This window comes from Equus caballus, chromosome 1 (assembly GCF_041296265.1).
Source record: "Equus caballus isolate H_3958 breed thoroughbred chromosome 1, TB-T2T, whole genome shotgun sequence".
Classification (NCBI taxonomy): Eukaryota; Metazoa; Chordata; class Mammalia; order Perissodactyla; family Equidae; genus Equus; species Equus caballus.
In genome coordinates this window covers 169,918,460-169,990,548 of record NC_091684.1, presented here as the reverse complement: position 1 = coordinate 169,990,548, position 72,089 = coordinate 169,918,460, and the positions used below count along the sequence as shown (strand labels likewise).

The 72,089-nt window shown below is 38.5% G+C and overlaps 4 protein-coding genes, 1 long non-coding RNA gene and 2 pseudogenes across 6 annotated transcripts; 1 reads left to right on the top strand and 6 right to left on the bottom strand.

Moving 5' to 3' along the window:
* Positions 1-2,599: 2,599 nt before the first annotated feature.
* Positions 2,600-3,574, top strand: OR11J2 (olfactory receptor family 11 subfamily J member 2). Its single transcript, NM_001391625.1, has one exon. The coding sequence runs from the start codon at positions 2,600-2,602 to the stop codon at positions 3,572-3,574; it is 975 nt and encodes a 324-aa protein (NP_001378554.1).
* A 5,981-nt stretch (positions 3,575-9,555) lies between these two features.
* LOC111768392 (uncharacterized) lies at positions 9,556-14,105 on the bottom strand. The gene is made up of 3 exons (XR_002800741.2): positions 13,194-14,105; positions 12,005-12,062; positions 9,556-9,724 (listed from the first exon to the last, which is right to left on the bottom strand). It is a non-coding gene; the product is annotated as an uncharacterized lncRNA (long non-coding RNA).
* On the bottom strand, positions 10,093-11,061 carry OR11J6 (olfactory receptor family 11 subfamily J member 6). Its single transcript, NM_001391624.1, has one exon. The coding sequence runs from the start codon at positions 11,059-11,061 to the stop codon at positions 10,093-10,095; it is 969 nt and encodes a 322-aa protein (NP_001378553.1).
* Positions 14,106-37,200: 23,095 nt separating the features above from the next.
* Positions 37,201-38,167, bottom strand: OR11K6 (olfactory receptor family 11 subfamily K member 6; the record flags this gene model as incomplete). The annotated part of the gene is given in 1 exon segment (NM_001391621.1): positions 37,201-38,167. A coding segment is annotated over 1 exon segment (967 nt), but the record flags the coding sequence as incomplete, so codon positions are not given.
* Positions 49,304-50,190, bottom strand: OR11G35P (olfactory receptor family 11 subfamily G member 35, pseudogene; annotated as a pseudogene).
* Positions 55,490-61,592, bottom strand: LOC100072493 (toll-like receptor 11). 2 transcript variants are annotated; one of them, XM_070239598.1, is made up of 2 exons: positions 59,942-61,592; positions 55,490-59,424 (listed from the first exon to the last, which is right to left on the bottom strand). In XM_070239598.1, exon 2 carries the CDS (start codon positions 59,408-59,410, stop codon positions 56,639-56,641), a length of 2,772 nt encoding a protein of 923 aa, XP_070095699.1. In that variant the 5' UTR covers positions 59,411-59,424; positions 59,942-61,592; the 3' UTR covers positions 55,490-56,638. The 2 variants fall into 2 exon arrangements, with proteins under 2 accessions (XP_070095699.1, XP_001502488.1); XM_001502438.5 differs by having other exon boundaries at positions 61,248-61,592.
* OR11H32P (olfactory receptor family 11 subfamily H member 32, pseudogene) lies at positions 68,366-69,339 on the bottom strand (annotated as a pseudogene).

Sequence of the window (72,089 nt, the reverse complement as noted above, 5' to 3'; positions counted from 1 at the left end):
CATCTTCACAACTTGACTTGCTAGGTCAACATGCTTAATTACGTCAGAAATCATCAAGGACCATGCATGGGAAAGGCCTGGAGTCCCGCACCTCAGTTTTAATTCCATTCTACTCACTAGAACTCAGTCACATGAGCACAGCTAGCTGCAAGGAAGGCTTAGAATAAATGTAGTCTTGATTTGAAGAAGAGGAAATGGATTAGTCTTTGTCACATAATTAATGTCCTAACTTCTTGGTTGACCAACATCTATCCTGTCTGATCTATATGTGGAGACAAGGAGATATATGTAGAGAATGGAGATAGGTAGCTCTGTGAATATCTGGGGATGGACACAGTGGATGAGATCTTTAAACTGCCCTTTGCATAGCAGGCATGGAAGACTCTAGGTCTAATGAAGTTTGAAGGTAATGATGCATCTCATGTCAAAAAATTTGTTAGCTAAGAAGTAATTTATTAAGTTTAGGAGAGGCAACTCTGGAGGGAACAATACTCTGTTAGCCTGGAATATATGTGTGTATGTGCATGAGTGTATGTGTGTGTTTGTGTGTGAGTGTACATGTGAGTGTGTGCACAGTCATGTAGTTCTCCAGTATGAGAATCACTGAAGATGAAACCTACCCAAGTCTGTATGATGCATGTTAATTGCCTCCATTACTCCTGGGGTTCAGGTCTCCAGAGACAGACTTCAGAGTCTGAAAGGGATAAGTAATGGGGAATGGAGAGATTTGTGACATGTTCTATTGTTTGAGTAGTAAAAAATCCTGAAAGGGATCTTTGTGAAGAAAGAAACCAAAAGGTGTTTCACCAAGGGGCAGACACCTTAGACTCCTGGACTGCATTAAAATAAGTGGGTATATGCACATGGAACAGTAACTTCTTTCCTATGTCTCAATGTCCATTTGATTTTATACATTGATATGAGAAAAAGAGCATACATTTTCATGATTATTTTCCTTTACAAACATAGTTCCTATTTTACAAAACTTATTAGACATAGGATTAAGGAAATGTTTTCTATAAAACATTTTGTCTTTGTGAGTTATCTTCAAAAGAATTGTATTCTTAGCAGACAGGAAAATGGGAAAGTTTTTCTTTAAGATTTTGTCAGTAATTTATATGACTGTCTTGTTTACTGTTCTCTTTCACACAGATGACAGCATAGCAAATCAACACCCATTGTGTGTGGCTTGTAGGAGGGGAAAACTTCATAAGTAGAAGCTAATTTACTTAATGAAATAATACTCAGATGCAAAAGAGTCAAAAGAAAACAGGGGACTGAGGAATCAAAAGGGAGCTGAGAGATACCCTATGGCAAGGAAAACAGCATGACGCTTCAGTATGTTTATGTGGGAATAGAAAGGCCCTTAGAGTGGGACTATTGTGAGTCATTCCAGGTGAAAGAGCAATCATGGAAAGTGAGCTCTCTCTTTTCTGTATCTTCCTTCTGTACTCCTTGAGCAGCATTTAATTGCCTCTGCTGATTTTAAAGACCAGGAGATTAGGTTTCTACCATTGCACATCCCTTAAACCCATCCCTGGTGTCTTTTCGCTTAGACATTACCCTACGTCAGGCTCTTCATACTTTTTCTTGGACTTTCTAATAGTTTCTTGCTAATTTCATTACCCTGTAACTGTCTGGAAAATTGTCTTGCAAATGCAGCTTTCCATAAATCTTTGATCATTTTATTCTTCTGCTAGACCAGCTCCAGTTGTTTTCCACTGACTACAAAATTAAGCGTGAAGTAGTCAGACTGGCGGTGAGTGCTCTGCCACGTGGCCCCAGCTTTTGGACCTTATATCTCATCATTCCTTTACAAGTACTCTAACTTCCATTCTTTTGGACTCTTCTCTCAACATAATGTCTTGTATCCAAATCTTTTCACATTACTGTTATATGCTATTAATGTTTTGCTTCCATCATTGCCCTTGGAACATTCTGCCTTTTGCCAAGGTCCTTCTCCCTCCCAAATGCCTTTCCTTATTTTTTCCAACTGGTCATAATCTTCAAGTCTCACATGACAACAAAAAATTTTATTTTGATTTGTCATATCCCATTGTTACCGTGTCAGTGGCAGCACCATGTTCTAGGTAGAGGGATGCTAACATCCACTCCATATTCTGTATCAGTTTCCCATGAAGTTCCACAAATAAACATACAATCTAAGTAAAACTAGTTTCCTTGCTATGCAAATTAGGTCCTGAGGTAAATCTCCTTAGATCTCTTCCAATCAGATTTAAGCTCCTAAACTCCCTCTCTATAGAAATTCTAGAGCCATAATGTATTGTTTGAAGTTGCTTTGGAAAAAGATATTTGACATAAGCTCCACAAGAGCAGGGACTCTGCCTTTTTTTATTCATTATTCTTTCCCTATCTCCTAGAACAGTGACAAGGATATGTGCAAAATAAATGTTTATTGAATAAATGAGGGAGGAAAGGAGACAAAGAGGAAAGAACAACTCACCCTTCCAAAGGGAAGTAGTAATATCGCAAAACCAAATTGAGGAAATAAACATATATCTCTTTACCAAGAAGAAGAAAAATAGTGCAACTATTTCTGTGGCTCTTACTGTCTCTGTCACTTCCACAGGTCTGACTCATGAGGACCTTGGAGACTACTAATATCTCTGGGTTTGTGAGTGAGTTCATTCTCCTGGGCTTTCCATGTGACAGAGACATCCAGATCCTCCTCTTTGTGCTCTTCTCCTTCATCTACCTTCTGACTCTCATGGGCAACGCATCCGTCATCTATGCTGTGTGGTCAAGCCAGAAACTCCACACACCCATGTACATCCTCCTGGCCAACTTTTCTTTCTTGGAGATCTGCTATGTCAGTTCTGATGTGCCCAAAATGTTGACCAACATCATCTCCCAAACCAAGAGCATCTCCTACACTGGCTGCCTGCTCCAGTTCTACTTCTTCTTCTCCATGTGTGCTGCTGAGGGCTTATTTCTGTCAGTGATGTCTTTTGATCGATTTCTTGCCATTTGTAGACCTTTGCAGTATCCCACTGTAATGACCTATCGCCTATGTGCTAGGTTAATGGTTTTCTGCTGGGCTGGTGGTTTTCTCTGGTTACTGACTCCTTTAACTCTAATATCTCAAGTGCCCTTCTGTGGTCCCAACACCATTGACCATTTTCTCTGCGACCTGGCACCTTTGCTGGCATTGTCCTGTGCTCCAGTACCTGGAATTACTCTGATCTGTGGAATCATTAGCTCTTTAATCATCTTTCTCACCTTCCTGTACATCCTTGGCACTTACTTCTGTGTTCTGAGTGTGGGGCTACAGATGCCCTCAGGCTCAGGAAGGCATAAGGCTTTCTCTACTTGTGCCTCCCACCTTGCTGTGGTGTCTCTGTTCTATGGCTCAGTGATGGTGATGTACGTTAGCCCAGGTTCTGGGGACTATCCTGGGATACAGAAATTTGTGACCCTGTTCTATGCTTTAGCAACCCCATTCTTTAATCCCTTGATCTACAACTTTCGGAACAAAGATATGAAGGAGGAACTAAGGAAAATTCTGAATGTGTTGTTATGGAAAATCTCTAAAGGATTCAAAAGTCAAATTTAATATAATGCATCATTAATGTTCAGGAGGATGGAAGATCATGGTACAAATGAGATCAGGCTTTTTTTCTCTTCATTTTCTTTTATTTTTATATATTGGGCAGATGATTTTTAAAAACTCATTATATTTATAATTTAAGTCTTAGGAAGTTATTACTGTTATGTTCCAGATATTTCTGTACCTTAGATAGACTTGTTTATTTTGAAATCCAACAATAAGATTTTCATATATTTCTCTATAATTGAGTTTCTATTTTCTGTTTCGATTTTCATTACATACTACTTGATGTATTTCAACACCCTCAAAATCTGCCTTCATCAAATCCAGTTCTTTTTCAGAGCATAGCAAATGTTGAATGTATTGCAAACACACAAATATTTAACCAACAATCTTTTAGATAACCAGATTAAAAAAAAACTCTCAACCTCAGGGACAAATTTAAAGCACTACTTTTATATATTCCATAATTCCAAGTATGGTTTTGGGCAACAACATGGGTCCTCAGTAAAGTTATGTTGATTTGACTGATTCCTCACATTTTACCAAGGCTGTCACTTTAGGAGGTAGGTCCAAAGTTTCTATATGCAGCCACATGAAGTTTAGCTCATACTCAGTGTAAGACAAAGACCTATAGACTTGGTGAATCACTAGTATTTAGGTCTAAGCTGTACTTATTTTCATGTATTTCTCTGTAAAATTCTGGCTAAATGTCCCTCAGAGATAATTTCTACTCTGTAATTTCTTGTTTTCTAGACTAGTAATATAATTTACAGTATTGCACTTCATGAGGAAACCTTGGGCTAAAACTTTGTTCTGGGATAACTCCAGCGCTAACTTTACTTCCAAACCCTAGTCAAACATCTGCAACCTCCTGCTGGATATTTTTACATGAAGATCTACTTTAAATTCAAATGTCTATGTCTAAATTGGCTCATCTCCTTTTAAATTAGCTCTAACCATCCTTATTTGCCAATGGATCCACTGATCTATAATCTGTACTTAAAATCATAACTTTTATAATTTCTCACCTTCTCATACCCAATCCTACTGTCATTAAATTCTGTGTCATCTTCCCTATGATGCTTTGTCATCTTTACTCATCATTTTTTGTCCAGGTTCTAGCATTCCATGAAGGCATAATAACTTCATAAATGTTCTGTTTCTGACATCTCCCATGTCAAATTCTAGAATTATCATCTTAAACCTCTTTTCCCTCAGTCCCCACACTTATTTCCTCTCTACTTACACACTGGATAAATTCAAAATTCTTTTTCTTTTTTTGTGGATAAATGTCATTTAAATTTTTTTCAAACCCACAGAATATACAACACCAAGAGTGAACCCTAAAGTAAACTATGAACTCTGAATGATGATTATGTGTCAATGTAGGTTCATCAATTGTAACAAATATGCCACTCTGGTGAGGGATGTTGATAATGGGTGAGGCTATGCATGTATGGGGTCAGTGGGCATATGAGAAATTGCTGTGAACCTAAAACAACTCTTTTAAAAAATAAAGTCTAAAATATATATATTATATATATTTATATAAATATTTATATAAATATTTTGTATATTTATATAAAAATTGTTTATATGTAACAATAAAAAAATAAATAATTTATATATATTTTATATATAATATTTATATATATCTTTATATATATATAATATACCATGATCTATCTATCATGTATATCTACTTAGGGGCTTAATATTTTCCTCACATCATATTCTTAACCACTATTCTGTGCTGGATCTGTGACATTTAGCTTGTAGATCCTCTTTCTTATATTTGTTAGCTCACACTTGCAAGATGGTTGCTAAACATCCAGGTATTTTCCATGTTCCAGTCTGGAGGAGCATGAAGCAGCAGTTCTTGTTTCAGGAAAGCAACTGGCTTCCCAGAAATCCTCAATTTGTGTCTCATTGGCCAGAGCTATGTCATGTGACCAACCTAGCTAGATGCAAGTGAGGCTGAAGAAGCAAGTGTTTTTAGCTGAACTCATTGCTACTCTGAATAAAATCAGGATTCTTTTACTAAGGAAAAGAGGAATGCACTCTGGGTGGGTAATAGCAGTCCCTGCCACAGAGGGCTCTGCAGAGTTTCTCCAATCACCTTAGATGTAATGAAACTTAAACAACTGAGAACACTGACCTTTGACAAGTGTGAAAAAGCTGAAGAAGACAAGCATACCAACTTTCAAGAAGCTATCACATTTATAAATCTGATTAATGGCAAATAGACTGAGAGGTTTATTGACTAACGACTTAAAATCAATTTTTGTTGATTATAATAATGTTTTATAAACAATTGGTACAACTAAATTTGAATAATAATGAACTGTTCTAATGATGATTGGAATAATACTGAACAAATAGCATTTGCCAATAAAATGACACCTATGAGTTCAATGATGAGGAAAACAATTTGGAAGAGAAAACACTAAAGAGAAAAAGCTGTTTGAGTCCTAGTTTCTGTGAATATTGTCTTCCAAAGGACATCTCTAACTAATTTAGCCATTTTCCCCCAAAGGCTATGTAAATAATCTCTTCCAGTCTGGTGACGAGAAAAGAGTTAGTTGAATTACAGAGACCACACATATTGTCAGCCTACCAAGAGGAAATGACATCACCCAGCCACGTATTCATCTTGGGGCTTTATAAGATGTGTCTTTAGAAACAAAATGGAATGGAATAGAAGAGGATAGTATGGCATAATTTGTAATAAGGGTATTATTATTCTAAGAAACTCCTGTTTCAGTTATTTTTGTATGTGTGCATACTTAGAAATTAACTAATAAACATCCAAGTGGAGATTCAAGTAGGCAATTGTATGTGCAAGTCTGGAGGTATGTAACGAGGTTGGGAGTGGAGATAAAAACCTGAGAATTATCAACATATCAATGGCATTTAAGGCTGTTAGATTCTTTGAGATCGCTCTAAATCTGTGCTGTCTAATAGAGATATAACACAAGCCTCAGGTGTGAACCACATATATAATTTTAAATATTCTATTAGCTACTTTAATAAAGATAAAAAGAAATAGATGAAATCAACTTTAATAATATATTTTATTTGGCCCAATTTATTCAAAATAGTATCATTTCAACATATAATCAACATAAACATTATTAATAAGATATTTACATTATTTTATTACACTAAGTCTTCAAAATTATTACGTAATTTTATACTTATAGCACTTCTCAATTAGGACTAGTCACATTTCAAATGATCAGTAGCCACATGTAGGTCATGGCTATTGTAGTTTAGTGCAGGTATAGATAGAGAAGTCTGAGGACTAAATACAGAGCTCAGAAAGTGTTGAGGCTAAACAAATAATTGAATTGTCTTTATTTTTCAGATTAAAGTTTCTTTGCCTAGAAGTATTCTCCTATTTCATAGGTTTTCCTGATTCAAAACCTTAATTTTGTGGTGAAAAAACCCACTGAGTTCACCGTGTCATGGGAGTAGTTCTCTCACACATCCATGCACCACCTCCTGGTAAGGAGTCTTTCCTGAAGAATTGTATCTTCAGCTTCATAGTCCTAACTTCTTCCAGACTGACAGAAGTTGTGGCAGAATCTGGATGAAATTCCCCTCTCAGACTTGCTTTTTTTTTTTCTTTTTCAGATTTTATTTTTTCCTTTTTCTCCCCAAAGCCCCCTGGTACACAGTCGTATATTCTTCGTTGTGGGTCCTTCTAGTTGTGGTATGTGAGACGCTGCCTCAGCGTGGTTTGATGAGCAGTGCCATGTCCGCACCCAGGATTCAAACCAACGAAACGCTGGGCCGCCTGCAGTGGAGCGCACGAACTTAACCACTCGGCCACGGGGCCAGCCCCCTCTCAGACTTGCTTTTTAAGTGAGAATAGTGGATGGGTGTGGTAGACAGTTATAGAGCAATACTTTCGTGTAATCCAATTTGTATACTCATTCAAAACCCAGAATTTATATTTTTACATATAAATTCACCCAAAAAGGCCTAGAAGTATACCTATCAAACTGGACACATTGCTGGGAGACAAGCAGGTGTACAGAAGTATGGAGATATGAGGATTATTGTTATTTTGTAGTATTTTGTCTTTGACAATGAAAACTTATCCATTTTAAAATATATTACTTGTGTAATTAAAAAAAATAGAAAATGGAATATAATTCATCCCAGTGTACATAAGCAAGCCTTGGTTATTGAAAATTCTATGTATACAATATTTAGGCCAAATCTAAATTTTGAAAAGCTTAGTTTTATATATAAATATCTTTTCCAGACTCTACGAACACCTAGATATAAGTGAGGATCTAGGTTATGTGGTGAATTGTGGTCCATTGACTCCCAGGCTAAAAATTTTTGGCTCAAAGAGAAAGAGTAGGTGATGAATCATCTTTATCTACTCCTTTTCAGTTCTAAGAAAAGAGAGTGGGAAGCATTAAATTTCACTGCAGCTAATACAGACTTTTCCAGATGATGGATGATTTCCTTCCCTTTAGGTAAACTTCTGTCTCTCAGAACTACAGATAGTACAGCAACAACTAATAAGCATCATGACATATTCTTACAGCACTTATCATGAGATAGACAAGCCCTCAACTACCCTAGGGAAATTTATTCCCATTTCTCATCCTGCTTCTACTTCACTGCTATTGATGAGTGGGTCATTTAACTAAAGTCTATCCTATGTAATGTCTAGATTGAACGTAGCCCAAGGATATTATTGGGGAATCAATATGATTGGGACATTATAGTTGATATTTTTTGTCTGTTTCTTTTGGCTGCCTAGTATCTCAATCCTTTTTCACGGCTTGAAGAATCACATTACTATCAAGCTTGGAGCTTATCTTTGCATAATTGGAGTTCTGATTGCCAGGTACCAGCTCTCCTAGCCTCTCTTGCAGCTACAGCATAGGGATGTATTATTGGTTCCACCAAGCCCACACAGCTACATCAGACTTTGATGCAGGAGCTAGTGATGTAAGAAGCAGAAGTGGGGTGAGGGTGGGAAAGCAGTGGTGAAATATTGACATAAAAATAGCAATGAAGCACGTAGCACAATTATTGCAGGAAAGAAAAATTCCTAGCCCAGAATTGACAGTGGTTGAAACTGTGGCATCTGGTGGCCACTGGCAGTGGTGTGGCTGTAGTGATAGTGATTTCTCATCAGAGCAGTTCCACTGGGGTTTGCACATTGATCTTTAAATCTGAGACTCAACTCTGTTTCTTCAGTTTTAATTGATTCTTTGAGATTCCTGATATCCCATCAATAAATATTTTCCATTGTCATGCCTAATCTGCCGGAGTTAACTTCTGTTATATGCAAGTAAGAACCCTGTTATAATTACATCAGAGTAGATTTATCTCAGGTAGGTGCAATCCCAGTAATCTGCAGAGGGCAAGGAGAAACTAACCTTTCAGGATTATAGGTTGCCTTGAATTCCCCTCTAGTTTTAAAGTGATCCAGGAAGCTTCATCACTAAGCATATTCTATTACAGGAAATATCCCCAAATCCAGAATAACTTGGAAGAGGACTTTAAGATGTCTATTTTTATATGGACAACTGGAATTGAGGTCTGATCTGGACTGGATATTGTCAGTCCAATCATTAGCTTTTTCTTCAACATATAGATGACAACTTCACAAATGACTTCCTCCTCCAGAAAAGGAAATTTTGTGCCATAGTTTAAGGTATGAAGATTTCAGAGTACAGACAGATCATCAGGTCAAGTCAAAATGTTTATGTTAAGTGCTAACTGCCTCTAAGCAGTTTATATTTTGGTTGGCAGAGTCTGTTCCCTGGGTTCTCATATTTATTTTCTGTAACAGTAAATGCTCCTCTACTAAAAGCTCAGAAGGTGCAAAAATCCAGGTTTGGGTAAGGAATACTTAGTGATTTGGCTTCTTTGAATGTGTGCATGTCCTTCAGTGTATCCTCTTCAAAGTTGGACTGAGAATTTCCCTTAAGAAGAAACTATACCATATCCTCTTTTCATTTGCTGCACACCATGGACACTTTACTGATGCTTGGTAGTAAGGAAAATACAAATGAAAAAACGCTACTGTTTTAGTGACAGGCATTAGGTCTTTGATCTTATAAATAAAGCAATGAAATTTTTGTGGTACAGTGAGTAGATGCTGTATCCCTTTGGAAAAACCTGTAATTGGAAAGGAAAAAATAGTTGATAAATTTGAAACACATAAAATAGTATTAGAATAAACGCCGGGATACGAGTTGGAAACACGAATCTTAGATTTGTACATACCAACTTGATTATATTAGTTTTAAGACATCAAAAAATCTCCAGAACAGAAAAATTATCCATTGGGGAATGGAAACTGTACAGAAAATTCCTACAATGGACTGTTAGGGTTATGATTATTTCCTTTTGAGATAGGATTTGGGTTCTTTGCATGTAATGAGTCACACTTTTATGAGAGTAAGAAATCAAACACTTAGACATGCCCAGAAAATAGTTTTCTTTTTAATGAGAGAAAGTCTATATTCCTGAAAGAAAAATTTATATCATTTCTCTATATTTTTAGGAATTTCTTTTGATGGTGCTCCCAGGACTTTCTTTAGTGCATCTTTCATATCTTTGTTCCGCAGACTGTAGATCAGAGGATTAAAGAATGGGGTTGCCATGCAGTAAAACAAGGTCACAAATTTCTGTGTCCCAGGATGGCTCCTGGAGCCTGGACTCACATACATGACCATGACTGAGCCATAGAACAGAGAAACCACCAAGAAATGGGAGGCACATGTAGAAAAAGCTTTGTTCCTGCCTGAGCCAGCTGGGACCCGAAGTACAGCTCGCAAAACTAAAGTATAGGATCCCAGGATGTAGAGGAAGGTGATAAAGATGATAAGAGAGCTTACAGTAGCACAAGTTAGAGTAGTTTTTGGAACTGGGGCACAGGACAGTGCCAGCAGTGGCCCCAGGTCACAGAAAAAATGGTCAATGATGTTAGGGCCACAGAAGGGCACCTGGGACATAAGAACTGCAGGCATCAGTATGGATAGAAAGCCACCTGCCCAGCAGAAAACCACTAAGTGGGCACAGAGATGGTGAGTCATGATGGTGGGGTAATGCAAAGGTCGACAGATGGCAAGGAACCGATCAAAGGACATTGCAGACAGAAAGTAGCCCTCAGCAGCACACATGGAGAAGAAGAAGTAGAACTGGAGCAGGCAGCCAGTGTAGGAGATGCTCTTGGTCTGGGAGATGATGTTGGCCAACATTTTGGGCACATCAGAACTGACATAGCAGATCTCAAGGAAGGAGAAGTTGGCCAGGAGGATGTACATGGGTGTGTGGAGTTTCTGGCTTGACCACACGGCACAGATAATGGATGTGTTCCCCAGGAGGGTCAGAAGGTAGATGAGGGAGAAGATGACAGAGAGGAGGATCTGGATCTCCCTGCGGCAGGGGAAGCCCAGGAGGATGAACTCACTCACAGACCCAGAGATATTACTGGCTTCTGAGATACGCATTCTTCTAATCTATGAAAGGAATGAGCAATACAGACCATTGTATTAGCCATTTTCTCTCTGGTGAGGCAGATATCTTCCAGGTCAGTAGTTTCCATCAAATACCAAAGGGAAGCCAAATAGGAAAAGATTTTTCTGTCCCTTCAGAGACTAAACATGGCATACAGACTGGTGAGTTGAAATGAGAAACTATAAACTATAAATCCAAGGTTATGGGCTCAATGGAGGAGGCTTTGGACTGGAAATTCAGTGCTTGGAAGGGATGCTTTAAACTAGAACTAGACAACCTAAATTTTCTATATTTGAGATTTAACTGAAGTGTGTGTAGTAAGTGCCCCATGCTCTTCAGTGTGACCACAATTTTACTTATGCAGTTGAACTGACTATGCTGGGTAAGACTGCATGTAAATAGGGCAAAGAAACATGGAAAGGAAAGAACAAGAGTGGAGGGAAGATATATTTCAGGGTTGTTGTCTTTGGGTGAGAAATATCTCTTTCACTCTTGGCTAGAATCAGTGTAAAGTCACCTCAAAATTAAGGTGAGAATAGAGAGCCCTTGAGAAGAAGCCTTTGCTGTGTTGAGGGTGGCTCTGGGATTAGCAGTTGCTCATCAAAATTTGAAGAAAGAGAAAAGCAAATGTCCAGAAAGAGAAAGAAGCAGCAGATTTTCCTTCAAATTCTTATCTGAAAATCAACTTGGAATAGTTCTGAATGTCCTTCCTTCCTTTCCCAATTCAGGAGCAGACTTCTTGGGCTTCCTGAGAACGCCTCTGTTCCTGCCTCAGTGCTCTAAATTTAACACGCCGAGCACCGATGCTCCTTCTCTCCCTGCCTTGGGTCCTTGTGGATTCTACTTGGGATTACATGTTGATTTTTCCTTTTGTGGCAAATATGGGAATTCTTACATCTTAATTATACTTAATGAGAGTAGATACCTGTCACTTACAAATGTTTTATTTCCTCTGAAGAGATATAAAGCCCACAGGTTTCTGTTATCTTTTTATCTGAAAGATAATGCAAAAGAGAAGTGTCAGCTCAGATTTTCCTGCTGGGATTATTAAACAAATATATCCTGGATAGACATTTGAGAGTCCCTGCACGAAAGAACGAAGGCTTTGTAAAAAAATTATGTATTATTTTATATGCTACTTTATCTATAACATAGAATATATTTATAGATAAAAATACAAAAGAAAATTCACAGCCCTCTTTTTGTAGCAGCATTACACACAGTGACATTGCAGCAGGCAGTCGAGGGGCTCCCACCTGTGCCCTTTTAGGGATCCTGGGTGTACAGGGTTTTGGATGCCTGGTGACCCTCTGCCACAGTCTGAGTCTCACAAAGGATCCTCTATAGCCTTATACAAAAAGAAGTAGAGTGCCAGGCAACTCTCCCATTCTTTTATTTTGCATCCCCTTCTGGCCACATATTGCCCCTGGAGGCCACCCCTCAGGAGAAGCAGGGACAATCAGAGTGCATCACTCAATCCCCAGGTGTCTTTTACTTTCAGTGGTGAGCTCAAAGATGAAGGGCCTCCCTGAATCCATTGGTAAAACTGTCACCTGGTAATGGCCCTTTGGTTTTCTGCTCACCTGGCACCTCCAGATTGGTTCTGGATTTTAAAAACCATCCTCATATTGGATGTCATCAGTTGCTTCAACGCTCTGGGGCAACCTTTCCTTCATATATACTTCTTCAAGTGACATTTAAAGTTCACTTTAAGAAATCCCCAAATCCTGAGTATCTTTCCAATAACCCACTAAAAGTAACCTCCCTGCCCATCTTTATCACTTGGTATAGAGATATTAAAAGTTGGTCTCTACTCCCCCTGCAAACTCCTGGCTGCAGAGACTGATGCCTGCTGGACTGTCCAGTGGCTTTCAGACTTCATGAGTGTAAGAAAACCTGGGGTCTCATTTAACCTCAGAGTCTCCTCTCATACCCTCAACCCCAGGGATTCTACATCTTTTAATATTTTTGAATTCTCTTTCTCCTACCTCAAAGGATATAATCACTCTACCCAGCTTTGTATCATGCTTAGATGATAGTTTTTAGTACCTGCTATTTGCCAATTATCATGCCAGCAAATTTCACATGCATTATCTAATAAATAATACTCTGAAGGCAATCTTACCATTTAAAACGATTAAACAGAAGACTACAGAGAGTAAGAGTTTAGATTTGGCTGTAATTCAAGTTGGTTCATTTTCTTTCCACAAATAGTATGCCTGAAGTGAAAAAATATATCTAATCTGCTTATGGCATCTGCCTGTTCTTCTTATGCCTTTTGGTCACTCTGAGAAACTGCTATTAACATTATTATTTTGACTTCTTTTCTTAAACATTTTTACTTCAAACACTATACTTTATAAGATTATTCATAAGTTGTTCTCTATGGCTTGACTTCCTGTTTATCTTGGTGTAACAAATTTCACTGAAAAATGAGTGCCCACTGTGAACAAAGATTTATTCCAAACAATCATTGCCCACAAGGAGCCTTCAGGGGAATGAACTACCTTGGAAAAAGTTCCAACCAAAATATTGTGCAAGGACAAAACTTTAGATCCTTTTTATTCTTTGCTGCTTAAGTGGATGCATGGTAGTCTTATACTGACAGTGAGGTACATTTGAACTCTTGGGTGTGGTTCATGGGAAGATGGGATCCAGACCCGTTTCTGATGTTACCTTCTTCTTTTAGACTGTCTATAACTTGTGTTATGCTCCTTCTCTCTTCTCCAAGCTTAATTCCTTTGAACACAGAGGTATGACATAACTTTCCAAATTAGTTCTTTTAATTTTTAATTTCAGAAGTACCTCAGAAACCAGTCCTGACATGTCACTTGCCCCAAGAAAGACAGTCATTCTGAAAAAAAATGAATTGTTCTAGATGCTTCAGTTTCAGAGAAATTCCTTAAATGTAAATTTGAATCCATAATTTTTTTCTTACTCTTCATTATTATTCCATTTTTTTTCTTTTCTTTCCATTCTCTGACTCCCTTTGTCTGTGTTTTCTTCCTAGAATTGGTGCCATGGCAACTGAGGCTCTGTGATATCACCAATGAGCTCACTGCCTCTCTTGCCCTACTCAGGCTGTCAGTGGATGGTTCTCGGGGTGAACAAACCATGCCAGTTTGGATATTTGAGGACAATGCTAAGCTTAAGTCAAACAATTCATTTTACTGCTGAAGAGAAGATGTCTTTCAGGCCTGGAAGTCATTGCTTAAGTTAGGAATACCCAGGGAAAACCAGGTCCCGATTAGGTTTCTGGATTTAAACTCTGGGAAAAAATCAACACTGGACCCGAAAGCCACTGGCAGAAAGTGGTGACCTGGGGGTAAATCTGACCTTCCCAGGCCTTCTGTTTGTCAGGCAGGATGTTGTGGACTATATAGCAGCTAAACCACAAGGGCTGTGCTGGGCCAGGCTCTGCTTTGGGCAGTATGGCCCGAGGCACCCAGGTCCCTATCTTTGCACAGACTTCCTCAGGCTGTATGTAAAGGCTCTAAGGGTTGCTATGTCTCCTGTGGAGTTTGGGTGGAAGAGAGAGAAGTGGACAGATATACATACTTGGTCATTTCATAACTGACTTTAGATCAATGATATCTAAACTTTTGGAGTAGGTATAGGTAGTGCTTAATTTCACCATGTTGTCTTCTCTGTTCTTTCCAAACAAGCCATGGACATTAAATAACGAATTTCCAAATGAAAGTGAATTTAATTTAATTTTGAGAATCTCACATGAATCTTTGATATGATCGTTGATCTTAGATCTGAGTGGAAAATCTCTAACTCAGAAGAAGTTGGGCAGAAATAGAATTGTAATAGGTTGGAGGCAGGCACCTGGCAGTGGTTCAAGGAGACCCTGGTTTATAATGAAAATTCCTCAATTATACCCACAACTTTCCTCACTCCCTCCACTGTTCCCCCTACATTCATGTTGTCTTTTGAGCACTATTTTGTGATTTCGTCCCATCTTGGGTTCTCCAAAAGTGTTGATTTATTTACAAGTGTATTTTAAATTATGCTAATTAGACTATATATCATTATAGAAAAACAAAAAAAATCATAAAAAATGGTATAACATAACATTTGGTGTTTATCCTTTTATTATTATTTACACTAAAAAAATTGGATCATACCATACATGTTGTGTCGGAACATACTTTTTAAAATACACAAACTTGAATGAATTTTTGCCATGTTAGTAAATATAAGTCTACCTAATCAGTAATTGGAACATAATATTCTATTTTATGGCTACAGCATAATTTGTTTAAGTAATTCTTTCCTGTTGGACATTTATAATGTTTGCAACTCTTTCTATTACAAACAATTCTGTGATGATGTTCCCTTACAATGAATAAGTCTAAGTGCAATAGCTGAGCAAAATGTACATATAGTTTTAAGGCTTTTGCTTGCCACATTGCTAGATTGCTCTCCAAAAGTGTTGTCTTAACTTGCATTCCAACCAGTAGGTTGTAAGAATGCTCATTTTCCTCCCATTTGAAATACATACACACACAGGCTATTATAATTCTTTCTAAAAATTGCCATTATGAATATTTAAAAGTAACATCTTATTATTTTAATGTGTATTTATTTCATTAGTAATTAGATTGAATTTAAAAGAATATTTTATTAATTGTGTTGACTTTTTTTCTTTTCTTCTCATTTCTGAATGTAACCTACTTTTCTATTCATATGTACATTTTTCTTGGTTTAAAATAATTCTTTGTATTTTCTGAGTATTAGCCCCTATCATTTTTGGCATTTGCTTGTTCCATATATGTATGGTGATTTTTTTTAAGCCAAAGGTTTTTAATGTAGTTACCTTTATCACTTTATCTTAATGGTTTATGCTTAGGAATATATCCACACTTTGAGATTATATATTTATAACACATAAGATGTGGAATTGAAAAATGCCTCTGTTTGTGAGTAGAAAATGTATATAATTACTAAAAGGGAAGGACTACCTGCCTTCAGAATAAGTGGCAGTTTCAGAAAGGATAAAGCATTACTTCTCCATAGAGGAAGGGGGTTGATGTAGTCAACTTGCCACCAAGTGGCTGGCTGCTCTTCTCAATCAATAGTATCCTATTGATGGCTCGGCATCAGCCCTCATTTTCTTCAAGTATATACAGAGAAGTGGAATAGCTGGATCATATGGTAGTTCTATTTTTAATTTTTTGAAGAGCCTCCAGACTGTTTTCCATAGTGTCTGTACTGGTTTGCATTCTCACCAACATGAACTAGAAATCCCTTCGTATCCTTGCCAACACTTGTTATCTCTTGTCTTTTTGATGATGGCTGTCCTAACAGTTGTCAAGTGATACCTCTTGTGGATTTGATGTTCATTTCCCTGGTGATTAGTGATGTTGAGCACCTTTTCATGTATCTGTTGGTCGTTTGTATATCTTCTTTGGAGATATCTCTACAGAGACTTTTAGCCCATTTCTAAATTGAGTTATATAATTTTTTTTTGCTGAGTTTCTCATGTATTTTGGATATTAATCTCTTCTGAGATATGTTGTTTTCAAATATTTTCTTCATTCCATAAGTTGCCTTTTCATTTGTTGTTTCCTTGCTGTGCATAAAGTTTTGGTTTGGTATAGTCCCACATATTTATTTTCACTTTTGTTGCCTGGGTTTTTTGTATCAGATCCAAAAAATCATTGGCAAGACTAATATCAAGGAAGTTTTCTCTGTTATCTTCTATGAGTTTTATGGTTTCAGGCCTTATAGTCTATCATCTATTTCAAGGTGATTTTTGTGTATGGTGTAAGACAGGGGTCCAATTCACTCTTTTGAATGTGGATATCCAGTTTTCCCAACACCATTTATTGAAAAGACTACCTTTTCCCCATTGTGTATTCTTGGCATTCTTGTCAGAGATTAATTGAATTTATATGGGTGGCTTTATTTCTGGGATCTCTTTTCTGTTCCATTGGTCTATGTGTCTGCTTTTATGTCAGAACTATACTGTTTTGATCACTATACCTTTGTAATATAGTTTGAAATGAGAAAATGGGATGCCTCCAGCCTTGTTCTTCTTATTCAAGATTGATTTGGTTATTTGGGGTCTTTTGTGGTTCCATACAATTTAGGACAGTGTTTTCTATATCTGTGAAAAATGCCATTGGAATTTTGATAGAGATTGCTTTGAATCTGTAAATCACTTTGGGTATTATGGACATTTTAACAATATTTATTCTTCCAATCCATGGATATGGGCAATCTTTTCATTTATTTGTGCCCTTTGCAATTTCTTTCATCAATGTCTTATAGTTTTCAGGGTACAGATCTTTTACCTCCTTGGTTAAATTTATTCATATGTATTTTATTCTTTTTGATGCCAATATAAATGGGATTGTTTTCTTTATTTTTCAGATATTTCATTATTAGTGTATAGAAACACAACTGATTTTTGTATGTTGATTTTGTATCTTGCAGTTTTACTGAATTAGTTTATTGGTTCTACAGTTCTACAGTTTAGTGGGATCACAGTTGTGTAGGATTTGAGCTTGATCATGTGGCTGCTGCTGGGTTTGCAGTGGGGTCAAATATTGTTGGGGCTGTTAGCAAGGCCTTGGGGGTGGTGGATCCTGTCAGGTCCCTGGGTGGTAGGACTTCCTTCAGGACCTTGGTCTGTAGGGCCTCACTGCGACAAATGCTCACTTCAGGGTCTGCAGTAGGGTCTGCACATGGCATAACTGTTACCAGGTGCAGAGACAGGTGTGGCTCCCACTGGGTCCCTGTGAAGGCTCCTGCCAAGTCACTTAGTGGGTCCTTAGGCAGGCAGGATTGACACTGAACCACAGCTGAGAGGGTCTGGAATTGAGTCACAGGGCTGGTTCAGGGTTCACAACATGGTCTGAGGTCTACAGACTTGCTTTCTAGGACACAGATAGCTGTGTATCCTATCACATTCCTGGGCATGCAAGACTGTCCCTGGACTGTGACTGATTGGGCTGGAGCTGGGTCACAGTGCCACTTCAGTATCTGCAGTTGGACAAATGTTGGCAGGCCTGCCTTGAGGAGCACAAAGGAGCGTGTCACTGACCTGGGTCCCTGGGCAGGTAGGACTGCTTCTGGACTGTGAATGAGAAGGGCTGTAGCCAAGTAATAGGTCTAATTTAGGCTTTGTAGTTGGATTGAGGTCAGCTGGCCTTCCTTTGGGAGCACTGGTAGGCATGTCTCCTGCCAGGTCCCTGAGTGGGAAAACTGTTTCCAGGCTGTGGCTGGGCAGAGCAGGAGCCAAGTTACAGGCTGCTTCAAGATCCATAGCCAGGACTGTGGCTAAATTCATTTTCTATGCCAGCTGTTATATTTTTGAAGAGCAGATTAACATAGTCTAAGTGCATAATATGTAGGCATTGATTTGGCAATTGTGCTCTTTTCCATCTTATCAGAAAAATGAATCAGAAAGAACTCCTACTCACTAGGAACAGGCAACAGGGCTATGTTAATTCTCCCACCCTCTATGATAGCATAATCCAGTAAAACCCCTGCAGAGCATTATACTAGCCCAATATATCAGTGACATTGTGCTAATTGAATTGGATAAGTGAGAAGTGATTGGTTTATAGGAAGCTCCAGAGGGTGAAAGAAAACTCTGTGAGGATGCAGAATTCCTCATTCATATTAGTAAAGTGGATGTTTTCTAACACACTTTCATAAACAGCATCAATGTGCCCCCTAAGTGACATCAGCACAGCATCAGATGGCTGGTGCTCGCTCCTGAGAAGTTTGAGTTTCAGCTTCACAGGGCCTGATCTCTAAGCTTTTAAACTTTTAATAATTCCAATGTTTTCTCTTTGTTTCCCCAGAACTAAGAGTGGTATCTGGCTCTTGCAATTTCTACCTCAGTATCGCCTGTTTCCTTTTTTTTTTTTTGCTTTGTTTGACATTTTAAGTGTTTATTACTTTAGTTATGTCCTCGTTACATTAAATTCTCTGTGATAAAATAACCTAAGAGCTTTGTATCTGTTGACTTGATCTTTCTGATACAGAGATTGGTACCAATAGTCCTCCCACAAAGCAGATCGTCAAATATGGTAGTTTGGTTGTGTTTTGTGGCTTGAACACAATGCTTACCAACTTGTTCATTGAAAGTGACATTCCAGTAATCCATAGTCTTTAATGACATAATAATTAATGAAGATCTTTTCAATAAATTGTCTTGGGGCAACTGGGCATTTACAAGCAAAAGAATGAAGTTAGACCCCTACCTCACAACACATACAAAAATTAACCCAAAATGGATCAAATCTAATACTATAAAACTCTTAGAAAAAAATCCATAAATGTAAATCTTTGTGACCTTGGATTAGGCAATGGTTTCTTATAATACCGAAAGCATGAGACAAAAGAAAAAATAGATAAGTTAGACTTACTCAAAATGAAAAATTTTTTTTCTTTTTCTCTCTTTTTTTTTTTTTGAGGAAGAGTAGCCTTCAACTAACATATGCTGCCAATCCTCCTCTTTTTGCTGAGGAAGACTGGCCATGAGCTAACATCCCATGCCCATCTTCCTCTACTTTATATGTAGGACGCCTACCACAGCATGGCTTCTCAAGCAGTGCCACGTCTGCACGTGGGATCTGAACTGGTGAACCCCAGGCCGCCAAAGCGGAATGTGAGAACTTAACCACTGCGCCACTGGGCTGGCCCCCTTAAAATGAAAAATTTTTATTTATTTATTTATTTTTGAGGAAGATTAGCCCTGAGCTAACTACTGCCAGTCCTCCTCTTTTTTGCTGAAGAAGTCTGGCTCTGAGCTAATGTCCATGCCCATCTTCCTCTACTTTATAGGTGGGATGCCTACCACAGCATGACGTGCCAAGCGGTGCCATGTCTGCACCCGGGATCCGAACTGGCAAATCCCGGGCTGCCAAAGTGGAACGTGTGACCTTAATTGCTGCGCCACCAGGCCGGCCCCGAAAATTTTTTATACTTAAAAGTATACCATCAAGAAAGTGAAAACACAATGCACAAGAAGAAAATATTTGCAAATGATAAGTCTGATAAGGGACTTAAAGCCAGAATATATAGAGAACTTGTACAAGTAAGCAATAAAGGGACAAATAATCCAATTTAAAATGGTGAAAGGTTTTAAATAGACAGTTTTCCAATGAATTTGTGCAAATAATAAGCACATGAGAAATGCTTATTTTCATTGATCATTAAGGAAATGCAAGTCAAAAGCATAATGAGATACCAAGTCGCACCCACTAGGCTGGCTAAAAAACAAGAATAAAGCAAGTGTTCATGAGGATTTGGAGAAATTGGACTCTCATACATTGCTGGTGGGGTTGTAAAATGCCACAGCCAATTTGGAAAACAGTTTGTCAGTTTCTCAAAATGTTAACCCAGAAATTCCACTCCTAAGTATATATCCAAGAGAACTGAAAGTGTATGTATACACAGAAGCTTGTACGTGAGTGTTCATAGCAGTATTATTCATAATAGTCCAAGAGTGGAAACAACCCAAATGCTCAGCAACTGATGAACGGATAAACAAAATGTTGTGACACATCCATACAATGGAATATAATTTAGCAATAAAGAGGAATGAAGTACTGATATATGCTACAACATGGATGAATCTTGAAAACGTTATACTAAGTTGAAGAAGCCAGTCAAAAAAGACAGAAAATAGATTAACAGTTGCCAGGGGCTGGGAGAAGAAGGGAGTAGACAGTGATTGCTAGTGGCTATAGGGTTTCATTTTGTGGTAATAAAAGTGTTCTAAAATTAATGATGATGGTTGCATGACTCTGTGAATGTACTAAAACCACTGAGTTGTACAGTTCAAAAAGGTGAATTTTTTAGTATGTGAACTATATTTTAATAAAGCTTTTATAAAAATAAAGAAAAACATCATAAAACTGTAAAAAAGATAAGTTGTCTTTTGTTGATTGTAATTAAGTGACTTGGTCAACCAGATGGCTGCTGAACTTTACAGTTATGGCACTAATGATGACTACCAGAACTGTGGCAGAGGGCGACTTTCTTTGAATGTACTGGAGAATCAACAGAAAGAAAATGGCAAAGTGAGATCTTTAGACTCTCAGTTGAAGTTATGGTCAGAGAAACAGACAGCTTCTATGGCAGCCATAAAAGAATATCTTATTTCTGATAGCCACAGTGCTGATCATGCTGTAAATTAGATATCAAATTTAAGCGTGTCAATTTCAGGATTACAAAATAAGTTGAGCACAAAGTATTACCAATCTCTCAAATGCAAATTAGGACACTGATTGGCAGAAACATCACCAGTTTGGACTAAAATGAGCAGAGATCTTTCAAATTTAAAAGAGGCCTCTGTTCTCCCAAACTTTTATGAGGAGGAAACAGGCTAAGAAAGCTACTTGGGTACAAATCCAAGCCATTTCTAATGGGAAAGGAAAGATGACTCAGAGGCTGGAGTCAGGAGCTTAGAAGACAGAGCCAATAGCCATAAAGAATCAGTCCTAGAGAGCAGAACTGAGCCCAGATCAATGAACATTCCTTTCCCCTGTGTATTAGTCAGCTGGGGCCGCCATAACAAACACCACAGACTGGGTGGCTTAAACAATGGAAATTAATTTTCTCATAGTTCTGGAGCCTAGAAGCCTAAGATCAAAGTGTTGGCGAGTTTGATTTCTTCTGAGGACTCTTTCCTTGCCTTGCAGATGGTGGCCTTCTCACTGTGTGCTCACGTGGCCTCCTCTCTGTGTGTGCACATCTCCAGTGTGTCTTCCTCTTCTTATAAGGACACCAGCCCTATTGGATTAGGGCCCTACCCTAATGGCCTCACTTAACCTTGATTTCCTCCTTATAGGCTCTATCTCCAAATACAGTCACATTAGGCATTAGGACGTCAACATATAAATTTTAGGGGGACACAATTCAGTCCTAAAACTCTGGAAAAGGGGGAATTGGTACCATATTTCCAGTTGGATTTCAGAATTAGTATGGTCTAGTGTACTTCTTGTGTCTTCTGACTTCCTTTTTTACATTTTGAAACAATCACAAAGTTACAGAAAATGGGAGTATAGCACAAAGAAAATTTTTCCCTAGACCATTTGAGTAAATTGCCAACCTGGTGCCCCCTCATCCCCAAATATTTTACTGTGCCTTTATAAGAAACAAGAGTATTTTCCTACATAACCCAAGTTTAGAATTATTCATTGCATTTATTTCAGTGTTATTTGGGTCCTTTGGGAAGTAGATGCCTCTAACAGAATCAGAAGTATAAGAGATTTATTGAGGGTAACGTGTGAAAAATAAATGAGACGGGCAGCAAGAGCAGTCAGGGAAAACTTTTGACTGAGATTGGATCTGACACCTGTGAAAGGAGGAGGGAAGGAAGAGGATTAGTTAAGAAGAGCCTCAGATGGTGAAGCAGCTCTGAGAAAGTCTTAGCTACCCCAATGGGAGCTCTGGCTCAAAGATTTCATGCATTGGGCCCAGAACCTTCACCCCCATGGTTGTCTGGTGACTGGCTGTGGGAAGAACATGGCCTTCACTTAATGCTGTGGTGGTTCACAAAGGTGCTGCAGCTGGAGGCTATCACCTAACTTCTCACAGCTCATCAACCCTTGTTTTCTTGAAGAGAGATCTGTATGGCATACCTCTATGGCTGCCATAGTTGTCATGTTTCTTTATTTTCTTTTCAGTAAGGACCAGCTCATGGGTCTTTCCTTGATCTTGACATTTGTGAAAATTATTTTGTACAGTATTCTTCTATCCATCTTATATACTTTAAGATTAGATTCATGTTAGGTAACTCTGACAGCAATAGATACACTACTTTCTTCTATTGCATTCTATCAGGTGACACATGATTTTAATTCATCCCACTTGTGATAATGCTCACTTTGACTAAGGCTATGTCTGCCAGACTACTCCACTGTAAAGTATATCTGTTCCCCTTTGTGATTAATAAGTAGATCCTGAGGAGGTACTTTGAAATTCTCTAAATGCTTCATCTAATTTTCAGTTTATTGATTTATATCTATATGGATTCACAGTTCCCTATTTAATTGAATAATTACAAATCTGTTACTATCACGACTTTGATGCTTAAATTGTTCCTTATTTGACTGATGGGAACCCATTCAAGCTTTTTTTGTGACTTTTGTCTTGTACTCACAAATCTTTAAGTACTTCCTTGCTTTCTGGCACAGAAAAGATGTTCTAAGCTCACCTTGTACTTTCTGTATCCCAGTCCTGGAATCAGCCATTTTCTTAAAGAGTTCCTTTAAATGGAACTTGGTAGGTATGCTCATTGCTATTGGCCCATCACTGCTCCTAGGTCCTCTCAGTGGACAGATTTATTTCTATATTTATCCATGTATATTGAAAATGATGAGTTTACACTGATACTTTCAATTCCAATTCAACACTACTGGGTTCATTCTAGTTTTCACCCTTTCTGTATTTGTTACTCCCTTTTCTGACAGTGAGAAGCTTAAGTTATCATATTTAATTATGACTTATTTGATAATCCCCCTTAGGCCACCAGCCTCCCATTTCCATTACCATGCATTCTCTGTGCAGATGGACCATCCTGCTTGAGCATAGACATCCCATGCTGGGATATCCCCATACCTGGACACTATTCTAACCCTTATCTGTTTCTAAAATTCCCAGTTGCCCCTCCCCGCACTGGCCCCTCAACCCACTTGGGCTCCAGATTATACAGGTCTATTCTCTACCATGGATACCCACCTGTCTCTGCCAGACCTAATGGCTTTATGGCTGAATTATTCAGAAAGGAGAGGAAAAGAAGAAGAAGAAAGAAGAGGAAAAGAACTACCTCCATTTGAACGGGAGTGAATATTGCAGTTATTCTGTCAGGTCACTGCACCCAGGAACCTCTTGCATCATTATAAATGACAAGATTCTGGACTAATGCCTGATGCCATAGTGGGATGAGTCTTTTGGGGGAGAGGTTGAATATATTTTACACATAGGAGGGATGTGATTGGTCACGATCAGAGAGGGGGGACTTTATAGTCGATTGTGTTTCCAAAGATGGCCCAAAGAATATCTCCATCCTACATATTCTTTTATAATGTGACCTTGCCATTTCACCATCAAGAGGTGGTATCTACTTCTACACCCCTTGAATATAAGCTGGTCCTTTGTCCCATACTGATCTATAGAAGGTGCTGGAAATGATCTGTGTAACAAGTTTGGGCCTTATGAGATCTGTAGCTCCCACTGTTACCTTTTGGAACACGTAAAACAGAACCAAGAAGATCCAGTTGACAGTATTAGCTGAGCTTCCAGCCAACAACCAGAACTAACTAGCAGCCAGCCAGGTGATCTTTCTTGACTGTTCCAGGTATAATCATGCCTCCAAATGACTACAGCCTGTGCCAACACCATGTGGAGGAAAGAATTTCCCAGCTGAGTTCAGTAAATGCACAGATTTATGAGATGAATGATTTTGTTTTTTCTAAATCACTAAGTTTTGGCATAATTATGCACTCATAGATAACCAAAATAAATTGGGATGCTAAAACTTAGAATAGGGACATCTGAGTGCATTTAGATGAAACTGAGAATCTTCAGTCTCTGTCATTCAGTTTTCCTTCCCATGGGATGAAACATGGTCCCATGTCTGAAGACATTATTTTTTCTTCATCTCCTGATTTAAAGAACAGATTTCTTTCTCTTTGAGACCCACTCTGATCAATTCTCCTTGTTTTAAATTTATCATGTTGAGGGATCATTCTGTTTCTGTCTTCTGCTATTGTGTATTCCACCTGGTAATCTAAGTTCAGCTTTCTTCTTTAAGGTATAGGCAATTTACAAACTTAATTTCAGTTGTTTCATCTCTGATTTGACCAAAATTCATAAATTGTCTCAGCATGTCATCTGAAAAATAACAGGAAACAAAGAGGTGCTGGCTAAGACTACTCTGACAGGGCTTTCAAACAAATCTTCTGTCAATATTCTCTTGGCAGTCTAAGCAAACAGTACATGGATTTTGTAGAAGAATGATATATTATGTTACATACTTCTTTTTCTATATTCTTAAATATATTTATAGATAAAATAATAATGTTCACGACCATTTTTGCAAGCAATAATTACAACAAAGTGCACATTGATTCACGATGGTCAAAGGACCCCCATATATGCTTAAACATTTCTAAAACAGTCTTAGCTATGTAAAATTTTGGATTTCTAGTGCAGCATTGACACAGGTTGGCCTTCACAAAAGATCCTCTTTGGCTGTTACACGAAAAGAAGTAGAGTGCCAGGACTCTCCCTCTCTTTTATTTTGCACCCCTTTCTGGCCATGTAGTGTCCCTGGAGGCCATCCCTCAGGAGCAGCAGGGACAATCACAGTGCGTCACTCAGTTCCCAGGTGTGTTTTACTTTCACTGATGAACTCAAAGGTGAAGGCATCCCCTGAATCCATCAGTGAGACTGTCGCCTGGTAATGGCCCCTCTGGTTTGCTGCTCACCTGACACCTCCAGACTGGTTCTTGATTTTAAAAACTAGCCTCATATTGGATGTCACCAGTTGCTTCAAGGCTCCAGGAACAACTCTTTCCTCATATGTGCTTCTTTAAATGACAGTTAAAATTCAGTTTAACAAATCCCCAAATCCTGAATAGATCTGAATTTTTAGCAAGAACTAAAACCTGGGGCCAGCCCAGTGGTGCAGCAGTTAAGTTCACACGTTCTGCTTTGGTGGCCGGGGGTTCGCCTTCCCAATCATCTACTAAGAGTAGCCCCCAGGTCCATCTTTATCATTTAGTATAGACATATTAAAATTTGGTCTCCTCTATTCCACCTAGAGGCCACCCAGCAGAGGGACTGATGCTCAATGAAATGGTCCACTGACCTTCACACTTCAGTATGCATAAGAATCAGCTGGGGCCCAATGTAGCATTCGAGTTCCTGGGCCCTCCCCACAAGTCTATCCTATGCCAGGCACTGTGCCCCCAGATTTCACCAGCAAAATGTGAGGGAGGCATTGCCCTTTTCAAGTGATAAAACAGAAATTCACAAAGGTTAAGAGGTTAGATTTGGCTATAATTCAGCTAAGTGTTTTATCTTTTGAGAGATTAGGACAATTCTACTGAAAATAATATGTAATCTAAGTATGGCTTCTAACTATTATTAAATTGTGGCTTTTCTTCACTCTGGTCAACACTGTAACATTTTTTAGCTTATTTCTTAAATAATGTTGCCACTTAAAGCACTATACTTGATAAACAACATGATTGAATGAATAAGCACTACAGACCTGATTCATTTTAGCTAATTAAGCAATTTTGTTGTCATCTTACACTGATGGTGATGCACCATCTTGGGCATGTTGATTTCTACAGGGAGAGGAGAGGGAGATTGTTCTGAACTTTACTTCCTCAGTTAGGCCCTCTGGTTCCCTTCATTACTGGCTTCTGTCTCCAAGCTTTGTGCATGTTGGCCCAGAGCCACAAGGTGGCAGGATAAGCCTCATCATCTCTTATTCAAATCCAGTGAAGCCATAGGCTTTTAAGTGCACTCTCACTTTGCCCACGCACCTCAAACTCATGCTAGGAGCAATTCAGAGCAAATCCTATCCAGAGTAGTATTACCTGGAGTAACTAGTTTCTTTCTACCAGCCACCTGCAGGCCTACTCTGCTTTCAATGCTACTCAAGGATATTCTAAGTTTACACTTTGGAGAAGCCCCTGGAGTATCTGGGGTTTCAGATGATACCCCCAAAACGTTTTCACATCCAACTCAATGATCTATTTACAGAAAGTGTCTGTTAACTTTCTGCCTTTTTAACGGCTATCCAGCTTCTTTAATATGAACTTCTTGATATTATAATAGTTTGTGTATTTCCAAATAAGTCCTGATCCTTTTACTCTTAGTCTAAAATGAGATGTAGCTCAGAATACGTTCTTCAATGAAACCATATCTGTCCAAGAAAATGTTGGAAAGTCAGTCTTTCTGAAAAAATTGTTTTACCCAGAAGTTTCAACACATTTCTTCACTCAAAGGTTGACACTGTATATTTTTCTATTATTCTTCAACTTTTCTTGCATCGTTCTCTCTTTTCTTTCCTTTCTCTTCTGCCTTTCTCTGCGTTCTCTTCTAACAATCAGTGGCATGGAAACAGAGGCTCTGTGACATCTCCAGTGAGCTTATTATCTTCTGATCAGCTTAATTTTAGGAGGTAACTGGTCCAAGACCCTAACACTCTGGGAGTGTTAGAACCATGTAACCTCAGTATGCCAGGATAATCCTGAGCTCATCCATTGCCAGGTAAGACAAATTATTTTTGTGCAATGGCAAAAAAGAAAAGCTTTCCTTCAGGACCAAGGAGCCATTAATTAACTAATCTAAGAACTACTGAAGGTGACTAGATCCTGATTGGGTTTTTGACTTTGGTCACTGGGCAAAAACTAGGACCTGAAAGCAATTAAAATGAAGTGGCCCACCTGGAGTGAATCCAGCTTTCTTGGATCTTCTCTTTGGGTAGGAACAGATTTGGAAACATCACAGGCTTTGTGTGGGTCTGGCCTCTGTGAGCAGCACAGTTCAGGGCACGGAGGACCTGCCCTTTAATCCTGCTTTTCTGGGGTAATGTATATGGCTCTGAAGTCTTTCACACTCCCTTCCGTTATTTGGGAGGAGGGAGAGAAGAGGCTCACTGAACAAACTGCATCATTTGATAACTGACCTGAGATCAGTAATTTCCCATCTTTTGAAGTTAGATTTGATTTTTACTACAATGAGCTATTACCTCACACTTGATAGAATGGCTTTTATCAAAAAGACAAATGATAACAAGTGCTGGTAAAGATGTGGAGAAAAGGGAACCTTGTACACTGTTAATGGGAATGTAAAATGGCATAGCCATTATGGAAAACAGTATGGAGATTACTCAAGAAACTAAAAATAGAACTACTATATAATCCAGCAATCCCACTTTGGGATATATATCCAAAGGAAACCAAATCACTATTTTGAAGAAATATCTGAACTCCCCTATTCACTGCAACAATATTCACAATAGCCAAGATATGGAAACAACACAAATGCCCATCAATGGATAGATAAAGAAAATTTTACACACACATGCTGGAATATTATTCAGCCATGAGAAAGAAGGAAATGCTACCATTTCAAATAACATGGATGAACCTAAAGGAGATTATGCTAAGTGAAATAAACTAGACACAGAAAGACAAATACTGTATGATCTCATTTATATGTGGAGTCCCCCCCAAAATTTGAACTCATAGAACTAGAGTGTAGAATGTTGGTTATCAGTGTCTGGGGGTGAGAAAAAAGGGAGATGCTTCTCAAAGGGTAGAAGCTTTCAATTATATGATGAATAAGTTCTGGGGATCTAATGTCCAGCATGGTGACTAGTTATTAATACTGTATCGTATACTTGAAATTTTCTAAGAGAATAGATCTTGAGTGTTTTCACCACACATACAAAAAAGGTAACTATGTGAGATGATGGATGTGTTAATTAATCTGATTGTGGTAATAATTCCACAATATATATGTATATGAAATCATTATTATACACTAGAAATATATACAATTTTATTTGTCAATTATACCTCAATAAAGCTGAGAAAAAATAAAATCAAATTTGTCTGGAAAAAAAGGCATTCAGCATGGCTATTCACCCTTGAAATATAATTTTCCTTTGGTTTCAATGAGAATAGAAATTCTATCTTTTTTTTTCTTTTATAAAATTACTTATTTACTTATTTATTTTAATTAATTAATTGATTGACTTTTGGATGTACATCATAATATATTTTGAATTCTGTGTAGATTACATCATGTTCAGCACCAGAAAACTAATTATAGTCCATCCCCTCACGTGTGAGCTAATCACCCTTTTTGCCCTCCTCCCTCCCCTCTTCCCCTATGGTAACCACCAATCCAATCGCCAATGCTATGTGTTTGTTTGTTGTTGTTTTTATCTTCTACTTATGAGTGAGATCATATGGTATGTGACTTTCTCCCTCTGACTTCTTTCACTCAGCAAAATACGCTCAAGATCCATCCACGTTGTCACAAAGGGCCGGATTTCACCACTTCTTAGGACTGAATACTATTCCACCGTGTATGAATACCACATCTTCTTTATCCATTCGTCCCTTGCTGGGCACCTAGGTTGCTTCCAAGTCTTGGCTATTGTGTATAATGCTGCAATGAACATAGGGGTGCAAGCATCTTTATGCCTTTGTGTTTTCAAGTTCTTTGAATAAATACCCAGCAGTGGGATAGCTGGATCATGTGGTAGATCTATCCTTAATTTTCTGAGGATACTCCATACTGCTTTCCACAGTGGCTGCACCAGTTTGCACTCCCATCAGCAGTAAACAAGGGTTCCCTTCTCTCCACATCCTCTCCCACATTTGTTGCTTCCTGTCTTCTTAATTATAGCCATTCTGACCAGAGTGAGGTATGAAATTCTATCTTGATTTCTTTGCTAATTTCCCAGATAGTTCTCATCTTTTTGACTGTATCTCCTCCATCTAATTTTGAGTTCATTCCTTCTATTTGGTCATTAAACACTGATTTTCTGCGACCTGGGTTCCAGGCTGTCATATCTTTTAGTGCTAATCTATCTCCTAGGTTATTTCATTCCCAACAGCTTTGGTTACCATTTATTTGCCAATGATTCCATCAAATTACAAATTACATCTTCAGAGTTCCAGATGAGAACTACTACATGGTTCTTATGTCTGACTAATAGATGATATTTTTACCTGGATGTTTCAAAGGTATGTGAAACTCCAAAACTTATCTAAAGAATTTCTCAAACCTGATTCTCCTCTCGTGTCCCTAAGGGAATGAGACTCTCATTCGTGAGAACTACATGGGTATCCTGGAAGCAGATCTATAGTCAAGGATTCATATGGGTAGATTAGTGGAAGCTGACAGATTCTCTGGTCAGAGAGTGGGGAAGTGAGACAGATAAGGGAAGAATGGTTAACTGGGGCTTAATCCTGGAAAAAACTCTGGAAGCCAGAGTAGAAAATTCATCTCAGAAACATCCTACCTGAAAGATAAAGGATATTCATACACCCATTCCTAATAATCATTAGTTAAGGACTGTTCCCAAGGAGCTTTCGCTCCTCAGCACGCCGAGTCTACAGCAGAAAGAGCAAAAGCAGGCTTCTGTGGTCAGAGAAAGCACTCAGACAAAGAAATGCAAGTGTTGGCAGTTCAAAGTCAGGCTGGCATGCACTGAAGAACTAAAGATGAGGGACACGGCAAACCACTGAGAGCATCTGTGACAATCCCCTTGACCGCCATCTCCATTTCCAATCTTTAGATATGTCCTGACTATTTTACCTCCCGAAGATATCATGAGTATACATTTCTTTCCATTTCCACCACTAGCTCTACCTATAGACTGCTACTATCTCCTTTTAGAACAAACATACTTGCCTAATAATTGGTTTCACATAAGCCCTTGTCCTTCTCTAAACTATCTTCTCTACTGTGGTCAGAGTTAATTTTTCAAAAATGAAGATTAAATCATGTCACATTCTATTCCTTGTGCCCAAAGTGTTCTTTCCACCATCATCTCCCTTCACATAAGTAATTTTATTCATTTTTCAAATCTCAACTCAAGGTAAATCCAGGTTTTCCCCCAAATCCTCCTGTACTATGAAGACTGGGAGAGACTTCCCCACTCCCTTGCTATTGGATGGTGTTAGAGCTTTATGTACCTTTCCTTATAACACATATAGAAATTTTAATTTGATGTTTATCTATCTGGCTACTTTAAATATTACTTAGGATTTATACTAGATTGTAACCTCTACAAGAACGTGCAGGTCCAGTTTAGCTCACCACTGTATTCTCAGTGCATAGCACAGATCCTTGCACATAGCACGTGCTCAGCAAATACATGTTAAATAAATGAATAAGTGAGAGTAATAAAAAAGTTTCCCAATTTGTATTTACATTATTTTCTGTTTTGTCTCAAATATCAAGTACTGGTGGGAAAGTTTAGAACTCAGGACTCATGCTCTTATGATGAGAAGTAAATTGCTTCAACTGCATTTCATAACAATCTGGCATTATCTAGCAAATTTGAAGATGGTCATGCTCTTTGACCCAGAAATTTCATTTCTTGATATATATCAGAGGAAAAATCTCAAATATGTGCAAATGGAAACCTAAAATAGCAATGTTTATTTCAGTATTGTTTGTAGCAGCATTAATAAAATCCCAAGCTAACAAAAACAAAACAATAACAACAAAACTACAACAATAACAGCTAGAAACAATCTGAATAGTCAGTGAAAAAATGGATGAATAAATTGTGGTATAGTCACATGATGAAAATAAAGTAGTTAAAATAAGTGAATACAGAATGCATGTATAAACATAACTATATTTCAAAAATAGTTGAGAAAAATACAAATATATAAGAAATATCTTTTATATGCGTGCATTGTAATATTGCAACACATATATACATAAATTTGCAGTATGAAGTATTGTTTTCTTTGCTTTTTGTTATTTATATAACAGTATGATAAATCACACTGTACTACATTGGCAATTTTATGGTTAACAGAACTTAATACACATTCAGCATTAATAAAATATAATAACCATTGCTCTTCAGGAGGTAACAATAAAGATGCTATTTAGCTGATAGAATCTTAGTAGAGTTTAATAGAAATCCAGTGATGTCTATCTCTTTACCCTTCTGTGAAAGAGAAACATTCATTTACAATAATTTCTCCCAATTCTGACTTTTTCCTATTGATGTGGGTCAATTGGAGATATTACTAAGGCTTTCATATTCAGGAACTTGTTTCCTCTGACATTTTAATTAGGTCATGAATACACCCTTGCTACTTGAAGTGTAATCTATGGATCAGCAGCAGGAGTGTCACCTGGGAACTTCTCAGAAATGCAGAATCTCCTGCTCTGTACCTACCAATGCAGAACCTGCATTTTAAAAAGGCTCACAGGTGATTGATATGTATATTAAAGTTTGAGAAATGTTGGTTTAGACTTCTGTTAATTCCATGACAACATAAAATTCAAAATTAACTAGATTTTGAGTTGCAATTGTGGGGTAACACACATTTTTCAACTTTTTCACCTTTACTCTTATTCACAAAGGGCTCCAACTGATCCTAAGAAACTTTGTTTCCAGGCTGTAACAGAGATTTTCACACTAAGTTAATGGGGGAAATCACAAGAATGTAAAGTGTACCTTTACTCTGTTGTAAGATGAGGTTGGCTAATGAAAGTGAGGGCAGATCTGGAAATCTGAGTTACTAAGACTCTTTTATACCTAAAAGAAAATATCCATATGATTATTATTGTTATTCCTCAACAGAAACATGAAGAATAACATTTTTAGCAGAGCAGAGGAAGTGGGAAATCAGAGCACAGTGGGTTGGTGGGTGCATGAGAGATGAAGTGGAGTTTGACTGTAGACTCTTTTTTCATGTCATCTAGATATGGAGGAAAAATGTGGACAACTAAAGGTGAATCCATTCCAGAGACAGAGAGTTTCTCTTCTCAGGTTCTCTCTCAATCCCTCACCTTCCCTGTCTCTTATGTTTGAAGAAGGTGACTTTGGAAAGGTAAAAGTATAAGTTTGATGACTCTGGAGAAAGATAAGGCAACTATTAGAGTGTACAAAGATGTATGAGAGGATGGGCTCAAGGGAATAGTGTAGAGGTTGCCTATGAAAAGGAAGACAAATACCTAATTTGCTAAGATGGAAGGTCTAAGAACGGAAATAGTGTAAAATTGGCAGTAGGAACATTTATGTGTTCTGCTTGTTAGAGGGATCACTGCGAAAGATCAAAGTTAATATTTGTTTTAGTTTAGGTTCCCCAAGTCAGAACCTCGGATAAAGACTCAGGTGCATCATTTATTTGGGATTACCTAGGAAGGAGGAATAGAGAGCAGTGAGAGTGAGACTTGGAAGCAGAAAGAGCTAACGTCATCTTATTCAAGGTCTCTGATGTAGGCAACTGGGGCATCAGGGACTTGATTCTGCCAGCATGTCTAAGAAGCTGGGTGCTTTTACACTGGCACCCCCTGCCCGTTAGGTGGGGACAGTTGTCTCTGTGTTATCACTTTCTTTATCTTCTGATTGCATTTGCTCTCTAGCTGACTGGGCCCCAGAGGCTTTGGAAAAGGCTCCAAGTCAGAAAGTGAAAAGATGTGTGGAACTCTTGAGGTTAACACTATCACTATGAGTCCAAGCTTGCAACTGTCCAGGCAGCTATAACTGAAAATAGAGTTGGGCTGAACAGAGGTAATGCAGGACACCAAAAGCTTTGCCATAGCCCCTACTTCTTGAACTATTCAAATCCATTTGCTCCCTGTATTATGTCCATTTTATTTCTGCATCTTCAAGGTACTGGTAGCCTGAAATCTATAAAAATGACTCCATGTAGAATGGTTAATTAATAGCCATCACACGTACCCATCATTTTCCTCCTTTGCCACCCATTGTATATGTCCCTCATCTTTGACGAGCAATTCAGATGCTCTAAGTTGCTCACCTGCTGGGGTCATCTAGAGCTTTATCTCTAAGGATTCTGAGCCCTTAGTTGCTTTGCCCTTGTCAGGCTGTGTGCATAGTATTTTCTTCAATGATATTACTGGGCATGAAAGCACCACAACAAGCCCCATGAATGTTCTCAACTCTAAACATGCTTCCCTCATGAGCAACCATGGCTAATTATAATAGATTACATTGACCAGTATAATGAATCCCTTCTTTTGCTGTTGGTCCACCAACAAGAGAGTTCCAAATAGAAGCGGTCATAGCTTCAGGTTTAATGGAACTCTTACTTGGTCCCCTCATACAAGATTCTCCTCCTCGCATCCTTGTAACCATAATTTGTATGGCAGAATTTAAATTTGCAGAGGCAGCAAGAACAAATTCTGCAAGTCAATCACTGGGAATTATAAGCCAAACTTACTTTATTTTCTTAGTTCTCAGACTGATATAATTTTAGCTGCTGGGGGTGAAGCCCCTTTTATTGGCCATTGATTAAATGTGTGTAATACTTTTTTGAGGACAGAGTCCCAAACTTGGAGTGGAGCCTCAAATTGATATCTTTACTTACCCAGTGGTTCTCAAATGGGGGTGGTTCCCCCCACCCGCCAGGAGATATTTGACACTGTCTGGAGACATTGTAGGTAGTCAACTTGTCATACCCATAGCAGTTGGGGCTGCTACTGATATCTAGCAGGTGGAGGCCAGGAATTCTGCTAAACATTCTACACTGCTCAGGACAGCTCCCCACAAGAAGGAATTATTCAGCCTATAATGTCAATAATGCCTAGGTTGAGGAACTGTGGTTAGACTTTAATATTGCATTCCTGTATTCTATCAAGCAACCAGGAACCACATCTCTCATCTGTCAGTTGTCATACTGTAGCCACTGCTTGTTGTGGCCGTGCTGAAAACTATGCCACCAGTATTTCAAATACCAGCAGGGTCACCCATAGTGGACAGGTTTCAGCAGAACTTTCAGACTAAGACAGACTAGGAAAAAGGATATGGCTACCGTCTTCCATAAAAATAGGCCATGAAAACCCTATGAATAGCAGTAGAGCATTGTCTGATTTGGCATTGAAGGGTAAGAGGATGGTGCAGAAAGACCTGGCAGGGTTCCTCTCTGCTGTAAACAGGGTAACCGGGAGTCGGAATTCCTGAACAACACTATCGAAAACTTCTATCAAGTAGACTGCTTCCACATATGTGGTAGGGCCAGTGAATCTTATGATCATGTACCTGTTGTTTCACTTCACTGGGTGGTAATGTTATGCAGGGATCCCATATTAGTAAATCAGGTATTCTGTAAGCATGAATATCGTGGTGCAGACAGAGGCTATGTAGAAAAGGAAGTCTAACCCACATCCAGAAAAAAAAAATACAATCACAGAAAGGACAAATCTTTGCACTTGCCATAATGAAAGGAATTTGATGTCATCAATTTATTGCTTATTGCTTGTTGGTTTTCTCAAAAGAGTAAACCATTTTGAGGGCTTAATCTTGGTCTTTCATTGAGGCTTCATCCTCAGTATCTCACTGGCTTAACTAGCTTTGATAAGAGAGTGCCTATATTTTGTGGCTCATACATAACCTGCATCCCTACCACTCTCTTCATGAGCACTTTGCGTAAGCACTGAGGTGAAGGAGGTCAGAGCTGCCCAAGACATCCTAGATGACTCATTCTTTCTACCTGGCTGTTGACTGCCTCCATTGTGGAGGATCCTCACCAATGAACATTGATTTAGATCTGCATACTTTGGGCTCACTCTCATATGTTCATCCATATGCTACCTCTTCAACCTTCATTGGCTCTGATTTTCCTATCTGGTTCCTTATGGGTCTCTGATCAATCAGTGAAAATTTTTGCAGGAGTCATTAGTCTGTGACTATCCTTATCTTGTGTAGCAGGCTATTTCTCCCAACATACAAAAGTAGATAACTAAGTGGGTTTCTCCCAGCTCTTTGCTTTGTGAGGATTTCCTCCTCCACTCCACTCTGTGGACAGCCCTTCAAGGGGCTGTAGGCAGCAGTAGTACATTTCATCCCTGCGCTATTATATATTCTGACAATCTGTCTGTGAACCAAGCCTGACGTTCTTTTCCTTCTTGTCAGCTGGTTATGAAACCTCGTTTCCCACCATGAAGTCATAGGTACTAACCAAAGAAGAGATATTGGTGCAATAAAGGTAGGTCTGTCTCTTAAGGAAATGCTTCTTAATGTACCAAATAATTTACAAGTCTATCAAGTGGTGGCAAACTTAAATGAGGTAGAATTTAAGACGAGTGAAGAAAACTTGGCTAATAATTAACTAATAATTGTAAAAGACAATTACAAATATAGGCACTGTATACCTTCATAATAATCAACACAATATTTTATTAAGAATCATTAATTCTTATCCCTTTATCTTATATAATTAAGAAAGATGAATGGAACTGGCATGGACACTCCTTAAGCTCCAGAGATGAAAATCAGCATTAAAATGATCAGCACTTTAAACCTACCATTGAAATTAGTTTGTGTGAAGTTAAAAATTGTTTACATTTTCTTCCAATTCAAAGTAGTTTACAAGCAATTGTTTAGCTATTTAATTTTTTCTTATTGAAGCAGAATAAAGACAGTGACTTCTTTTTCAGAACTTAGAAATCCTGACATTCAAGCTCAGATAATATTCTCAACCCAGGTTCCTTAATAAATGAAATCCAATTGTTGCTGCACCTCACTTTGTGTAGCAAATGACTTCTTGAAGACTACAAATTAAAATTCTATAAATTGCACTTTATATGATGATTCCTTTTAATTATGTTTTGTGGAGTCATGTTTGAAAAAAGTGGTAACAGTACAAAATAAAAGTCATAGCTAAAGCAACAATGTTAATTAAACATTTTATAGAAATGGTTTTAAGGATGCTTATGGAAGTATTAAAATAAGTCACACAGGACTAACACTAAACCACATATGGTACTAGAAGCTGTTGTTTAAACTGGATTTACCCTGCAGTGAGTTATGCCCTGAATAATGCCCTGGTCTTTATGTTTAGCTCTTATCCTTCCTATATTCCAGGGAACTAATGCACTTTAAATTCTTAATCCTTGTCCTGTACACTCTGAAAAATCACTAATATCCCACTAAGGCTATTAGTCTGTTTCCTGAAAGTAACGACACATGCTACACTCCAGCAAGTGGACTTCCTTCAAACTTGAGCCTTCTTTATCAGTCAATATGTTCCAGTGGAGAATTATTGGCTTATAGTGTTAATCCTCAAAGAAATTTATGATCTCTACTACATGTGTATTGGTTGATTCAACTAGATTATACAAAGCAGAACTCTGTCTTCTTGTTAGAAAGTGAATTACATATAGAGGGAATAGTTGGCTTAGGTATGTAAAATTTCGCTCACTTGATATTAACTTCAAAACAAAATTGAATTCATTCGTTAAAATATATTCCTGAAATAACACTGCTGAATCTTGTGGTGAGTGGTGTTTAAGATTATAATGGATCCTCATTATACTTCTTTCTTGATAAAACAATGAATTTATAGTTAAATATATCACTCATGTCTTATTAGCGTAAGTTGCATTTGAGAGATGGAATTTGGCTCTCATTTATATTTTATGGACACCTTGTTCAGTCCTGAACATTTTCCTCAGAGCAGCCTTCATTTCCTTGTTCCTGAGGCTATATATTAGAGGATTGCATAGAGGTGTTATCACAGAATAAAACAAGGTAATGAATTTCTGAGTTTTCATTGGATGTCCTGATCCAGGACTAACATACATCACCAAAATGGAGCCATAAAACAAGGTGACAACTGCCAGATGAGAAGCACAAGTTGAGAAAGCCTTGCATTTGCCAGCCTCTGAGGGCATCCGGAGCACAGCCAGAATCACCAGAGCATAGGAGCAAAGGATAAAGAGAAGGGTTCCAATCATGAAAACAGCATTGAAAGTAGAGTAAGTGAGCTGAGTGATGATGTCTGCAGAACAGGACAGCATCATCAATGGGACAGGATCACACACAAAATGATTGATGATATTTGGACCACAATAGGGCAGCTGTGAAATGAGAACAACTGGGGTTAGGAAGAGGATGAACCCACATGACCATCCGAAGATGACAAGACCAGTGTATAGCTGCTTAGACATAATGTGTGGGTAATGTAGAGGACGGCAGATGGCAAGGTACCTGTCAAAGGCCATGATGCAAAGGAAGAAGCCTTCATCATACCCAAAACAGAAGAAGAAGTAGAACTGTGTAAAACAACTCACAAAGGAGATGGACTTGCTAGTGGACAGGAAGTTAGCCAACATGTTAGGGATGGTTGTAGTAACATAACATATTTCCAAGAGAGAGAAATTCCCCAAGAAGATGTACATGGGAGTGTGAAGACGCCAGTCCCAACACACAGCACAGATGATGGCTGCATTCCCCAACAGGGTCAAGATATAGGCTCCTGAGAAGAGCCCAAAGTAGAGGAACTGAATTTCTGGGCTTGAGGGAAAGCCCATGAGGATGAAGTGGCTGATAGAGCTGGTGGTTTCTCTGCTGGACACATTCATTAGTCGGGAAGGCATGGAGATGACATTGGTTATTGCATTTTAGTGGAGTATATTGGTTTTTCCTGAAAACACCAAATTTTAAAATCTTTTGTTTCATAAAGTAGTAAACACACTTTGCTTAAGCAGCAAAACTGACTTTTATGACTGAGCCTCTGAACATATTTAACTTTCAAAAGTCACAATAATAGAAAAGAGGGAAACATGAATCAGAGACAAATTTTTACCTTTCTAAAGACACTAGACTAGACTAAACTTTTGTGATTCTGCTAAATTACCTTTCTAAAGACACTAGACTAGACTAAACTTTTGTGATTCTGCTAAATTACCTATATTAGTCTACTCTTTCATCTATTTACCGGCACTATTGATACTACATTTTTGTGCACGTGAACCTCTTTCAACAGTACTATGGATACCTGATTCTTTATGATTTATAACTGATATAATAAAAAAAAAATCAAGATATTTTAAAAGACTTTGTCTCAATGTAGTGCCATGACAGGACATAAATTAATCTTGATTTTCATTTTCAGTTCCTCCAGGTTACTCATGGTGTTTTAAATGATATTAAAAAATACCTCTATCATTCCAGGGTATATCGTCTTTCTGCTATTTCATGTATCTATACCACTGTTTAATATAAAAAATGCTTCTTTTCCTTTTTAGGCTACTGGATGCACTATACACTGTGAGAAAGAGTTCTACACCTTGGCCTCTAAATTGCTCTGGCTAGATATTTTGCTATACTTTCACGCACTAGATATGCCCATTTTGTCAGTTGACCTAAGGGAGAGCAGCTGGTCTGAGTGACTGTGGCTAAGTTCAGCGTGCCTGTACTAGGTAGCCCTAGTCACATTGGCTGCAAGGAAAATGGAAAGATAGGTTTTACATTTTCGTGAGGATTTCCGTATTCCTTTCTTCACAGCTCTTTCCACATGTTCCTTTTTCTCGCTTTTGGACAGATCTTCAGTATCTTTTTACATCTCACTAAGCCCCATCTAGGCCTTTCCTATTTGGGCAAATCTGAAATAAGGAACTTCCTGCCTCTCTCTCTCTTTGACTACTTCCATCCCAAGTAGTTGTTATTGAATCAAAACTCAATTTTCCTCCTCAGGAACCTACTATGAACTATTACATTAGGCAAAGTAACTAATTCAAAAATATTTCTTAAACTTCTTCATTGTGTCAAGTGGTCACTTAATTGTTGGAGAAACAGCTGTGGATATGAAAGATCTTGCATTCATGGAGCTTATAATCAAGAGGTTAACAGTAAAAGTCATATATTTTTGCTGAATTTTGATTTGTTTTTCACTCCTGAAAATATTTTTGCATTTTATAAGGAATATTTAGTAAATCGAGGAAGTGTTTTCAAGGTGGGAATCCAAGATCCTGAGTTAGGGAGGTCCCTTGACATATTTTTTATAGGAAGATAATATCAGGATTCCTAGGTCAGACCATGTAGATGGCTAACTCTTTTATTTGATGATTGAGATGTTATCTAAATTGGAAGGACTGCTATTTATTGTTTCTCATTGCCACTAGGATTGTATAAACAAGGATGTAGTAAATCAGGTCAGCAAAATCCTTTGCTCTATGGCTTATCCAAAACAGTTTGCTAATATTTTAAAGAAAAATTCATTCATTCACACAGGACTTTCGAGGATTCATGTCCCCTAATACCTTGTTTGAAACATATTTTTGCATTACAATGAACTGCCTTTTTGTCCTTTAGACATTTTTGTGTCCTATTTACTCAAGACCCTACTTTCAGCCATCTCAGTTAATTTATTTTACTTAGAGAATGATCATCAACAAAGGATTTGTTTCAAATCATTATTGACACATACCCTGCTTGTTTGAGAATATTACCTGGGGATAGTAATTGTCCAATGCCAGAGTTTAGAGCAAATCCTGTATGTGCAACAAAAATAACAACAAAAACTCATATATGCTGAAAAGTTTTGTTGCTTCAAAAAGAATTAATCCACAGTAAACCAGGGCTCATTAATCTAATGGAACTAAAAAGCAATATATGGGCTTGGGAAGGAAGATATCTCTGGAAAGAGGGATTTGCCATATTTCCTTTACTTACCAAGCAAAAAAAATAAATAATCAAAATAATCCTTCTCCAGCAATGTATCAGTTAATGTACATCTTCACTTGAAATTCTAGGCCTCTTTGTATATATATCTTACCTATCTTCTAGAGGGATATATAAATTAAGTACAAAATATCCTACAGAACTCAGGGAAACAAGAAGGAAATTCATACCTTCAGGGTTTATTTTTTGCCAGCATTTCGTTCTAATGAAATATTTTCAGTTTTCTCGAAGGTAAGAATAAAATGCCTCCTATTAAATTATTAATGCAAAAAATTGGAGCACCTGTAGCTCCCATGTTGCACGGTTTCCAGTCAGTCCTTCAATGAATGCTAAGAGGATGTTCTAATAGGGAGATGAAGTATTACTTCACCGAGCAAAAGGCATGTGAGAGGCTTCCAAGAAATTGCACGATCCAGTGTGTAATCGCTCATGGACTGCAAAGAGTGAACCTACAAGATATTTTTTTCTCCAGCTTCAGAGCACAAGTTTATGGTCAAAATGAAAGCCGGATGAAGGTATATATATATATGCCTATTTCCTTGCATCATGACCTTTTGAGATTTGGGTCTTTTTCTCTTGATGATTTGAAAATATTTGTTCAAAAGAGGAGATAATGTTTGAATATTCACTTACTTATAATCAAACATCAAGTCTTAGTATTCTCCAAAGAATAGTGAAAATGTAGAAGTTGATTTTATCTTTTCCTTCTTCTCTAGTACCTGTGTATTACTGAGGGTTCCTGGGATTGTCATAATAGGTACAATAGGAAGTTCTACCATTAGATTCCCTGTATCTATTTTGAAGAAGAAGAAATCATTCTTTGTCCATCAAATATCTGTACTTTCATAGGTTGTTACTAATATTTGAGTTGCATTTTATGTAGGGCAAAAAGAATTGGCAGCTCAAACTCATATAATCAGAAAGTAGAATTGTGATTGCCAGGGATAGAGGAATGAAGGAAATGGGGAGATGTTGGTCAAATGGTATAAACTCCCAGCTATAAGATGAATAAGTTCTAATGTACAGCACGGTGACTATAATTAACCATACTGTATTATATAATTGGAAGCTAACAAACTAGATCTTAAATGTTCCCATGACCAAAAAAAAAAAGGCAATTATACGAGGTGCTGGAGGTCTTAACTACCCTTATTGTGGTAATTGGTTCACAATACATATGTTTATCAAATCATCATATTATACATCTTAAACATACACAATGTTATATGTCAGTTAAATCTCAATAAAGCTGGAAAAAAAGAATTGGCAGTTCAAGAAATTTAATTGGTGTTCAGTTACTCCACAAATATTTATTGAATATCTAACCATGTTCCAATCACTATTTCAGATCCCAGGGATATTGTAGAAACCAACCCCAAATGTCCTGTCTTCACAGTACCTACATTCTATTGGAGGGAGAGGAAAATAAATAACATAAATAAGATAATTATATAGTATACTAGAAAATAATATAAAAAAAAAATCAGGGGCCTGCCCCGTGGCCGAGTGGTTAAGTTTGTGTGCTCCACTGCAGTGGCCCAGGGTTTCGCTGGTTCAGAACCTGGGTGCAGACATGGCACTGCCACGTTGAGGCGGCATCCCACGTACCACAGCTGGAAGGACCCACAACTAAAATATACAGCTATATACTGGGGGGACTTGGGGAGAAAAAGCAGAAAAAAAAAAAAGGAAGAGTGGCAACAGTTGTTAGCTCAGACGCCAATCTTTAAAAAATAAATAAATAAATAAATCAAGGAGTTAGGAGAGAATGTTAGAATGGGGGACTATGATTTTAAATAGAGTGGTAAGGAAAGCCTCACAGAGAAGGTAACATTTAAACAATGTCTTGAAGTGAGAGAACAAACTTTATGGATATCTGGAGGAATTGTGTTCCAGGCAAAAAGATTTGTCAATCATGGGAACCAGAGGGATAAGAAAGCATAACATGTTGGAAAAACAGCAAGGAGGCCAGTGTGGCTATAGCAGTGTAAGCAATAGAGAAAGTAGTAGGACATGATGGCAGAGAGAAAACAGATGAGGGCAGATCATTTAGGGCATGTAAGCTATTGTAAAAACTTTGGCTTTCACTCTAAGAAAGGGTCAGGGGAGGTGTTTAAGCAGAGAATAAAATGATCTGGCTTAAGGGTTTTGTTTTTTTTAAAGTTTGAAATATTGTACATAAAAGCATGCCTGTTGTAATTACACAGCTCACTGAGTTATTAATAATGCACACACCATTTAACTGTCACCTGACTAAAAGAAATAGGACACTACTTAGCGTCCCAGAAGCCTCACTGTGGTCTTTCCTATTACTACTTATCTCTCCAAAATAACCTCTATCTTTATTTCTAATACCCTCAATTTGCCTGATTTTGAAATCAAATCATGACAGTGTCTGTTTTGTGTTTGGAATTTTGCATTGATAATTAAATTTGTGAGATTTATCTGTGGTCTTTCATATTGCTGTGGTTCATCTGTTTTCACTATTGTATAATATTCCTCTGAGTGAATATGCACAAGTCTTCACTCTATTGTAGGGACATTTGGGTTGTTTCCAGTTTGGGGCTCCAGTGCTGCAATGAATAGTATTCTGCATGTCTCTTGGTGTATGCTTGCAAGAATATATGTTGTATATACAAGAAATTTCTGGATCCTAGAGAATGCATATTTTGAATTTTAACAAACAGCATCAAAGAGTATTCCAAAATGGTTACCCAAATGTACCTTCTCATGAGTAGTATATGATAATCCTCATCATTCTGTATTTTGTGCCAGTCTTTGATTATGTCAGTTTTTTAAAAAATCATTTAGGAAAACACATACTGTGTTATAATTGGATTATATTCTTTTTTCAAAATGATTTTTTAAGCGTCTTGCACATTTTTCTATTAGGAATTTTGTTATTACTTTAAATATTTAAAAAACATTCTGAAAACATGCCTTTTATTAGTTATCTGTATTCCAAATTTTTCTCCCATTTATGTGACTTATTTTTCCAGTCTCATAATTTTTTTAATGAATAGGAGTTCTTAATTTTAATGTGTTTAATTTATCAATCAAGTTCCTGTACAGTTAATTCTTTTTTGTTTATTTCAAAGGCATGAAAACATTCTACTTTATTTTTTACTAGCTTTATTATGTTACCTTTCACATTTAAGATCTGCAATAATCCTGGGCTTAATTTCTGTGTATGGTTTGAAATAGAGGTCAAAGTTCATTTTTCCACATGAAAATCCATTTGACTTAGACTTTTTTTTCTTTTTGGTAAAAGAACCTTCATTCCACCCCTGCTTTGTAGTCCTAATTTTATCATAAACTAAGTGTCTATATATGATGGTTTGGTTTCTGGATTATCTGTTTAATTCCATCTGTCTTTTTGTACCTATTTCACTGGTAGCACATTCTCTTAATTATCATAGCTTTATAATGTCTGATATCTCATAAGGTGAGTCCTCCTAATTTATTTCTCCTTAAACTTTTTTGGTAGTCTTAGCTCATTGTATTTTCACATAAATTTAGAATCCACTTTTCAATTTGCACAAAAATTATTGCTGGAATTTTGCTTGAGATTGCTTTGAGTGGGGAGAATTATTGTCATCTACACAGTAGTTACTTTTATAATCCATGGATGTAGCATATTCTCACCATTAATTTGTCTTCTTGAATTTCTCTCAATAGGCTTTTACAGTTTTCTGTATAGAAGACTTGCCAAATCTATATATTTTTTTCCACTGAGCCCCTTCTCCATTGTTTTCCAATGTTATAATAGAGGGACAAAGGCTGCGGGTTGTAACACGGAAATCTGTAGCCAATTTCAGAGACATTTGTAGAGTGTGTGAACAAGCTTGTTGACCTCATTCTGAACTTGACCAGTTGGAAGTCAGTTTCTCACCACCTCCTCCTTTACTCTAGTTAATAGATGAAACAGTAAAATGAGAGCAGTGGGCAGGTCTAAGCTTCTTCCAAGGCTCCTCTCCATATCCGAAGTCCTCAGAGTTTCTGGGTCCTTTAATCCCTCTTCTGGTTCCTCACTGTCTGACTGAAGTCCCCTCATTCCACTTAAAAAATTTTTTTTCCAGTTTTATTGAGAAATAATTGCCATATATCACTATGTAAGTTTAAGGTGTACAGCATGATGGTTTCATTTACATATATTGTGAAATGATTACCACAATAGGTTTAACATCTATCATCTCACATTGATACAATAACAAGAAAAGAAAAAATATTTCTCCTTGTGATGAGAACTCTTAGGGATCCACTCTCTTAACAACTTTCCTATGTATCACACAGCCATGTTAGCTATGGACATCATGTTGTGCATTACACCCCTAGTACTTATTATTCTTATAACTGGAAGTTTGTGCCTTTTGACCATCTTCCTCCAGTTGCTTCCCATGGCTTTGGTAACCACAAATCTGATTTCTTTTACTACGAGGTTTTTGTTTTGTTTATTTTTTTTAGATCCCACATGTAAGTGAGATCATACAGAATTTGTGTTTCTCTGTCTGACAGATTTCACTTAGCATAATGTCTTCAAGTTCCATCCATGTTGTCACAAATACCTGGATCCGTTGTGCCTAAGATCTTAAAGGCAATCTCAGTCACATTGTGTTATGGGATGAAATTCAAGTGGGAAATCAGGAAAGATTCCTGGATATATAGATAGAGAGGCCTGGAAGGATATGGGGAAAGCTAAAGACACAACAATTGAAGGAATTAAGCTTGTTCAAATACACAAATCAGGTCGCTTTCCCACACACAGCGCTGATAGTTAGAACACTGAGAAGGAGACTGTCTCAGGGAGACCACTTCAAAGGCCTGAGACCCACCAGCCTAAATGTCTCCCAAAATACCTCTTTTAGTGCACTCTCATCCGCAAAATAACATCATTAACACTGTTTGCACCTATATAAAGGATTTTAATCATATTAAGTTGCATACTACTATAGGATGTTTTCTCCTTGAATGTGACTAGGCATTTACACTGTCAGAAAATTATATACAATTTAAATGACTATTTTAGAAAACAAAACTAAGAAAAATTGGCAAATATGAAAAGTGCAGAGAAATTATTAATGTCACTACTGGTACATCTAAATCAAATTGTTATTAATACCTTGTTTCATTTTCCCTATTCCTAATGTATTTATAATCATAGTATAACAATTTTGAATCTCATTTTTCTCACTCTCATAGCACATCTTAAGTCTTTACCCATACTTTTGGACTATCTCTATAAGTATTTATTTTAATACTGCTAAAACATTCTATCATGTACACATACTACAGTGGTCTTAACAATTTATTTATTGGTGGATGTATGGTTTATTTACAATTTCAGATTATTCTCCAGGGCTGATGTTCTATGAGGAAGCTTGAAGAGTTGAGATCCATAGGAGGAAATGTAGATGGTATAAAGGAGAACTGATTTGAAGAAAGAGCACAAAACCAAGAAGGAGGAACTCCTGTCCCACTTAATAATCTACTTATGTGATGAGTTTATACCACCTGTGCTATTGGAAGGACACTGACGAGGTTCCCAGAACAACACATGCTGCACCAACACACAACCTTGTGTCTTAAATGAGCTCAGGGAAACAAGCAACTTTCCAAAACATTTATAGGAAATACAAGATATAACAAGTGCGTTTGTGTATGTGTGTATTTTATGTGTGTTATTTTGTCCTTGAGGGATTAGGTATGTGTTCAGTATATTGATTCTGAACTTAGTTTTGGGGATAGGATGTATCACCCAAATTATTTCCAGATTTTCTGATGAAGGTTTTTCAGTGGCTGCTTCAGTCAGCAGCATGTGGACTCCAGACCAAAGTCCCACTATGTTGACTCAGCTTCAGTTCCTGAAGCAAGACTCCTCATTTCACTCTGAGGGAAGAATTAGAAATAAAGAATAAGCCTTCTTTAAACTGTCAAGTTGAGATTTTTGAGTTAACTTTTTTTCCCTCATTTTTTTTTTTTTTTGAGGAAGATTAGCCCTGAGCTAACTACTGCCAGTCCTCCTCTTTTTGCTGAGGAAGGCTGGCACTGAGCTAACATCGTGACCATCTTCCTCTACTTTATATGTGGGATGCCTACCACAGCATGGCGTGCCAAGTGGTGCCATGTCCCCACCCAGGATCCGAATTGGCAAACCCCGGGGAGCTGAGAAGTGGAATGTGCGAACTTAACCACTGCGCCACTGGGCCGGCCCCTTAGTTAACATTTTTTAATTTGGTAAGAAAAATTAAGCTTATCATAGTAAATTTGTAAAACACATCAAGAAGCAGAACAAAATCACCGATAATTTTTTGAAAAGATTACAAATATGAAATGTATTTTGTTTCCTTCCTATATTTTCTTGATTACAAAATAAGTTTGGAAATAATCATGTAAGTCTTTTCTATCTTGGAAAAAGAGAAATTAAACTTAGCATTATATTATTAACATTTTCCCAACTCATCAAACATATTTCAAAACACGATTTTTAATATCTGTGTGATAGTCTATAATTTGTATGCACAATAATTCACTTAATAAATATCCAGTTATGGAACATTTAAATGGGTATGATTATCCTTATTTTATTTTCATTAAATTATCAATTTGTTTGGAATGAAATGATAAATTTACATTTACTTATTATATCCAGAAACATGGTAGATATCTCCACTTATTTAATTAATTAATTAATTAATTAATTAACTTTTACTGTTTCAAGGTAAGTATTTGCAGTTTTCTTCATATACACTTCACTAGTTTTTGGTGATTTTATTTAGAGGTCTACAACACTTTGTTGTTGTTATAAATAGCATTTCCCTTCCATTATATTTTCTTTCTGATTATCTTTTGTAAATTCACTTTGCATCTGGCCACCATTTTAATATTTGTTATTGATTTTAATCACTTTTTGAAATTACTTTTATTAAAATTCACATCAAATATCTACTAGTCTTGAGTAAAGAAAAATAGGCAGAAACATAAGTATTGGAGTGAGAGTAAATTTCTGACTTTCAGTTCAGGAGATAATTGATGAGTATTGATGTGCTATGTTTTAATCCCTACCATCTTCTCCCTATTTCTTTCAAGACAGTTGGAATGTTAAACACTTGCCTTCCCCTTTCATTCAATACTTCTATTGAAAGAATGTGGGAAGGCTGTACTGGTTGACTTCTTCCCTCCTCTGCCAAAGGATATCGTATAAGGCTCTACAGGTCGTTCCTGGAATAAGGGAGCCTGTCCAACAGAGGGAGTGGTGACTGTCACCCAGCTTGTGCCTGGGAGCAGAAATGTGCACCGTGACGTGTGTGTGGGGCCCACCTGAGGAAGAGGTGCATGAAAGCACTTCTGATCAAGACTTGCAGCTGAGGGGCTGCTTTGTGATCTTGTGATCTACACAAGGGGCTTCATGGACTAGCCTCAGCCCTACACCCAAACTTTAAACTAATTCCTGCTGTCACCCACATAGAGCCTGACTTTCATTTCCCATGCATAGCTAAAATGAAGACAAGTGAATCTAGCTTTTTACGCTCCTGTGGAACTGGGCATAATTTCACTAGTAGATGAGATTGTGCCCTCTTGGAGTAAGATACATTTATGAAGATATAGCATGCTAATTCCAGGCCACTTTGGAAATTAACTGGAAAGTAATACACCTCATTTAGACCCTGGCCATACTATCTTATTTCTATCTCAGACTCACACACACTACCCTCACTGCATGGTTAGTGTTCATTCTAATTGATACAGGGATAAAAGCACTTTAAAAATCATAAAGCACTTAAAATATGAATTATTATTTTGTCATTAAGTTTTTTCTAGGTAATCTTGTTTCCATGTCTCACCTCTATTCTGTTTCAGTACCTTTATTTTTTTCTTTGAGTGCTCCTGAGTAGTACTAAGATAAAGGAGGAATCTAACAAATTGTAAGAACCTAAAACAACTTGAAAAATAACCAGTTGGAGAAAAGTGTTTTCACAAGGTCTTGTTCAAGAATTTGGTTTCCTGAGAAGAAAATTTTTGACAAGCCCACTTGAGGAAGAATCTCAAACCACAAAGGGCCTACATATGGACAAAATTATTCTGAATAAGAAAGTGAAAGATGTTCTGGTCACTCTTGTGGGTGGTGGGAAGAAGGTGAGTAAGAAAGAGAAAGAGGCAGCACCAGCTATAATATGAGAGGTTGAGTGGGTGGTCCAGCACGGTGGCCCTTCCTCTGATTCTCCCTAACTCCAGCCTATAGTCAGGTTAATAAATCTACACTAAGCTGGAATGAGTTTGGTTTTGGATAAAATATTGAAGGAGATGAGTCTCACATCCAGTTTGATGTGATCAAAAGAAGACAGCAGGTGGATTCAGGAGTGGGAGGAAAGAAGCATGCAGGAACCTGTTTGTATGGTGTGTGTGTGTGTGTGTGTGTGTGTGTGTGTGTGTAGGGAGATAGTGGTGGGGACTCTAGACATCTAATCACTATGAAATTGGGAGTCAGAGACAAATTTACCTAAATCTGCAAAAGATAGAAACTGACAGTTGACATCTGAGTTGTATATGTCTTTTTCTTCAAAAATGCCCGAGAATGTCCAGCATTTTCCTGTTTCCATGCACTACACACAGGAATATTAATATAATAAAGCCTAGTACAAATGATTTATGCAAATTCTGGTAAGATTTTACTTGCTATTTGCTTCATTGAAAGGCATCCTTAAAAATATTCCAGGGGAGGGGGCTGGCCCCGTGGCCGAGTGGTTACGTTCGCGCGCTCCGCTGCAGGCGGCCCAGTGTTTCGTCGGTTCGAATCCTGGGCGCGGACATGGCACTGCTCGTCAGACCACGCTGAGGCAGCGTCCCACATGCCACAACTAGAGGAACCCACAACGAAGAATACACAACTATGTACCGGGGGGCTTTGGGGAGAAAAAGGAAAAAATAAAATCTTTGAAAAATATTCCAGGGGATATAGGGAACGTATTTGTCTCTCAAATTTACTTAAGACCATTAACCTTCTATAATTTTATATCACAACATGTCCTACACACCTATGGATTCTAGCTCTTGAGAGGCTGTCTTTGAGTCAATGTTATAATCCTAAACAGCTTTCTCAGGGCCTCCTTCATCTCCTTATTCCGAAGGCTGTAGATCAAGGGATTGAAAAGTAGAGTCATCACAGAATAAAATAAAGTTACAATTTTCTTAGTTCCTGCTGGATTGCCTGCTCTTGGGCTCACATACATCACTGTGATGGAGCCATAGAACAGGGACACCACCGCGTGACAGAAGCCACCTGTGGAGGAGGCGTTATGCTGGCCTTCTGGTGAGGGGACTCTCAACACAGCTCTGACAACCAGAGTGCAGGAGTTGGTAATGAAGAGGAAAGTGGAGAAAATTATGATTTAAGTTAAAGATGGCACAGACGATCTCAGTGGCAGGAACTGGCACACAGGACAACCTCATAAGGAAGCAACTGTATTGGGGCCACAAAAAGGAAACTGGGAGATGAGATGCCCTGGGAGGAGAAGACAGGAGAATCCATACACCCATCAGCAGACTCCCATTCTGATGCAGCATTGAACTGTCATGACAGTGGGGTAGTGCAGGGGCCTGCAGATAGCAAGGTACCTGTCAAAGGCCATGGCAGACAAGAAGAAGGTCTCACTGGTGCCCATGGAGAAGAAGAAGTAAAACTGGATGAAGCAGCCAGAGGAGAAGGTGTTGTTCTCAGAGAGAAAATTGGCTACCATATTGGGGACAGGAGAAGTGGCATGCCAAATCTCTAGGAAGGAAAAATTGGCCAGCAGAATGTACATGGGGTGTGGAGATGGTGGTCCCACCACACTTTACAGCTAATGCACGGGTTTCCAATTAGTGTCAGGACATAGATCACAGAGAAGTGTGAGAAGAGGAGGATCTGAGTCTCCCAGGTACAAGGGAATCCGAGAAGAATCAGTCACAGGGTCACGGTGATTACTTGCTCTTGGGTTTTTCATTTTTTTCTCCTAAAACTGTAATAACAAGACATTACCATATTAAAGAAGTTTTTTCACTAAGATATTCTCTGAATTTCTTTACAATTCAATTAGCAGCATAGTTTTAGATTACTTAAAGATTATCGGCATTATCACTGAATGGCACCACAATTTACTCAGTTGCTCAGGCCACAAACTTTGGCCATAACTTACCAGCTCTCTCAATACTCTATATCCAAACTGTAAAGAAATTCTCTAGGCCTCACGTTCCAAATATTCAGCATCTGAACAATTTTTAGGATTCATATCAGCTTTTACTCTGGTCCATGCTACCATGAAACTCTCATTTAAACTGCTACAAATGTCTCCTAAGTTGCCTGTTTGTTTTTTATATGCTTAGAGGCTATTACCCACACGGGACTAGACTGGTAGTTTTTTAAAAATCTGATTATGTCAACTACTTGCTCTCAGTCTTTTAAACTCATTTAAAAAAAAAAGCAAATTCTTTACCACAACCTATATGGCCAGTGACGTCTTCCTCCATGCCATGGTTTCCTACATTTCTTCCCTCTACTAACCCCACTCCAGGCATGCTGATACGGTGACTCCCCTCCTTACCTGCAATTTTGCTTTTTGTGGTTTCAGTTACCCACGGTCAATTGCAATGCAAAAATATTAAATGAAAATTTCCATAAATAAACAGTTCCTAAGTTTTAAATTGTGTGCCATTCTGAGTAGCTTGATAAAATCTCATGCCTTCCCACTCCACCTGCCCAGGACATGAATCATCCCTTTGTCCAGCAAATCCACACTGTATACGTACCTGCCCGTTAGTCACTTAGTAGCTGTCCTGTTTATCATATTGACTGCTGCAGTATTGCCATACTTGTGTTCAAGCAACCCTTATTTTACTTAACAATGGCCCTAAAGCACAGGAGGTGTGATACTGGCAATTCGCATACGACAAAGAGAAGCAGTAAAGTGCTTCCTTTAAGTGAAAAGATGAAAATCTTCAACTTAACAAGGAAAGAAAAAAAAATCCAAAAATCAAAATTTTTTTGGTTTCCCAGTGCGCATAAAGGTTATATTTACACTGCACTGTAGCCTAGTAAGTGTGTCATAGCAGTATATCTTTTTAAAAAAAGCCAATGTACATACCTTAATTAAAAAATACTTTATTCCTAAAAATGGTAACCATCATAGGAGCCTTCTGTGAGTGGTAATCTTTTCCCTGGCAGAGGGTTTTGCCTCTATGTTGATCGCTACTGACTGATCAGTGTGGTGGTTGCTGAAGGTTGCGGTGGCTGGGCAATTTCTTAAAATAAGACAACAATGACGTTTGCTGAATCTATTGACGCTGTCTTTTATGAACGATGTCTCTGCAGCATATGATGCTGTTTGATAGCACTTTTTACTTACAGTGGAATTTCTTTCAAAATTGGAGTCAATCCTCTCAATCCCTGCTGCTGCTTTATCAACTAATTTGTGCAATATTCTGTATCCTTTATTGTCATTTTAACAACCTTCAAGGCATCTTTACCAGGAGTAGATTCCATCTCAAGAAACACTTTCTTTGCTCTTCCATAAGAAGCAACTCCTCATCCATTGGTTTTATCATGAGGTGGCAGCCATTCAGTCACATGTTCAGGTCCCTCTAATTCTAGTCCTCTTGCTATTTTTACCACTTCCTCCACTGAAATCTAGAATTCATCAAAGTCGTCCATGTGGGTTGGAAACAACTTCTTCCAAACTCCTGTTAATCTTGATATTTTGACCCCTTCCTATGAATCACTAATGTTCTTAATGGCATCTAGAATGGTGAATGCTTTCCAGAAGTTTTCAATTTTCTTTGTCCAGACTCATCAGAGGTATCACTACCTATGGCAGCTGTAGCCTTATGAAACATATTTCTTAAGTATTTAGGCTTGAAAGTTGAAATTACTTAGTGATCCATGGGCTGCAGAATGAATGTTGTGTTAGCAGTCATGAAAACAATATTAATCTCATTACTCATCTCCATCAGAGATCTTGAGTGACCAGGTACATTGTCAATGAGCAGTAATATTTTGAAACGAATCTTTTTCTGAGCAGTAAGTCTCAATAGCAGACTTAAAATATCTAGTAAACTATGTTGTAAAAAGATGTGCTGTCATACAAACTTTGCTGTTTCATTTATAGAGCACAGGCAGAGTAGATTAGCATAATTGTTAAGGGCTCTAGGATTTTCAAAGTGGTAAACGAGCACTAGCTTCAACTTCAATTCACCAGCTGCATTAGGCCCTAACAAGAGAGTCAGCCTGTCCTTTGAAGCTTTGAAGCCAGGCATTGACTTCTCCTCTCTAGCTATGAAAGTCCTAGATAGCATCTTCTTCCAATATAGGCTTGCCTGTATAACCAGAAGCATTTTTATATATTTTATGGTAATGCAGCTGTGTCTCCTACAAAAGAGATGACATTGGATTTAGGAATAAAAATGTAAGAGCAAAGGGTTCAATGAAGCTACGGGATGTAAAGACAGAGATTAGTTATCTCAAAAATTTACAAAATACTTCTAAGGCTTCCACCATCTGTTCCCTCCTCTCCTCAATTCAACACATATACCAGCCCCAACTATTCTGCGGTAATGTTGGGACTTTTGGTTCAGTAACAACTGTAGGGGAGGAAGACATTTCCTCTTCCCAAATGTGGGTTCATCTGGCCGGAGAACGAATTAACAACAACAAAAAAAACTCACCACTCTTGCTTCCATTGGAGCCTGCAGGCAGAGATCCGGGAGACTGACATGGTAAGTACTCTTACCTCTTGCCGGCTCTCGGCAGGAGTCCGGGATTTCTCAGCCGCAGCAGTCCAGGAGCACGCAATGTCCAGCCAGGGAAATTTCATCCTGCCGACTGCGCCAAAACTGTAGGGGAGGAAGACATTTCCTCTTCCCAAATGTGGGTTCGTCTGGCCGGAGAACGAATTAAATTCACATGAGACAGAATAGCAAGAGAAAATTAAACAAAGCTTTATGAGGAACCATGGCCCGGGGCCTTTCTTCCCGAGGGAAGAAAGGGCACCAAAGAAGTCGGGTGCACAGAGTGGTTATATACCCCCAAACAGGGTGTTGCACATGTGATTGAAATGTCCCTCCCACAATAGTCACGAGATTGCCCTGTCGGCACAGTGCTTGATGGACACAGTAGGTAGTGGTCTGCTATCTCGGTGGTGGGCGTAGCAGGAGGCAAGTTGATTGTCTGGAGCTGGGCGGTCACAGGTGAGCGCAGCAATCAGTTCCTAGCCTAAGGAAAGATGCTTAATCCTTAAAGAAATGCCAATGTTGGGAGGGAGAGGGAAGTCAGTTATAGGAGGTTACCAGACAAGCACAATAAAATGCAGATTTAAGTCCTTGCCTTTGGTATTGATTAAGAGTTTCTAGAAAGAAGGTCATCTCCTTTCTTCTTCCTGGTACAGAGAGGGAGGCACCTTTTACAGACAGAGATTTACCTTACAAATGTAAATGTGTCCTAACAAAGGGCAAGTTCCATTCCTCAGAGCCTCCATTCCCTGTCCCAGTTTATCAAAAGCAATCAGCCTCAAATAATCCTGATGCCAAAGAGACGTATCTTGGGGTGGCCAATTCCAGGTCCCTACACAACTGTTCCATTGACTGTAAACTATTGCCCCACTTGTTCTGTGAATTTGTCCTTTCAATCTCAGTTCAGCCAGAGAAAAGTAAATTAAACTTTTAAATCAACATTATGACTACCACAGCTAAAAATGTGACTTTAGAATTTATAAATGGACGTAGTGATCTAATCCTGTTTTATTTTATGAAGATCAGATATAGAGACCTTCATAAGTTTTGGGTCTCATAATTGAAGAGGTACATGGGCAAACTGCAGTGAATTTGCAGGATGCAACTTAGAAGGGCTTAAAAGCATGAAAAATGAGTAACAGTGGATGGAGCTGAGATATTTAAATTGGAGAACGAAAGACTCTATGGGAACAAAGGAAGGGTAATCACTTAACAGAGAAATTCAGTTTGCCCTATTTAACCCCCAAAGCACAGAGTTAAAAATAATAGTCAAAAGTTACAGGGAGACATATTGTAATTCAACATGGAGAATAACTTTCTTCCAGAGAAACCTCTCCAGTGATGGGATAAGCTGCTTCAGAAGATTGCTTTCTGTCAAGGATTTTGTCCAATACAGGCTGAGAAAGTGGTAGAGGGGATTTAAGCATCAGAAGTTAATTTCTTTCAGTCCTGAAATTCCATGATATGCATCTCAGATGTATCAAGAAAAGAAGAAAACCTCTCCAGGTAACTTCAATGATATAAAAAACTGTAATGGAAAAAAAGTTAATGAGAATTTGAGGATTTCATTAACACTGATAAAAATGAATAGTATTTTCCAAGGATCGTTAGTTGACAATAGATGAAGGGAAAATAAAAAGAGAATTCTAGACTGTGCCTTGCTCAGCAAAGTCCCAAAGTTATGCCAATGGACTACAAATAGTCCAACTCTATTAATTGAAGAAATTGGTATTTTTTTCTGAAAAATGTGTGTAGAAATCTCTCAATCTCTGAGCTAACATATGAGTAGATCCTTAGTTTGGTCAAAGATGATTCTTCAAGGTTTGTTTAGAGGGTTCAGAGGATTTTGGGGCTAAACAAGGGAAAATATGACCATGAGGTGGGAATGGCACACACAAGTTTTATTTGGGGACACTGTTTTGACAGATTTGTATTCAGGGGAAATCCCTCACAGCATGAGACCTTCCAGAGACTATAGGCGAGGGGGCGCCACTGCTCAGAAGGGGAGGAGGACTAAGGAACTCCCAGGAGAAAGAGGGGGATCAGAGAGATGGCTTACCTTTCTAGGTGAAGTCAGCCTGAGGGTGAGGACGTGCTACGTTAGAGAGTTCCGAAGGGTAGTATTATCTTGGAGTCTGTCTTATCTATGGGTAGCAGATGTTAGACATAATTTCCTGAGGTCTGTAAAGCAGATTAAAAATCTGCTTATTGGGACTATCTCTAAAACAATTGGATATGTAAAAATTTTGACACCTGTAGGCTTTTGAGCTAACAACATTCAGCCTGCTGTGAAGAAGTAAGCAACCTATACAGAAGCTATCTTTGGCTCATTTACATAACAGATGATCTTTGAAAGTTTGTGATGGCTTTTTCCTCTTTTTCCTGTGTTTATCCAGATTTCAGCATTCATGCTTTCTCTAAAGCTCCCATTGTGCCACCATAAAGTAGAAAATTACTTAAACTGGTCTACAGGAGAGGTGTTTAGTTTTGAAACAGAATTTATTTTTTTTGAAAGTAATACATGCTTATTTTAGAAAAAATGAATAATACAGAAAAATAGAAGAAGTTTAAATCATCTACAATCTCATTTCTAGGGCCATTTCTAGTCTTCTCTCTCTTCATATTTCATAGATTAGATAGATATGGAACTTTTTCAAAATTAGAGTCAGGCTACATACAGTTTGTCAATATCTTTGTTTATATTGTATGATGAGTCTTTTCCCATACCACTAAATATTTCCCTGAAGCATGATTCTTAATGGGTGCAGATATTCCATATTTATCAATGGACCTTAACTATCTTTCTGTTTGGGGGCACTTATTATTTTATTCAAATTTTGTGGGAATCTGTGATTTTTATTTCCTTATAAAAAATTCTTGGAAATAGATCACATGTGAGTATTTTTAAGACGTTTGCCACAAGTTTGCCTATTTTAACTTTGTAGCAAGGTAAGTTGTCACCGGTTAGAGATACCTGGAAGACAGTAGAGTGGAGAGCATACAGTACTGGATTGATCTAAACTTTATGATACACTAGCTGTGGCAGGGTGGCAAAGCACTTAACTTTTATGTGCTTAGGTCTCCATGGGTAATATAGGATCAAAACTATTGTTCTCGCCATGTATACTGTTATTGTGAGAGCCTCATGAGTTAGGGAAGTTCTTTGACTTTTTGGACCTCCGGTGAATTGCAAACATGGTTTCAATCTAGCTTCAGAGCACAGAAAAATAGCTCATTGATTCTGGCTCCATTCCACTAGAATAAAGTAGATTTTTTTACCAAAAATAAATACATTGCTTTCGTCAGGCAGAATGAATTCATTACAAAAAATGCAGACATAATTCTAGAAAACATTTTTGTGTATTCTTTTTTAGGGGATGCCTTGTGTTGAGAGGACTAGTAGGTATCAGAACTGTTTTAGTGAATGAATGCCTTGTTTCCAAGTGCTTTCTAATATGTTACCCCATTGAGATTTGTTGTCTGCATCTATCATTTTTAGTGTGGAAAACGGACTTGAGCTAAGCATTGCCTACAGACTGCCTTTCTGAGCCTGTCTTCCAGTGATGGGATGGCATCCAGGGCCCTGCTGGGAGTTATTCCTGCATGTCTGAATCTCTCTTCCACAACTCCTAATCCTCTCTCTCTTGCCCAGCTTTCCTTAACCTTTTCCGGAGTTTCTCAGAGAAGGCATCCCACTCAATCCTTCCTTGGGATACATCGAAGTAGTCCTCCTTCTGCAGCCACCGGGCAAGGCGGTGATAGCTGTGAAGCTGCCGCCGATCAATAGGTTCCAGAAACAGCAGCAGGAGGCGAGCAGTCCCAGGCTTGGCCATCAAGTGGTAGGTGGCAAGCCTTAACTCCAGATTGCACCAGGGACTTCCCAGGGCCTGGCAGCTGAGCACACAGAGGGTGGCTCTACTGCTTTCCATGCTGGCAACCATAGCATCCATCCTGTCCTGCCCAACCCCAAAGTCCCTCTCAGGCAGGCATAGCCTCAAACCCTCACCAACTGGAAGAGGCTTCTCTAGAGCAGGAACCAGTTCTTTCAGCACCCAGGCTCTGTCCTGCTCACAATAGGATATAAAGACATCATAGTGGAATTGGTTTCTGGGGCGCCACCCGCCCAATTTCCACCACCAGGCATGAAATAGGGTCTGGAGGTAATGAAGCCAGGGCCATTTGGGACAGCCAAGCAATGAAAGGAAGATCAGCAGGAACACCAGAGTGAAACTGGTTAGAAAGCTCTGAAACTCAGGATCATGTGAGCAGTGACCAGAAAGGAAGGAGAGCAATGGCGTCTTGGAGTAGTCAGAGGCATTGGCCATGCAGATGGACTTCTCCAGTCCGTACACAAAAGTGTTTGGGGCTTGTGTTGCCCAAGGCCCCACCCAAGAGCTTTCGCACTGGCAAGTGAAGGTGATATCTGAGAAATAAACGTATTGAGGCATCTGGGGAATTAGTTCCTGGAGGCTGCTGTCCAGCCCCAGAGCCCATTCAGAATTGAGCAGCAGCAGCCGAAGGGGCCCCAAGCCCCTGAAGCTGGAGGCAGAGAGGTTCCCAAGGTTCAGGTTGCTCAATACCAGAACCTGTAACTGAGGCAGCTCCTTCAGTAGCTTCTCCAACTTCACTGATGTTGGCTGACAGAGGAAATCCAAGTCCCCCAGCTCCAGCACTCGCAGGCTGGGCATCCCAAATAGATGCAGATCGTCTGCACCCTCATGATCAGACCAGAAGTGCAAGTGCTCCAGGAGAGGGAGCTGTGGGAAGAATCTGTGGGATTGATGGCCAGACAAAATATAGGGGCTGCAGCCTCGCAGAGTGAGGTGACGTAGGGAAGGGAAGTGGATTGTGTTGTTGTCCAATTGCAGCAACATATTGGAAGTTTGTAAGGTAAGGTTCTCCAAGAACAGGAAGGGTTCTCCACTGGGGACTCCAAACTGGATGTAAACATCTGCCCGTACCTCCAAGCTGAGCAGTGCTGGAGGCCAGGGAGGATAGATCTCCAGCATCTCAAGAGAACCCAGCTGCAGGTGGCTCAGCTTCTGGGGACCCTGGAGCTGCTTGCCTGAGATATGCTCCAAGTGGGTGCCCAGGAGGTTCAGTGAGGTGAGAGCAGGAAGAGAGGAGAGCCAGCCTGGCTTCAGCGTTTTAATTTGGTTCCAACTCAGGTCTAGGGTCTTCAGCCACCTCAGTCCCTCCAGGCTTTCACTGGATAAGTTGGAAATGTTGTTACCACTCAGCCGGAGCTCCTGGAGTTGAGGAAGAGAGGAGAAGGCCCTATAGGGCAGAACACAGAGCTCATTGTGGGACAGATCTAACACTCTCAGATTTGAGCTGACCAGCCCTTCTGGGAGCACCAAAGTTGGGCCCAGTTTATTCATTGACAGATTGAGCCTCTGAAGCTGGGGCAGGTCATTCAGGAACCTGGATGGAAGTAACTGCAGGCCATTGGCATGAAGGCTGAGGAATTCCAGGGACTGGCAGCTTAGGAGATCCTCATCCTCTAGGTTCTGGATTTGGTTCCTTCCAAGGTCAAGAGCAACAAGCTCAAAGTAGCGTGTCACATTCCCAGGCAGTCTTTCTGTCCTTGTTCCCTCAAGGGAGAGGGAGTCCAAGTGGAGCAGTCCTGAGCCTAGGAGGTCTAATGCGCTTAGTGGGGTGCCATCCAATCTCAGGGAACGGAGCTGGAGGCCATCCAGAGCTCTATTGCCCACCTGGCTCAGCTGTAGGTTGGCAGACAGGTCCAGCTCCTCCAGGAAGGAGGTCCATGGGCTGGGGCTGGTTGTAGGAGAGGAACCAGGGACAAGGTTTGGGAAGAGCCCTTGCAGTTCCCGCAATTCTATCAGACAGCTGTGCCTCACGGTTAGATGCCTAAGGCTGATGGGCAACTGGATGTTCTGGCTATAATTCAGGCAGTAGCCATGGAAGGAAAGGGTGTTGAGGAGTCTGAGGTGCTCCAGAGCATCTGGAGGGAGGAACAGGCTCAGGCAACAGGGAGCGTGATGCTCAAAGGAAAGGTGCTGCAGCTGATTCAGTCCTTGAAATGTCCCAGATGTAATGCTGATGGTGCCCAGCTGCAGCCTCAGAAGTTGTAGTGTGGTGAAGTGTCCAAAGGCATCAGCTGGCAGGAAAGGAACTGTGCCCTGGAGGCAAAGTGCCTCTATATCTCGGGGCACTGCTGTTAGGGTCTGAGCCAGGTCTTTAACATTGGAGCATGATGCAAAAAGGTGCAGTCCCGGGGCCAAGGAACAGAATGGGATGTAGTAGGAAATGTTAGGCAATAGGGAGCTGTCTGCTATGGTGCAATCAGGAGCAGTCCATGCCCAGCTCATCCTGCCGAGGCTCATCAAGCCCAGCAGTAAGGGAGAGAGGAGAGTGAAGGACAGCAGAGGTCTTTCCATCCTGGGTACTGTCTCTAGGAAAAGAGGGGGAAGAAGAGGAATGTCATATCCTACTAAAGCCAATAATCCCAGGCCTGGGCCTTCTGATACACACAATACACAATATGTTCTGGGATATATTTGAGAAACCGTTCTGTGATTGCAATATAGAGGAGACATTTGGCCGAGTAGGGGACTCAAGTTGTGCACCCTCAGATGTGCCTGCCTGCAGACAGAAAGTCAGTAAAGACAGAAACAGAGAGAGACCAGCAAGAAGAACCTGCAACTCAAAAAAGAGAAACTAGTGGCACTTTCCAATTCTCCTGCTGGGGATGATTAGCTCAGATTTATAAGTTTTTGGAGGGGAGCCCTCAGCTATGAATGGGTTACTTTCAAGACCAGGCAACAAATTTACTTGTCTTAGTACAAAGGAGATTGGAGGAGAAAGAATGGTAATGATACAAACATAAGAAGACTTGAACATACACTCTTATTTGATCCTTAGCCGTGTGATATATGGGGGCCCAATATTATTATCCTTCTTTTACTCACAAGGCAGTTGAATGTCAAAGAAGTTAAGTGACTTCCTGATGTCACAGAAGTAAAAGTGGCAAAATTGTGACCACAGTCCAGGTTTTCTTCTTCCAAGTTTGGTGGTCTTTCAGTACAGAATCCTCAGGCAGGACTAAGGAAACATTTCAAGTGAATTCTACTGTTGAGTTTACCTTGAGTTTATAAAGACTCAAAAGTTGGTTGAGGAAAACTATGAAGAAAGTACAGAAAGTGAGCAGGAGAATGAAGAAGTCGAAATAGCACTTAAAGAAAAAATGAAGTCTTGATACTTTTGTGTTCAGAACAAGGGTCCCATTGACCCTTCGTCACTGCTGACTTATTCCTCTCCCATAGTTAGAATTGGAGAATTCCCATTTTGAAATGAGCGGTAATCATGTGTCCCCCATCTAGGTTCCTGAAAAGGTAGAAAGAAGCAGGAGAGCAGACTGATGTTCTGGGAGGGATAAATGCCAGTTAACCACAGTGAAAAGCATCGTCCTCCTGACAAGCTTTGGGCTTACTCAGTAACTCATGCCTTTGGCAAAGGAGGATTTGGTATTAAAAGATACAGAATTTCCTGCCTTCCCCTTGAGTTTGCCATGAGGATAACATGCCTGGGTGATACAAAAAGCTGGCTCTGGAAGCACTGAAGCTGCCTTTCCTCAAGAACCATAGTTGTATGTACCTCAGAATTCAGTGAAAAAAGTTCAGAGGAGGCCTGAGGAGAAGGTGCTGGACATTCATTGATTGGATAACTTGACCCTGCAAAACTATCAACCTCATTGTTGATGTCGCTCAGTATACCTGATTCTGTTTCATTCTATTTCCATGGCTGTTCCTTGAATTTTTAAAAGGCTATTTCTTGCGTCCCCACTGCAGTCTTGACTGTGTCAAATAGCATACCCTGTTATTCTTGGGCTTCCCTACTAGTATGTAGTGAGACTTTAGGGTTTGGAATAGATCTCAGATCAAGGAGACACAATAGTCTTGGGGCACAGATCCCAAGGACACAGGACAATTCTGGGCTATGGAGTGGTCCTTTGTCCTTAGGAAATCAGCTTTGATGGTATTACCCAAAGCACTGCTTACATTGTCCACAAATGACAGTTCCTCATTTGGCCAGTTAAATTGTGGCAAGCTTTAACACAAATGTTCCCCTTAAGCTGTGCCTAGCCCCTGCCCAGCTTGAAGCCTCTGGTGTCCCCTGGAGAGGGCCAGGATCTCTATAGAGGGGAGATTGTCTTGTTTTGCTTTCTTCCTTTTCAATTTCCACTACTTGCTCTTCCACCTTGTAAACAAAGCTTACCTGGCACTGGGGCAGCGATTTGTTTACCTTTCAGCAGAGGAAACGAAGGTCAGTGGAGACAGAATTGAAATTTCTCATGAAGGGCTCTTTCTCATCTTCTGCAGCAAAGGTGTAAAAGCCTTTTCTTCTGTGATTGTTTCCTCCACAATGGCCTCTGCCCTCTTCACACACAGGTGTGACACTCCTGTTAAATTGAAGGTGGAATGTGTCAGGGAGGAGAGGAGAGTTCTTTGGTAACCTCTTAACTGCTCCCCAAACTGCACCATTTTCTCTCTTTTCCGTCTTAACAACCTTTTTTATTTCATAATTTCCTCTTTTCCAGTCTGGCTTGGGGATTTCAGTTCTCACGACTTTTGTATCATATCCTCCTGATGTCTGAAAGAACATGTCTCTTCTTCATTTTCCAGGAGAGTTTTCTTTCTTCCTTACAATGACTGTGACCCACTATTTCTGATGAGGATTATTTTAGGCTGATTACTTTTAAAGCTGCAGATGAGAAGGGGGCTGGTTACCTTTAATAAAAGCAACTCTGAGGAGCAGAGTTTGCTTGCCCTTTGTTGGGAAACATTTACATTTGTAAGGGAAACCTCCATCTGTAAAGATGCCTCCTCTCTGTGCCAGGAAGACAGTGGGATGGCCTTATCTCTGGAAACTCTTAATGGGGAAGGCAAGGACTTAAGTTGTTTACTGTCTGGCAACCTCCTGTAACTTACCTCCCCCCTCTCCAACATCCTCCTTTGTCTTTAGCTGAAGATAATATTTAAGCGGTGGCTTCTGCCATTTACTCAATCCAGTTTGATTCTTATCTAAAAGTTATAGGACCACCCAATAACTAGACCCCACCTGCCCTGATACCATTTTAACAACTGTTTTTACATATTCTTTCCTTTGTCTTGTAAAGAGATAATTCACATACCTATGCCTTAAATTTAGCCTTACTCTCCACCCATGTTTGCAGCAGCAGCATCTCCCCATGCCAGCAGCTCTGACTGCCCGTGGGTCCTGTCCCCATGCCAGCAGCAGCAGCAGCTCTGACTGCCCATGGGTCCTGTCCCCATGCTATTCCACACTATTCTCTAAACAAAAGAGCACTACTGCCAGATGTTGAGACTCCAAGAAATCTTTCTTTTGACTCCTCGGCTCACCAACCCCGCATCATTTCTACCGTTTCTACCTTTTTCCTCTCAGTCCTGCCAATAGTCTTAATATTAAGCTCCTTTGTAGCAGGATGATTGAAGGGGCACCCATAATTTTGGTGGATGGAACTTGACCTTCAAACTGAGGTTAGAAGAGCAGAGGAGAAGGAAGAATATTTCTATCTGAATGGCAGAATCTTCTTTCCCAGAGGATATGAGCCATTGAGAAACTTCTGCAGAGGAAGTCATGAAATCAGAGCCGGGACAGGTTTTAGCAAGTTAGTATCCCAAAGAGAGAAGCATCGCCCACATTCTGATTCATATGATGCCTAACTTGACTGAAACTCTTTTTGGGTATTTTTTTTCCTGCCTCTGTTTTTGGAGTAACAATTAAATAAGCTTGATTATGGAGACATTAAAATATTTCTCTCATCTCTTGTCCCAAGCATTCATTTTATCAAGTATCACATGAGGTGCTTTTGTTTGTTGAGGATTAGGGAAACATTTATATTTATTTTTTTCACACACATTCATGAGTTTTGACTAAAATCTTAGGTTCTGTATTGCCTCATTTTTTTTTTGTTATTAACACATTGGTCTTTCAACCTTTTCTATCCACTAAATGTCTCCTTGCTGCTTATTTGGATGTAAAGATTTCCTTGAGTGTCAACCTGCTAAAGAGGTAGCATTGGGCACAGGTCATAATTGTATTCATTTTCTTATTTTATGCCTAATACACATGTGGCAGAGTGTGTTAGCTGCATACTTACTATCCATTTTTATTGTTTCCTAACTAATACAACCTCAATTCTTTTCTGGTGGCAAGGTGCCCAGCTTGAAAAATCAAATACTGTAGCCTCTCTTATGCATAGGGGTTATTATGTGACAGACTTCTGTTCAATCAAAAATATAAATGAAGTGTAAGTTAGCCTCTTCCCTGCTGTCTGAAGTTTCAGCTGCCATCTTCAGATAATAAGATGTCTTTGAGAAAGAAAATATGTCTAAGAAGGTGTAGGGGGGAAGACATTTCCTCTACCCACTCTGAATCCTTTCGGCTGGACAATGAATTAAATTCACATGAGACAGAATAGCAGGAAAAAATTAAACAAAGCTTTATAACATGTATACATGAGAGAGACCCAGAAAAACTGCATAGCTTGCCAAAATGGTGGAAGCTCTCACCTTAAATACCATCCTCAGCTCAAGACAAAGGAGGATGTTGAGGGTGGGGGGAGTCAGTTATGGGAGATGACCAGAAAACTACAGTAAACAACAGTAAGGTTATTATGCAGATTTAAGTCCTTGCCTTCTGCATTGATAAGAGTTTCTAGAGATAAGGTCATCCCTGCTTCTTCCTGTTACAGAGAGGGAGACACATTTACAGATGGAAATTTCGTTTACAAATATAAATGTCTCTTGACAAAGGGTTAAACTCTATTTTTCAGAGTTTCTCTCATGTCTGCAGTTTTTAAAAGTAACCAGCCCAAAATAATCCTCATGCCAAAGAGAAGTATCTTGGTGTGGCCAATTCCAGTCCCCTACAAAGTGTTTATCAGAAAGCCAGGAGAGCCAGAGTCCCTGAGACATCTTGGAACTGCCTACCTCTGGATTGCCATGGACTGCCTACTTCTAGAAGTTTATATGTGAGAAACAAACTAAATCTTCATCTCGCATAAACTGCTATTTGTATTTCTATTATATGCAGCTGAATCTAATATATATGGCAATTCTGGGTCCCTGGATAGAGCTGGAGTTTCCTTTTTGTTTCCATCACTCAAGTGGGTAAAATATGGAGTATCTGAATTATTTAATAAAAAAGTAATTGTTATTTCTTCCAATTCTGGATTCTTTGCTCCTTTTGCTGCAGTTGAATGATCATTTTCTTAAAAAAAGGCTCTGTTTTCATTAAGATGATTTAAAGTATGTATTTTGATAGATAAATGGCATATGTTCTTTAAAAGAGGTGGATATTTGAAACAAGTTGTTAAAAAGAAACAGAAGTAATAAAGAGTAGGTGTTAAAAGCATAATAATTCAAACTCTCTTTTCATGAAAATTCATTCTTGTACTACTGGTAAGCAGGGGGCTTAGGTGAGAGATAGAAACATGTAGATGGGAGGTCCCTGGGGAAAATTTTCCTATTTGGGAACATTCATTGGAAATTCATTCGATTGCATGACATGTCTATTTCCTTTCTTCTTTCTGTTCCAAGCATCTAGAACAAAACCTGCAAAGCCAGAATATACTGCCAAGAACCCCTCTTTCCTTTAGAGAAAGAGCTGATTCTGAGTGAAACAGAAGCACTAGGGAGCCAAATTTACTCCTCTCCACAAAGTGGCTCCCATGGAAAAGTCTTTGAGGAGCCCTGGAAAGGCATATGATGTAAGACTTACCAAAGACACTACCATTGTCCTTTCCTAACACATAAAGTAGAGGAAAAGCTTAGGTAAGCAACCTGTCTAGGAGAATTGCTCTAAACTGTATATCCCTTTCTAAACAATTTTTAAACTCCCCATTCTTTTTAAATTAAATGAGGTATACATCGTTATCATGGAAAATTAGGAAATAAACATATATTAACATAAAAGAGGGAAAAAAAGAACCTAACTTACCCATAATACTGTTACTCTATATTTAAGTAAACTTCTATAATAATTGTTTCATGATCTACCTTTTTCACTCAGTAACATAATATTTTACCTATTAAATATTTTTTACATAAATCTTCATGTAATTTCTGTATTGTCTTAAAACAATAGAAAAGAAATCTCTTATAAGTGTTCTACATGCATTTCTCCTCTACAATATTCATTTCTGAGGTAAATGCGGCTTTTTGGCCTGCTTTGTCCTGTAGTTCTGAAGGTAGTTACATAGAGTATAGCTGTAGTTCCCAGGAGAGAAAACATAGCAAAGCAGAGTTCTTAGTGATACTGAAGTTAGCAGAATTGGTTCCTTCACTTACTTCTGTGACCTTGGACAACATATTTGGCTTCTTTGGGTCTTACCTGTGAAATGATTATGAGAATATCTACCCTAACTATGTCACAGAAGTTGTGTAGATGAACTGAAAGAATAAGTCAAAGTGTTTTGTAAATTATAAAGAGCTTTACAAAAGAAATATATTAATAATATTAACTGAAATCAATTGCATACATACTATGTATAAAATCCTATTCTGATTAACCTCCTTTATTACTCACAGCCACTCTGTGACAAAAGTATCATCACTAGCTCTATTTTGTAGGTTTAAAAAAGTCAAGGAAGAAAGGCCAAGTGATTTGCACAAGCTCACACAGTTAGTGATAGTACTTAGCTTTGAAACCCATCTATCTGATTCCAGAGTGCTGGCCCTTCTCCTCTACAGTAGTAAAAAGCGTGGGTCCTGTAGTTAGCCCACCTGGGATTGAATACCACCTTCCGCTAAGTAAGTTACTCTTTGTGCCTCTTTCACCCATAGTAAATTAGAGATACGAAAATACTGACCTGACTTCTTTGGTTTGTCATGGTTAGTAAATAAAGTGACATATGTAAAGGACTTAGAACAGTGCCTGGCACAAAACAAGAGGCTCAAAATGTTCATTATTATTACTTTCAATGTTGTCAATAAGAGCAAACCCCATAGTGGTGAATTTGTACATCTAAACTTGTTAAACTAATAAATTCACTTTTCTTTCTTGTAATATTGTTTTCCCATGTGCCCCATGCCCTTATTTTTCCTGAAATCTTGACTATACATAATGTTTGGCTTTATAAATAAATTTTACTTTGTGAGGGAGGCAGTTGCAATTGAGGGATAGTCAATGTTCAGTCAGCTTAACAAGGGTTCCAAGGCAGCTGATAAACACCATAACTCATATCTGAAAGTGAAAAATACTGACTTTCTTTTTTCATTTCCCTGAGGAAACCACTAACGAGCACAATTATTTTTAACATGACCTTTCTGTGTTCATTCGAAAGCTCAAATACTCAGAAAAAAAGAGAAACACTATCTTCTTACTGCCACCTCTAATACTTTTTTTTCTCTCCTCTCTTTGGGATGCAGTTTTGTTTTGAAAAAATATCGTATATAAGTTGTGATGATATGTCAAATAATTCAACACTTTGGAAAAGGTTGTGAACCAGTTAGAGTGTTTGAGGTTCTAAGAAGAGATCATTGAAAAGCTCGTGGCTGTACAAGTGTGTAAATTTAGTAACCCGCGGTAGGAAATTCTGACATTACATTGGAAATATTGTCATCATTAACTACCTGTTCTTCTTCAGCCCTTTGCTTAGCTGATCTCAGGAAACTTAAAAGTCATGCATCCTGGGAAAGGGGATAGAGTTAGAAAACATCCTCAATGGACTAGACCAGTGAGAGAAGATATGGCAGAGTTCTTATAAGTACGATTGCGTAAGGAGCTTGACAGTGTCTCACATCGAAGCAACAAATAGTTGTCCTGCTAGGAACATCCATTTCAAAACTCACAAATGCATTCCTATCTTTTGAACAGAGTAATCCATCTCTTTCCCAGGAAACTGTTCTAAAAACCCTAAAGGGAAAATTGTTACATGCATATAGTATTCTTCCATCCTGGATTTTCTGGGGCAGTTCTGATTTTGGATTACATGATGAATCCTAATTTAGGTTTGCAAAATATCATTATGGCAAATATTTATGAAGATTTCCTAGAGATATTAAATTTTACAGTAAAATAATGGAAATAAGCATAACGTCCAACAAAGAGATTGGCAACAGAAAGAAGGAGAGTCTGAATCCTTGAGTACTTATTCTTTAAGCGATCATTATAGTGTAGTGGTGGCATTCATTTTTCCCCTAATTCCTCTTCTGAAAAGTCCCTTTCTTATATCCTACACAAGTCAGCTTCAAGCTACTTGGAAGGACAATCCTCCTTCTAGGAAGATATTCATCTCACCACATGAAAATTTACATTCTGTGCTATATTGGTTTAGCAGAATGTTACATTTCCTAAAATACAATAATTATAAAAACTCCTATAACATAGGAACAAGTTTGATGTTACATTAAATAAAGCATACATATAAGTGAAAGTTGTTTTGTTACAATGATTGAATTCTGCATACTTTTATTCTTCAGAAATTTTCCTTAATGTTATTTTAACATTGTTTCAGTAACAAATAACAATCATCTGTCATTTATTTTCTGAACTTAAGTAATTTAAACCCATCTGTCATTTATTTTCTGAACTTAAGTAATTTAAACCCAAGTACACCATTTCCTTCTAAGATTTTTAGGAAGAGATGTTCTATTATCTGAAATACAACTAGTTGAGCCATCAAGTTTTTGATGACACTTCATTTAGGTAAAAATATTAGTACTCAGAATATTGTATTTCTGAATAGTTTGATTGATGTTGTTATATATGGAATTAAAATCTGACCTTTAAGGGCCTAGAAATGGGTAACATGTAAAGAAAACAAACAACATATGTCTGGATATCATTAGGTTAGCAGACTATTTTTGTCCCATAGAAATTTTGGATAATTGCTTCTAAAGGTTTATTTATCAGGAGTGACCATATCACCAAAATAACAAAGTCAAATATGAGAAGAATCACAATCAGAAAATAATGTATTTCCTTCTTTTATTTACAACAAACCAACTCAACAAACAAAATGACATAATTATAATTTTATTGATCCCAAGACTATTAATCAAAATTATCGAATAGAATACAGGAATTTTTATCACAAAAGAATCCCATGAACTGTCAAGAAAACCTCCAAATGTGTACACTCTTTAGTTAATATACAGTCTAAGTGCTAGAGAGGAACCTAACAATTCCATTTATCTATGTTATGTGGCCACTTTATGATTATAAGTGGCCCCATAGATGCTTAATTTCATAGACTGATATAGTCAATATCACTATACCCATAAATGAAGATTTGGATAGCTAAATAATTCTGATTGCTTTTTGTTAGACTATACTGACCTGATAATGGAGGGACTATCTAGTATGTCTTAGATTATGTTGAAACTCCCTAGGTCTTTCCTTAGGGCTGCCTTTATCTCCTTATTCTAGAGGTTATAGATGAGGGGGTCAAAGGGTGGCGTCACCATAGCAAAGAACCAAGTTGCAACTTTCTGTATCACAGCAGAATTTCCAAGTCCTGGGCTCACATACCTAACCATCAGAAAACCATAGAACAGTGAATGAAACCCACAGGTATAGAAGGTCTTATGTCTCCCAGTGGCTGAAGGCATATGCAACACAGCTAATAGAATAAGAGTACAGGACCCAAAGATGAAGAGGAAGTTACCAAAGGTAACTAATGAGCTTAGAGTGTAGCAAAGCAGTTGGATTGTTGAGACAGAGGCACATGCCAACCAGTGCAAATGGTGGGCCTGGGCAACACGCAGCATGGTCAATAATGTTTGAATCGCATAAGGGCATCTGAAAGATGAGAACAATGGGGATCAGGAGCCATAGAAATCCACAAACCCAGCAGGTAAGGACCAGTTTGGTACAGAGATGCCCAGTCATGATATTAAGGTAGTGCAAGGGATCGCACATCCAAGGTTCCAATCAAAGTCCATGATGGCAAAAGGAAGCATTCAGATGTTCCCAAAGAGAAAAAGAAAGAAAATTGGAGGAAACGTCTGGCAAAGGTGATGGTCTTTTTATCTGAGAGGAAGTTGACTAACATCTTGGGGACTGCAGAAGAGACATATCAGATCTCTAGAAAGGAGAAATTCCCCAGGAATGTGTACATGGGGATATGGAATCATTGGTCACACCATAGAGTACAGACAATGGCCCCATTTCCTGTTATGGTCAGAGCACATGTTGTGGTGAAGAGTGAGAAGAGGAGGATCTGAATTTTCCACTCACAGGAAAAACCTAGGAGTATAAATTCTCTTACAAAAGCAAAGCTGGCATCTAGCTCAGAGACATTCATTGTAGTAACTTACAAGGTCAAAAGACATATTGTCATCATTAAGGACTAGTTTCAAATGTGTTCCTTTTTCAGAATGAAAAGACAATGAACATGTGGTCATTTTTCAAAAGAATCATCAGTTAGGAAGAGAATGTCATCTACTTATTCTTAGCTATATACTCTCAGTTTTGGGCATGGTAGGTAGCTGGGTGCACAGAAACAAACTTTTGCCTTACAATCTAAATCTAAATCTCTCCCTTACTATGCAACTATGACAGAACTAGATATAGTTTAACTCATTGTGTAAGCTTGCTATTTTGGGGCAGGGATGATCTATTATAGATTATGGATAATATATAAAACAAAGTTAAAACTTAATAAATCTATTAGTTTCTTATCTTTATCTTATAGTGCAATAAACTCAGTAAAGAAGGTTTTAATTTTACTATTTACATCTCAGTTAAATATATTACTTAACATATCATTCAAATATGAAAAAGAAATGGATATATTTTACAGAAAGTTGGTAGTAATCATTTTAAAGCCAATATCTCTGCATTTTTGTTGCTATTGCTATTAGTTTAAGCATCATAAAAATGTAATACCATGATGTTGCTTACTGACACTGATTTTTAATACTGTAATGTTGCAATTTCTTCTGTAGAAAACGGTGGCTTTAAATTTTCACTTAATCTTTCATCTGTACAGAAGTTTGCAAAGTAACAGCTAGGTATGGGACTTTATTTTTTGCAGTCTTTTTAAATAAAATTCTGGGATCAAGTGTTCTTACATGCTTGTTTAAAATTAAAACTGTCCCCTGGAAGACAGAAGTCAAATACTTTCTTCTGTCATAAGTAAACTTCTTTTATCCCACATTCTCATGGAAAAGATGTCAGAGATCTGAGTTCCCTGAATTTTTTTTGTGTGTGTGTAATACGCAAGGTTGTGAGTCCTGAAAGTTGTGAGGGTTTACATTTTGGGCACAAACACAAAATTTTCAAAAGGAATTTTTTCCAATCTATTCTCTATGCGAGTGCTCTAAGAAGTCCTATAGAATGGTTTGGTAGAAGCTATCTTTGTGCTTCTTTTAGTGATATGTGTCCTTTTGTTAAATGTTCCAAACCAGGAACATTAATAAATCACCATTAAGAAATTATGGAGTGAAAGGGGATTGACACAGAAGTGTCATGACCCTGAGCAGTGCTCAAAAGATAAAGCTATCATAGTTTTGACATCAACCAAGTCTCTAAAGGATCTATTTGGTGAACCATATATTCTATCTGCAGCTAGAATAAAGGGTTTTATTCTTCTACAAAAATGAAGAATGCACTTTCTCTATCACGGTTTCTGGGACTTGACCTCTTTCCCATTAGGAAAGTCCCTCTCCTCCAAGCCAATGGATCTTTAAAAGTTTAATCATTACGACTTCTCTGAAGAATCAGTAAAGAGAAATAACGACTTCTATGAGGCACCATTATTTACACATAACTTGCCTGTCTGGAATATGGATTCCAAAAAGCTTCCAGAAAACAGTTTGAGGAACAATAAGACATAATGTGTCACCATAAGTTCTGATATGAAGTTCAGGAACATTTCTAACATCTCTGCATATGTTGGAGGATACAGAGGTGAAGTGCAGAGAGTCAATGAGGAAAATATTGAAGAACAGAACATTGTAAGACCTTGACAATAAAAATTGGTAGAATTCATAAATAACTTCAAGGACAGCGTGGCAGAATTCTTTAGATAAAGGGAAAAGAGCAAGTGTCAATATTAAAGTTAATTGACTGAAATACTTCAGAGGGACATGTGGCTTTTCAATTAATATGAGAGAAATATTTGCTTTCATTGATTGGTGTCCCTTCCATTTTTACCTGAAGCATTTGTGGTCTACGTAGTATGACTAAAACACCCAGTTTGGAATGAATGCTCATACCATGTAGTGTAAAATGATTGAGGACATCAGGAATCCATGCTCTAGCAACACTGGTCTGTGGGCCACAGAGTCCTTGAGGAATATCTAAAAGCTGACTCCTCACATGAAAGACTAAGGAGGAGAAAGATTATGTGGACCTTTATTACCTCTTAGTCATACTCCTTCTTCCTTAGAAACTCCCAAAACATAGCTTTGACTTTATTATTTACGTGCTCAAAAACCAAAAATGCTTTCATTGTTCAAAATTCTCAAGTTCTCCATAAATTGCTTTCCAATTACTTTTCCTGTTGTATCTTTCCCTACTCCCTTTTACAGATAAATTAGATAGCTAAATAATTTACAGATAAATTAGATAGATAGATAAATTTCATTCAGTGAATGGCTTTCATTTTCCTTTATTTATTTCTTTGTGGTCATTTTCTCTATTTGGAGAGAACATAGAGCCCCTCGCCTCCATCTACACCTGCAAAAACCTCATCTATCCTTCAAAATCTAGTTCAAATGACATTTTTCCGTACTGCTTTCCCTTATTCCTCTAACCAAAGCACCTTTTCCATCCCTGAATTTTTATTTAGCTATCTTTGCATCTTTCTTATGATACTTATCTCAAGCTGCTCTCTGTTACTCTTATTTGTATACTTATCTTTTCTCCCGTCTTAGATTGCAAGGTCTATGAAGGCAGACAACAGATAGGATTCAACTTTGAATTAATCAAGATATAAAAATATATTGCGTTTATTGGTCTTTATTAAATATTTGTTGAATAAATGGCATTCTTCTTTCTTATTATATGAGTTTTATTCTTTGTAAAATCAATACCTGCTGCAAGAAGGTAAAAAAAGACAACTCCAAGGTACATGATAATATTACA

Coding starts and splice junctions, on each gene's coding strand:
- OR11J2 (NM_001391625.1), top strand. CDS start 2,600: ATGAGGACCTTGGAGACTACTAATATCTCTGGGTTTGTGAGTGAGTTC.
- OR11J6 (NM_001391624.1), bottom strand. CDS start 11,061: ATGCGTATCTCAGAAGCCAGTAATATCTCTGGGTCTGTGAGTGAGTTC.
- LOC100072493 (XM_070239598.1), bottom strand. CDS start 59,410: ATGGAAAGACCTCTGCTGTCCTTCACTCTCCTCTCTCCCTTACTGCTG.